Source organism: Dunckerocampus dactyliophorus, chromosome 2 (genome assembly GCF_027744805.1).
Source record: "Dunckerocampus dactyliophorus isolate RoL2022-P2 chromosome 2, RoL_Ddac_1.1, whole genome shotgun sequence".
In the NCBI taxonomy this organism is placed as follows: domain Eukaryota; kingdom Metazoa; phylum Chordata; class Actinopteri; order Syngnathiformes; family Syngnathidae; genus Dunckerocampus; species Dunckerocampus dactyliophorus.
In genome coordinates this window covers 43,915,346-43,986,761 of record NC_072820.1, presented here as the reverse complement: position 1 = coordinate 43,986,761, position 71,416 = coordinate 43,915,346, and the positions used below count along the sequence as shown (strand labels likewise).

The following is a 71,416-nucleotide window of genomic DNA, read 5'->3' as shown; positions in this document are numbered from 1 at the left end:
CTGCCCCTGTATTTGATCAGAAAATGTGCAAATTCATCAAGATTTTTTTAAGAAAATGTTAAAATTGATTACCGTAATGTTATAATATAATAATATAATCTGGTGTAATAGTGGAGTATAGTATATGTATAGTGGTATTCTCCTTTTTCTCCTTGATATGTAAACTTTATTTACTATTGTTTTACTTTGTATTTATTTTATGTTATCATTATTTGGACATGCAACAACCCCTTTTAGTCTGCTGTTCATGCAGCAGTCACAGTGATGGAAAAGGTTTGGTAAATTTCCTTTGCAATCCTTTGCACGACTGGACTTGAAATCAGCCCCAGTTCAAAATCAGTCTTGAAAAAGACTTTTTTTTGCCATTTGTTTGTGTATGCCCGACATGTTATCTCATCTGTTCCCAACTTCATACATTTTTCTCTGTCCCACATCCTCCTTTACCCTCAGCCAACATTCCTTCATCTATTAATGGCCTTTCCTGTCTCGATGGCCATCACTGTTTTTACAGTCTTTTTCCGGAAACCAAACAAATTAACACTCCATTGTTCTGGCCTGTTGCATTATGGCTGGAAACATCAGTGGAGCAATAGTTTCCTGAAACTCCACATTAACAAGCTAAGGCCATTGTGGAAAAGTGTGCATTGTATGAACAAGTTCTGCAAGGACTAGAACCCAGACCGCTCTTCTAAGATGCACACAAACACATCAGTACGCACAATGTTTAGGTTTCTTTACACGCTTAGAGTTGACCGTTCCTTTAGGATAGTTAATGTGATAATGCAGGATATTCAGACATCAGTTACAGCGATAAATAGCCTATTTTGTTTGGTCGTTAATTTGCTTTTTTTCCCCCAGTGTTGTTCAGATGTAGCCATTTTTAATGGGCTTATCGTGTCACTCCTGGATGATCATCAAGTGGACCCAGTCATTGTTTTTCACAGGTCAAGACGACTGTCTTATTGGGGATTGAGAAACAATCAAACCCTCCGAACAAAAGAAGGAAAACAGGATAACCTCATTTTGTTCATTGGCAGGATACACGTTGCTTGCTATAGAGCCAGGCCAAAGTCCAAAAACAATTAGAGGTCATCGTCTCAAAGAACGAGCAGATGTCCAGGTGGGTTCAGGCGTACACTGCAAGATTTTACATGTGTCGTTTAGTTACTTTGTGCAGGCGAAGTGAGGGGGAAAAGGGTTCGGATATTGGGAAAACCCAGCTTAACTATGCTTCAGCTGGGTGACCGGGTGCCATATATCTGACAAACTAGAAATCCCATCGAGTCGTCTTAAAACCGTTCGGAGCAATGCCATTTTCATGTTTCCTCCTGTATCGTAGGCGACTGATGCCCGACCAGACCTGAGATTGATTCCAATTCCGAAGTCAGTCAGCACACTCTCAAAACGCTTAAAACTGACTTAATTATCACATTGTAAAAAAAAAAAAAAAAGGTAGACAAATTTAAGGAATTTCAGGATTTCATCATGCACTTCTGTGAAACATGAACGCACGTTTTTCCATTTTCCGTGTGCTCTGAAGAGAGAAAAACAGCTAGCATGAGGGCGCTAACAATGCATGTAATGGGACACACTTATTTCAACACTAAAGCCCTCTAAAAAGCATCTGTTTTATTGTTTTCTATCCAGCACATGCTATGACCATGCTGTAACAGGTACATTGATGATGACCTGTAATAAATAAAGTATTTGGACTTATTTTGGTCATTTTTAGCATTACCGGTACTTCTTTCCCAGGTACATTGATTTCACAGAGCCCTTGGCAGACTCTGTGAGAGCCCATGACGACGACTACTTTTGGACAAATCAGGATCAACAAAATTAATTTTTTTTAGCCTGAATATACGGAGGATGAGCTCCAGGTTTTAAAAAGACAGAGAGGAGGACATTCCTCCAAGAAACTGCATCACAACGAATGAAGAACTGTTAGCGCTAACAAACCCTGCAGTGATAGAAACTTTTTTTCCACCTACCCAAAATAACCTGGAAAAGACACCCCAGGCCAGCTGGACCAGACGGACAACTGTCCAATGAGTCGATCACCATGATATTGATTGTGATACATGGAGCACATAGTGCTCGATATCACTGCTATATACTAGAGTCCCTTGAATGTGGGCTAATACAGATCATTTGGTTGCCTATTCGCAGTTAGCATATGCTTGTCCTATCGCATTTTGGAGTGAGCGGTCGTGGGTTAGGGTGAGGGTTAGGCATTGTGAGCGAGGCGCTGTGTCACTATGTCACTACGCAAGAAAAGTAGTTCTTTGGTGGGCAAAGTAGATCAATGATGGGCAAAATTCCCCCAAAAAGTGCAGTTTACCTTTTAAAAATCATCAGTGTCAGGAAAAGTTTGTCACGTTTCTAGAACTGGAACATCGGATTTCAGGCAAAACAGCTGTCAAGTTGATGGAATACCATCGACCGTCAGATAAAACGACTAGTAGTGCCAACAGCACCCACATGAATTTTGTCTGATGTCGTTATGTCGCAGGGATTGTCTGGTGTTTTGTCTGAGGCTGTTGGTATAATCCGCGGTACAATTCCACAGACCTGACCATTTTTTTCCTGACACCTAGTGGTCTTTAATATGATGCTGCAATTCCATAAATTTGAAAAATGTCTTCCTGAGACCTGGACATCTGATATCTGACCCCTGAAAACTGAGGATGTCCTGAAATGTTGACCGTACCGGGGGATTGGCATATGATGAGCAGTACGGACGTAGATGATGTGGTGATTGTTGTCTGCTCCAAGAATCTCAATAAAGCCAGTAGGGAAGGTGGTGTTTTGCAGCTTTTTTTGGAGTGGCCAACACCATGACCAAGTACTAAGTGGAACAGAAAACCTGGACCTGGATGAGAAACGCTACCATGGCAACGTGTTTGGTGTGTTGGGTTCAAACCTTATTGTAGTTTAATGATTGGCTCTGTCGCATACCTGGACCAACGGATGAGGAGGAGGCAAGCCTTCTAGCACGCTGTTAAAAGATCACGCTTGGTTTAGTGGAGTGTAAAGCAAATTGAACGGTTAAATTTACAGGCTCCAATATGTCACAAAAAGAGTCGCATCCCTAAATGCTATCTCGCATTGATCTGGTGTACACCATATCAGTGAACACCCACGTACACACACATACAATCTGTCCAACACATTGTTGTGAACTAATGCCGTTTTACAAGGGGGCCTGCTGTGTACACAAGCAGTAAAAATCAATGGCTTGCTATGGGAGTAACAGCACAGGCATGTCATAAAACACTATCAGCAGATCGATAAGCCTTATAACTGAATCATTTAGATTGTTTATCCCCATGAGTGGTTGATAACGGCTACCAGTTAACATTATCAAAAGATACACTGTTGTTATTATTTACACATGCCTCTACTTGTGCGTGTGCGACCACACTGAAACGAATAGGCAGGGTTGCACGCTCCTGCCGTTCATGGCAGAGGGCATGGATTCGATTACCGGCCATGGTTGCGTCAGGAAGGGCATCAAAAATACGCCAAAAACCAGTCATGTGACTCACTGTGGGGGTCCCTAACTGGAAAAAGATGAAACTGAGGAGAAAAAAAAACGGTGATCAGTCCAGAGTGTACCTCGCCGCTTGCCCAAAGTCAGCTCACCTGTGACCCTGGACGGATACGTGTTTCTCGACATTTATATTCTTTGTTTCTATTTTATGCTCACATGCACACTGTACACCGTGGAACCTCGGTTAACCTCATTAATTCCTTCCGGAAGGTGCGACTCTAACCGAAACAGAGGTTAACCGAATCCATTTTTCCCGTTTAGAAATAATGTAAATCCAATTCGTCGTTCCAAAAAGCCAAAAATGTTGACGCAAAACACGATTTTATAGTTTTACATGCAGAAAACAATTTTAAATTCATTTAAATATATGTAAATGATGAATGAAGGGGAAAAATGAACATTTTAAGGTTACTTTTGCCTTCAGCGAAGACGTGATTCTTGACGTGGCTGAAAACAGGAAGGTGCTGGTGGTTGATCTCGCTGCCACATCGTGTCTTTGGGAACAGTCACGTCTTCAACGAAGTCAAAGCATCCCTTTCATTCATTTATTTGCATTTAGACTTATTTTACACATGTAAGACTGTAATCGGAAAACTATAAAAATGTGTTTTGTGTTGATGACACACCATAGATGGGCGACATAATGTAGCTTACTTCCGTTTCTGCTTGCCATTTTGTTTAGCTAGCTAATAGGATGCTAACAAGGGAGGATATTTTGTGATGTTAAAAACACAGTTTGGACTCATGCAGTGTATTAAAAATACAAGACACGCGCTTGGAGAATGCACGCAAACAGAGCAAATGTTTTAAATTAGCTGATAAATACGCTAACCAGGGCGGATGCTAACGAAGGTTACACTGTGTGTGTGTGTGTGTGTGTGTGTAGCTTTTTTTTTAACGTCACATGTGACCCTATATCACCTTAATTCAGCTGGATGTTTGCGACATTAGCCAATCCGATTTATTATGGTTATGTTTACTCTGCCAGAGGAGCTTGTTTGAGCAGCTAATTGTTCAAATGGACCCTGACTAAATTGGAAGGTGAGGCAGAAAATCCTGTACTCCTTTAACTAGCATGTGAAAACTTTTAAAACCTCCCTATCTTCCATTTGGATATGGCCTAATTGAAAAGCAAATAGTACACTTGAATGCATCCATGAGCCGGTGAGTGACATCTCCTTAGCTGCCGCAGGAATGGATCACAGCTGCTAAGCCCCTGTTTGGCCCCCGCGACCCGATGTTTTTGTTGCTTTAAAAGACCCTCATGAGACATATTTGATATTGGAATTTTATTTTTTGGTCTTGAGATGCTGTTACCCGTCCCGACTCATGAACAGGATGCAATTTTTTACGTTATACTCTCCTGCTGTACCAGATTTTACCGTTGTTGAGTGGAGATCATCCACCAGTTAAAGTGAGAATCATTCTGTTTTGATAAGGTCAGCAAATGTTTTCAGGTGGTGAGCGTTCCAGTCAATCACTGAAGTGGTATTAATAGCGCGTTTGTTCTGTGTTATCTTGTAATGATTAAAAGAGATTTGAATCAACTGGCAATAACATCATCAGAGGCAACAGTTTTGGGGCATGGACTACAGTGGAGCGAAAAGGAACCTGGAAAGTTGAACGCAATCTGTTTTATGATGCTGGTCAACTTCCAGTTTGTTCTGATTTTAAATCATAGGCTCGGATCTCCTTGAAATCAATCGGCATTGCGCTAAAATGGGTCCACACACACACACAAACACACACACACAAAGATAATCCATTTGATTTTGAGCCCAATTCCCACCTTCCAACTAAATTCAGAAAATGCCCAATTATCGGTCTGCTCTTAAAGTTATACTGTGGTGTGGCATGCCTGATGAGATTTTATTTCCCGTTTTAGTAGGTCGTAGGTATGAAACATGCAAAGGACACCCCAGCCTTGGACGACGTAAATGTCACAGGGAATGAAAAACAATAACCAATCGGGAAGTGAACTGACGGAAGAAGGTGAAAGCAAAGCAAACAAACAATAGTGACTGGCAAGTGTGACTTTCAGTGCAAAAGCTCAAAGTGAGACTTCAGAAGTGAGGAAAAACTTGCTGATTTGTGGCAAATACACAAGTGTTGATCATGTGTGCAAGAAGCCTCACCACAATACAGTCGGAAAAAAAGTGTTACCAAACTGTCAGATCCATATATTTTGTAGTATATTATATTGAAGGGGTGGGCAAACTTTTTCACTCGCGGGCCATGTTGGGTTAAAAAATTTGGCGGAGGGGCCGTCTCTACATAGGGGGCATCAAACAGAACGCCAACTTGCTCAAGGAAACCAAAACACAATACATCCACAGTTAACGCATCACATAAACCAAAAACGAAGCGCTAAACATAATGCGTAACCTAAATGCCCGCAAGGCATGCTGGGTAGTCCACAACAACAACATGAACTATGAACAATAAAACATATCAAGAGTATGTCAACTCCTCTTTGTTTACTTCTTTGACGACCTCCTCAACATATCTTGCCAGCAAAAATGCGACAAACACGGCAAAATGTTGGGAGAAAGAGTACCACAAGCCACCCAGCACGCCTTGCGGCAGGAATATATGGGTGGTTTTTTGGCATGGGTATTGCGGTAGGTAGGTTACTTTGTGCGTCGTGTGTGTTGACTTGTTGCGTTGTTTGGAGGGCTTCTTTGTATAAACTACAGATCGCATCTGAATATTCTGGCTACTCAAGCGTGCCACATTAGCTACAGCTACTGTTTCCATGTTAAAGGTTTAAAAAGATGAATTTGGAAATGCCCGGTGGGTCGGATTAAGACGCTTGGCGGCCCTGATGTGGCACGCGGGCCGTAGTTTGCCCACCCTTGTTGTACTGCATGATATGAAGCATGATATCATGCACTATAGAGTAATCCCTTGTTTATCACAGTTGATTGGCTCCACACCCAACCGTGATAAGTGAATTTCCACGAAGTAGGATTCCTTATTTATAAATGGGATATTGTCATAGTTGGAGCATAGAAAACCTGCTTACGACCTTCTAAATGCAGTTTTTAACATTATTAGAGCTCTGTAGACAAGAAATAACACCCCACAGTCACCTTTAAACTCCTAATTGTGTCTCACGGAATGTTACAGTAACACTGACAGTGACCAGTATAGAATACAACATGATGTCTTTGAATGTATGCTATGAATGCCTTTATACTGGTACTTCTGTTTGTTTAGCCATTTTTATTTTTAATTTGCTTAATTATGCATATTTGTTTGACTAATGCGCCGTATTCAACAATAAAACATCATTGCAGTATTTTTAAAGAATCGTGAGAGTGAAACTGCGAAATTCGGTGAGGAACGACTGTATTGAATACATTCATACGCTGACATATTGCACTTAAATAAACTACAGCAATAATACATTCTTGAGTAATTAAAGAGAAAAGTAATAACAAACCAAACAGGAGGCGCCACCTCGTCCAGTTCCACCGGGGGGACACCGAGGCATTCCCAGGCCAGCTACGAGACATAACTTCTCCAGCTTGTCCCAGGTCTAACCTGGGGCCTCCTCCCAGCTGGGGAATGTCCAGACTACCTCACGTAACCAAAGCTAGTGACCACAGGTGAGGGAAGGAGCGTAGATCGACCAGTAAGTTGAGAGCTTTGCCTTCTGGCTCAGCTCTTTACCACGGCATGACTGCAGACGCTACGCCCTGTGAGACTTTGGTTCCATGTGAGTTCGATTACGTCTAAATGGAGCTTCTCAACCTAACTAGAATTGTCAGACAAATACTGTAAGCATTGTCTCTCTGCGCCACTGTAGCTTTGCGTTTATAAACTTATAGACCGGTATTTTTAGGCTGTTTTCTGTCCCAAAATATTATATTCGGGTCAATATTGTCCCTAATACAACAATACATAGCAACTTGGAAAAGGATGAATTGTACTAACTGGACAGGGAAAACGGACTGCATTGAAAGATGCCACATTTATAAATTTATTTATATATTTTAGAGGGCTTTATAGTCGAAATAGATGAGTCTCTTTACATGCATTGTTAGCTCCCTCATGCAAACAGTTTTTCTCGGTTTAGAATGCACACAAAAGGGAAAGATGTGTGCTCATGTTTCACATAAAGATTGTGGATGATGGGCAAAATACCAAAAAAAGGGAAGTTTTCCTTGAAGGTATATTACGGTGTTTAGCTCAACCAGACGCAATTCCATGGGTACAGCGTGAATGGCAGGTTAATGGTAGTCATTAGTCATCAAACAGGTCTTCAGAACGCTGCGTGGAGCAGTGTGCCAGCCTGTAGGGAGCATGAGCCATTGTTTGCTCTCTTTCGACTTAAATCAGCCCATGACCAATTTACTGTAACTCCTAGTTCCTCTAAAGCAGGAAGTAAGGACATGGATAATGGATAAAGGCTGTCTTAAGTGTGGCAAACAAGTGTCTCTAGAAAAACCTGATGGGTGTCCAACCCGCATCCGTAGTCTAAGTGTCATCAATAAATAAATATAAGTTAGGGTGACCATATTTTGATTTGGACACTCGGCTGACACTTGATTACGTTTCTGATGGAATACTGACTAAAACTCAGCATGGTATCGGCGATACCGAGCCAATACTTTGTGCAATTTTGGAAATTTATTTATTTATTTTAAACCCCTGAAGTACACTGGTGGGAAAAAGTGTTTGTCCCCTTCCTGACTTCTTATTTTTTTGCATGTTTGTCACACTTAAATGTTTCCATTTATCACAACAAGTCTTCCAGGTCCTGAAGCAGCAAAACAGCCCCAGACCATCACACTACCACCACCACATTTTACTGCTGGTATGATGTTCTTTTTCTGAAAAGTGGCGTTACTTTTACGCCAGATGTAATGGGACACACATCTTCTAAAAAGTTCAACTTTTGTCTTGTCAGACCACAGAGTATTTTCCCAAAGGTCTTGGCGATCATCAAGATGTCTTCTGGCAAAATTGAGATGAGCCTTAATGTTCTTTTTGTTCAGCAGTGGTTTTTGTCTTGGAACTCTGCCATGCAGGCCGTTTTTGCCCAGTGTCTTTCTTATGGTGGAGTCATGAACACTGACCTTAACTGAGGCAAGTGAGACCTGCAGTTCTTTGGATGTTGTTGTGGGGTCTTTTGTGACCTCTTGGATGAGTCGTTGCTGCGCTCTTGGGCTCATTTTGGTTGGTCAGCCAATCCTGGGTTCACCACTGTTTCATGTTTTGGCCATTTGTGGATAATGGCTCTCACTGTGGTTCACTGGAGTCCCAAAGCTTTAGAAATGGCATTTTAACGTTTCCAGACTGATAGATCTCAATAAATCTCATTTATGTTTTAACGGGGGGCAATCACTTTTTCGCACAGGGCCATGTAGGTTTGAATGTTTTTTTTGCCTTAATAATAAAAACTTTAATTTAAAACTGCATTTTCTATTCAGTTGTGTTGTCATTGAGTAATATTTAGATTTACAAGCTCTGTTACTGATTTATTATTTTTTGAATACTTATTATCATAATCACTCAAGTTAAATTCTATACGGTACACATTTGCGTCGCACACCACACAGAGAACCAGACCACACACTTGCAGACATAAAAGGAGAGATGCCTGCTTTGGTGCCTTGCTCAAGGGCCCCTCAACAGTAGTCGAGAAGCAGACATTTTATTTTGGTTCGCAATGGGGCCTTCTGGTCCCAAAGCCTCCTTACGGGCTGAGCTACTGCCGCCGCCCAGCCATCTTGTTGCGTGTCATTGTGGATTTATACCACTGATATTTGTCCCTCCATGTCTGTGTCTCTGCTTCCCTTCCCTCCTCCCCTTCTGTCTTTGTAGCTGGTGGCGACACGAGTATCGATGCAAACAGTGCTTTCTCTCATTAATATATCAGCTCAGCAGCGGAGGCGAGATAATGGCTTCCATTTGGCCAAGGTCAACAATCAACACATTCCTCAGTCGTTCAAATGTAACCACACATTAACTTGTGTCCTCACACACACACGACTTATAGATTCTTACTCAACTGTTCCAATACTGTCCCGGGGATTTTGTTAAACAGGTGATACAAAGTGACTAGTCTGCACATTGACTGAACATCGGAGTCGTTAAATGCAGCCATAGTGAGATGAAGCACCTGGTGTCAGATGACCTCTGATAGCTGTATCTATTTGGCAGATGAAAGGTTTCAAAGATGCAGAAGGACTATTATTCAGTAAGCTATGTAACAGGATTTTCAAGGGAGAATTTTGGACAGTTCTTGTATTGAATTTCCTTCAATTGTGCTGTTGTATCCTGAAGTATGCTGTGAGGGAATAAGTGTGCTATTGAACATTTCACCCGCCAACCCTGAGTCCTCCAACTGTTGACTTTACCCTGAGAAATTTGTGAAGCATTACACAATACAATGGCTGCGATCAATGAGCATACTGTTGGTTTTGGAAGAGCCGTACATGTGTGAGGCCGTTGAACCTTCATAATAGAGCCAAAGTTATTGTGCAAATGCAATTATGGCCTCGAAATTACCACACACTCCAAATATAGCCTCTGATTTCACAAAGACAACGACCCTCCTGTCCAAGTCTATACTTGGGTTTTCATCATTTTTTCTACCACTTTAATGGCCTACACACTATGAGCACGTATTGTATGATCAATCAGGGGTGCTGCTATCTGTCCCTGTTGTTCTGAGAGTTCACTAAATCATTAACCTAATCTGCTTACTGAAAAAACTCCCACTCACAGTGTTTGCATGAGGCCTCAATGATAAGATATTTGAATGTGGTGATGGGACCAGCACTGACATGGACTCAACGGTTGGCTAACCCGTGACCCATCTCTGATTTCTGAAAAGCAGTGTGCCAGTGAATCAGGTTAATATCATGTAAACATTTTTGTGCCTGACTTATGGACCTTTGAGGTACTGCCTAAAGACAAAAGTCTACGGTCTGGCCGAGAAAAAACCTCTGAGAGTAATCATCGTCAGCCCGCATAGAGCTCCAGAGCGAAGGCTTGACCCTTATCTTGTATTTCTTCCATTATCGAATTATTGTGCCAACAATGGTCTCTTTCTCAACAAGCTTCAACTGGTTTGCGGGGTTGGTGGGATCAAACGAAATTTCAGTGGACCAAATATAAATGAATCTCCAATCTGTATGTTTTTTCTGCATTGTAACAAACCTGTACTGAAACCGTCAGAATCAACACGAGAATTGTCATAATTCATCAATGAAAATGGGAAAAAATTGCTAAGAGGCAGAGCCTCACCTGTCGTCAAACATCAAACAACTAATAATGATAACAGAAAATATTAATATTATCCATTGAACTGTATTGAAAGTGTATTTTCTGCACGATTCCGGTTGTTTTTTAACATTTTCCCAAGCAAAAATCACTGAATTTGTACATTTTCTGATCAAATACTTCTTAGCTTAGTGCACAAGTCGTGCTTGCCGTCTGAGTGATTTTCGGTGCTTGCACTGACTTGGATCATGACGCCTGCCAGTTTGTTTTTCAGCATTTAGCTAATAATATAATGTTGCAGACACATTTATTATACACCATGACTTTCTACAGCCCCTGTAATGTCTTTCACGCATTCAATCCCAGCCATTTTTCAATATTCAACCCCTTCAGCACCGGCCATTTTAGACAATTTTGACTGATCTTTCAAGGCACACAGAATATTGTGTTCCGTGGCTATATAAACATGGAACCTACCAAAAGAAAGATTAGACTCTCGTCTTTCATCAGAAAAAAAACCCTTTGTTTCTACTTTTTTCTGTTCTTTAGTAATCAGCAGTAGAACACAGGTAAGTTCCAGGAAAATAGTAGCAGTTCCCGACCCAAAAAAAAGGGAGAAAACCGGCTTTTTGTGAAAAGATACCTATCAAGCATAACTTCCACTTTGACACAATTTTTTTTTGCTTTTGTGACAGTTCAAATATCTAAACAACTGCAAGAAAACATAAACAACACAAAAGAGGGTTGTTTTACATCATAATAACAATTTATTTACAAATATAACACCATGAACTATTTACACTATTTTCACATTTGGAACTGAACTTCGTGTGTGCACGTGTGTGCGTGTGCATGCGTTAAAATTTACACTCCTCCACGCTCTCTCGCTTCCTCCTCGCCGTCGAGCATGTTAATACATGCAAAAGATCCATGCCGAGCTCTTATCAAATGCACTTCTGGCCGTTTTTATGGTTTAAAACTGCTTGAAAAGTGACTCTTTTATTGTGTGTCATCTCCTCTTTTTGCCTCTAACGCAAAAAAAACGTAAAAGACGTATGGACACCAGAAGGTAATCAGACTTTTACAACAAAGTATCAGAGCTTTTCCTGGAGAAGGATGGGGTGTGTGTACTTCATATGCACGTATTCTCTTCCTTTTCTTGTTATCCTTTTAATGAGCAAACTGTATTAACATTAAAAAAACAGTCTCCAGATGAGTCAGTGCCTCACCAGCCGTGAACCTCACCGCACAGGACGGATACTACACGTGGTATTTCAACATCCACTAATTCACTGGTAAAGTTCCATAACTAAAGGCGGCACATTTTTCACACACAAATAAACAGTTTAATAGAAATCACACTCATTTACACATTTACATGTTTATTTAATGATCCTTTTACATTTAAAACGACATACAGAACAAGCTTCTAGTCTATTAATTTACAGTACCATTGAGATACAGTAACAATCTTCCCAACTTATGTAGAAAATGTCGACGGCACTGCTGCATGTGAGAAAACTCCCTATCCACCATGTCTGAACCACGTTTAACATCAGGGAATAGAAGGATCTGTCAGCTTCTCAGCATCGGTCTGAGTCCTCACGGTGTTCACACTCAGAGCTGGTGGTTCAATGTGTCCTCATGGTCGTCCTCGATGTCCAGTTCCAGGTCTGTATCTTCTGAAATATTTGATTCCGGCTCCGTGAGGGACTGTTGTGGCGACATTGATCGCACATTGTGGACCGCCTGAGCCATGCCGGGGGCTGCAGTCTGTTTCTGCTCCGGGCCCCGGACCCCGGACGGGTCGGACGTCCCTTCTCCTTTGGCACTGCTGACATCCTCCTCCCTCTTCGTTCCCTGGGGATTTTCCTGTCCCAATGAACATGAAATTACAAATAATCCATAAAATAAAGATTATAATATCAAGTGAAAAGGACCAACCTGTTTGAGTCTTCGCCACTTTGCACGTCGATTTTGGAACCAGGTTTTAACCTGAAAAACAAAATGACCAAAATGTGTATGCAAATATATTTTGGTTTGCTTTCTGGTTACATTATCAGAATTAGAACCGAATCATTGGATTGAGTCGCTGCAGCAAAGTATTGTGTTGATGTTCGGAGTTCCTGTGTCCGTGAATGTGGAGTGTGTGTGTGATTGGTGGATAACAAGGAAGTGGTTGTCAGCAGCAGATAGCTGTGTCTCAATTTGCACCCTTCCATACTTCCACCTCAGTCTGTATGCTATGTACACTGTACGTACTTCCTAAGGGTGCATATTTTGACAGTGTAGTGCTATCTCAAATCAATTACAGTGGAACCTTGGTTAGCGTCCTGAATCCGTTCCAGAAGGTCCGCTACTAACTGACACGTTCTCGAACAGAGTGCATTTTTCCCAGAAGAAATCCAATGAATCCGTTCCAGAAAGCCAAAAATGTTAACACAAAACACGTTTTGGTCATTTTACTTTTAAACAGTAGTTTTACATGCTGAAAACAATTCAAAATGCATATAAATGATGACTGAAAGGGACAAATGAACATTTAACATCACCGAAGACGAGATGTGGCAGCAAAGTGCGCTCGGACGCCTACTTCCTGTTTTGCTGTGAGTTATTTCTTGAATTCAGTGGTGTTTTTTCGCCTTTTTATGGAAATGCTGGCATTTACAACTTTATTTGAGTCCATTGTGGATTATTTGGCAGACGTGATCAAAATAAAAGCTGACACTTGCTGCGTAACTGTGTGCTGTTTGCCAACAACTGCCGAGTCAACCGCTGATGATGTCACAGACGGCGACGGAGCTGACTTCCGGTTGCTGTTTCCACAGGTTACCGGGCTGCTAACAAGGACGTTTGATTAAAAACAATTTTTTTAATTGTGAATTGTAACCACTCGAGTTAGTACCTCTTCTTCCGAGTGATTGATTGGGGGTTGTTAATTAATTAATCAATTAATTAATTAATTATTGTGTTGTTCTTGAATACGGCCCGCTATTAGTAAAAAAAAAATGCATATTTAAGCAAATTGTACATTTTTTTGCCGAAAGTAAGCATTTTGAAGCATAAAAATGGCTAAATGAACCAACTAAATAAACTAAAATACAAATGCAAGGCAGAAGAAGCATTCTAAATGTGAATGTAGTATTGTAGATTGGTCACTAAGTGTCAGTAAGGTGAGACAGCCACTAGATGTGATAATCAGAACAGGCATTTATTTCAGGTTTAAATGATCTCACAACAGGCACAATAATAATAAGAAAATGTTGGGTCCATAACCCTCAAAAAGCTAAAACTCAACTGTGAATCTATTTACGTCTAATATGTCTTATTTTCTCTGATTATATCTACTATATTCGGACATACAAATGTAAAGGTGATTATAGGGGTGTTATTTCATGTCTAGAGGGCTCTATTAATGTTAAAACCCGTATTTAGAAGATTGTAAACAGGTTTTCTAAGGCATAACTACGAAAATTGTCTTTTTAATAATAGCGAATCCTGCTCTGTCCAATTCACTTCTTGCGGTCACGTACGGAACCAATTAACCGCGATAAACGAGGGACGACAGTAATCCACTTTGGACAGCATTACACTCTCCAAGGCTGCACCCTCAGGAACCAAGTGTGCAGTCTACACAGTACACATACTGACTGTACTAACAGAAGTATTCAATGTGACACAGTTTGTGCACTTCCATACTTACATTTAGTATTTTAAGTGCATTGTGTGCACTAAAGTACGGCAAAGTGCAGTGCGGTATACCCGGACGTTGAGTGATGAGTGTGTGCGGAAGGGAGGGACTAACTCGAGTGGTTGCAATTCACGATTAAAAATGAGCGAAGAAGAGGAAGCGGATAAATACTGCGATCCTCATTTCTAGTAAGTGTGCAACGACCATAATCTATTCTAAAATGTGCGCCCTCAGGATGTAAATAGAGTGTAAAATGTTATGATATTGAAGTGTACTGAAAGTAAGAATTCCATTTGAGACACAGCCCGGCCTTGATGGACTACTATTGCCTCCTCTCACCTGTCGCTCGCTGAGCTGTAGCATCTTGGCAAGTCTTTTCCTCTCCGGCGGTGAAAGGTACTTCTGGGTCTCAAATTTCTTCTCCAGTTCAATGGTTTGGTCGTTGGAAAACCGAACCTGACCGCCTTTTCGCTTATGTAAGGGCCGCTGGATGAAAGGGGTCCACAACAGGGGTTTCCCTTTTAGATGAAAGCACAGAGAGTCTTGTCTTTAATTAATATATAGAATTCATATATAGAATAAATACAGTGAAAAAGTGTTTGCCCCCTTCCTGATTTCTTATTTTTTTGCATGTTTTTCACACTTAAATGTTTCAGATCATCAAACACATTTAAATATCAGTCAATGACAACACAACTGAACACAACAGGCAGTTTTTAAACTAAACTTTTTATTATTAAGGGAGAAAATAATTCAAACCTACATGGCCCTGTGTGAAAAAGTGATTGTCCCCTAAAACTAATAACTGGTTGGGCCAACAACTGCAATCAAGCGTTGCAATCAATCATAACTTGCAATGAGTCTCTTACAGCGCTGTGGAGGAATTTTGGCCCACTCATCTTTGCAGAATTGTTGTAATTCAGCCACATTGGACAGTTTTCCAGCCTGAAGCGCCTTTTTAAGGTCTTGTCACAGCATCTCAATAGGATTCAGGTCAGGACTTTGACTAGGCCACTCCAAAGTCTTCATTTTGTTTTTCTTCAGCCATTCAGAGGTGGACTTGCTGGTGTGTTTTGGATCATTGTCCTGCTGCAGAACCCAAGTTGGTTTCAGCTTGAGGTCACCAACAGATGGCCGGACATTCTCCTTCAGGATTTTTTGGTAGACAGCAGAATTCATGTTTCCATTTATCACAGCAAGTCTTCCAGGTCCTGAAGCAGCAAAACAGACCCAGACCATCACACTACCACCACCATATTTTACTGTTGGTATGATGTTCTTTTTCTGAAATGCGAAGTTACTTTTACGCCAAATGTAATGGGACACACACCTTCCAAAAAGTTCACCTTTTGTCTTGTCAGACCACAGAGTATTTTCCCAAAGGTCTTCAAGGATCATCAAGATGTTTCTGGCAAAATTGAGATCGTCTTTTTGTTCAGCAGTGGTTTTCGTCTTGGAACTCTGCCATGCAGTCTGTTTTTGCCCAGTGTCTTTCTTATGGTGGAGTCATGAACACTAACCTTAACTAAGGCAAGTGAGGCCTGCAGTTCTTTGGATGTTGTTGTGGGGTCTTTTGTGACCTCTTGGAAGAGTCATCGCTGCCCTCTTGGGGTCATTTTGGTTGGCTGGCCACTCCTTGAAAGGTTCACCACTGTTCCATGTTTTCACCAGTTGTGGATAATGGCTCTCACTGTGTTTTTTTCACACAGGGCCATGTGGGTTTTGATTTTTCTTCTCCCTTAGTTAGTTAGGTAATGCAATTTGTGCTCAGCTGTGTTATCATTGACCAATATTTAAATTTGTTTGATGATCTGAAACATTTAAGTGTGACAAACAAGCAAAACAAATAAATAAATAAATCAGAAAGGGGGCGAACACTTTTTCACACCACTTCACATCCAATGAGCATGTTACATGATACAGTACACTGTGAGCATACTGACCAAAAAAAGACAAGCAGAAGGGGGTGTAATTATCTGTGTGAATCAAAATACTGTGTTTATTTCAATTTTGAAAAATGTGAATGCACATATGTTTTTTTTTTCTTGTCTCATCTTTTTAGGCCCAATTTTGTCACTCTGTTACTACCTCCACCATTACTGTAATTATCCTTATTATATGTGTTACCTCCAAAGTTATGTTTTCACGTTTTACTTTCTCTCATTTTAAAAACATATACGTATATATAGAGTATATATATATGTACATATATATAGTATATATACATCAATATGGATACAAATTGGTGTTCTAAATATTATAGCGAATCCACATATCCCAATGGGATAATTTATAATATCGAACTTGTCGGTTTTTATAGGACAAGGGACCATATTTGGTCACATAAACAGGCGCCACGTGCCTCCTTCTAAGGCAAGAGAACCATGTGATTTCTCACAGCCAATCAGCAAAGAAAAATCACGTCCTGCTGTAATTAACGTTGCGAGCTCCACGTTAGCTAAACTACTGTATGTCCGTACACATACATGCATTAGAACCTATACTATTTTCAAATATGTTAAAACACACATAAACTAACAAATGAATTATTCTAATAATAAAAATCGTTTCCAAATATATATGGTTTGCTTTTAGACATTAGAATTGTGCTTTATTCTACATAAAAAGCTAAAATAAGTATTTTCGTGGAAGCGCAGGCGGTAGCAAGTGACTCTCATTTAATTAAAATGGGATTTTTATTGATATTAACTTTCTCGGGAGCCGTTTTAATAGTAATATGGTCCTAAATTCCAATTAAGGCCGCCAACAATCGACACTTTCGCCCACAAAGTGGACTTTGATTGTGCAAATGAGAGGAGGACGTGCGTGTGTGTCGGTGGACGCCTTCGCCCATAATCACACCACAAAGCAGGAAGCACATGATGCGGATATTTGGCCATAGTTGAAGTCTCTGTCACGACCCTCAGCTCTTGCTATTGTTTGTTCCTCACCATTAACCCGACAGGAAACCAGACTTGAAACCAGTGAAAACACTTCAAATGCAATTACTGCGTCGCGGATGCCATTAGGACTTAAAAAAAAATCATAAAAAGGGCTAAATACGAATTAACTTTTTTTATGTATAATTTTACATATAATATTTTCTGTAGTTGTTTCAAAATGAATGCATTGTATGTTTTTTAAATAACACATTATTTATTTCATGTTTAGTTCATGAATTCATTAATAAATTAACCTTTATTCATGTGTTATATGCCCAGACTTGAGATACACCCGATACATTATTTATAATAATGCACATTCATGTGACAGTGCGCGATTTTAAAAAACACATTTTACCGTAATATAGGCGTACAATCATTTCGTGACTCTTTTTCCCTGCAGCCTTGATGATGATTATTGTGGTAAATTACAATATATCAGAATAATATACGCTGGACAGCGGATGTTATGCAATTACATTAAAAAATAATAATATTTAAACAAGATTTACTTTATTTTTTAAATGGTATTCATGAATTAGTATAGTGTAGTACAAATATTGGTATTTATTTAATAGTTTCGGGGTTTTTGTATTATCTATGTTTATTATATGTGTGTATTATGTCCAGACTTAATAATAATGGCACATCAGTGCATATACGGCGTAATTTTAGAAACATATTCCAAAAACGTATTGTATTCATGATACACTCATTTTCGCTGCAGCCTTGATGGGCTTCCATGTTTGTAATCTAGCAAAGTCAGCCACATCCTCGCTCGACCGTGCAGAGGAAGTGCAACAATATGTGAAAAACGGATCCCGGGCTATCAGAGGCCGAGTGTTTCCTGAATGTGCCTGTATTGAGGATGTCGATAAAATAATCAGCAGCGTGCAGCGGGCGCCCGAGGAAGCGGCTGGTCGGAGTGAGACAGGAAAACATTCAACAGCTTTGGAGACCAGATTTACTCCTCACGGCTTCCGTATGAGGGAGCGGAAAAGCCCACCGCTCATTCAGCGTGACACTTGAAGTCACATGACTTAAAAGAACTTTATCGCTTTATCAGAACGCTACAAAACAATTCTATCTGCAACGCCCACACACCGCTCCTAATATAGGATAGATGCAATTAAAACATGACATTTATCAGTTTCCTTTGACACACACGCTCCTCTGATGTTTCCAGAACAATAGAAACCAGGAAGAGGTCAAGGTTGCCACATAACAAACACATCCACACGCACAAAAAACACACCATCAGCACTAACGGCAGACTCCTCAAATATGGCTGCCACTAATAATGCGACTATTAGCGTAGATTCAGACTGCACCCATATTTCTTGACTGGTGTGTTGAAAATGCTCTGTTCCACTTTGATATGCTTGCACGATCAAGCGTGATGCACATGTGCGAAACTACTGAAGCAAAGCCAGAAAAAAGAGGCAAGAATACAGCCTTCTTGTTGCCAGGGGGTCCCTAAAAGTCTGGACACAAATACAACCAGTGCATCCACATCCTTTCAAATATTGGAAATCAGTTTTTTGGTTATGTAAAATGTTGTCGAAATACGTGCATTTTTGACTTTGTGTATTGGATTCACTGAAATGGGAGTCGATTTATGTCCCTGCAGATGCTAAGGTTGACGGGTACTGCAGAAAGTGCTGTAGTGCGAGGGTGTCCAAACTTTTTCCGCCTAGGGCCAAATAGCGAAAAATGAAAGGATGAAGGGCCATTTTGATAGGTTGTAAAGCAACACGTGTGCATATGCTATCTGTTCCAAGAAAAAACTGCATCTCATTTTTGTGATATAGGTGAAACGGCCTATTTTTAGTACAAACTTTGCTCTTTTCCCCCCCATTTTTTGCTCTTGCTTTTTCCAAATATTCTAACTTCCTTCTTAAATAATCTTCGTAAATTTTATTTTCCATAATATGCCTTTATTCCCATATTTTTTTTACTTTATTCCCATAATATTATAACTTTTCCCCCCCAAACTAATTTTATTTTGTTTTGATTCTCATAATATTGTGACTTAAAAAAAATAAAGTATTCTTTAATATTTCAGCTCTATGCTGCTAAAATGACGATGATGACGGTTATTCTCATTATATTTTGACTTTATTCTCCCAAAAATTACAGCTTTTTTCCATTTCTGCTGTTGCATTCCCCCCCCCCCCACTATTTCAATTTTCTTCTTGTAAATTTTCGTCTCGTACTTATAAGTTAATTCCCATAATATTTTCACATTATTCTCGTAACGTAATTTTTTCTGCTGCCTAATTTTCCCCAAAAATGACATCTTTATTTTTGATGTATTTGTTTTGTTTCTCATAATACTACAACTTTTTAAGAAATAAAGTATTTTTTCTTTAATATTTCAAATCTATGCGACTAAAATGACATTATTTTTCCTCATAATATTGCGAGGTTATTCTTGTAAAATTGTGACTTTTTGTCATTAGAATACAATTTTTTTCTCTTTTCTCGTAAGTTTGTTGTATTTTTTTAAATTTTATTTTCCGATTATTTCAACTTTAGTCTTGTAAATTTTCTGCTCGTAATTATGACATTATATTTTAACTTTATTCTGGTAACATTATAACTTTTTCCGTAGCCTAATTTTCCAAAAATTACACCTTTTATTTGTTTCTCATAATATTCCGACTTTTTAAAGTATTTTTTCATGAATATTTCAACTTTATGCTACGAAAATGAGGTTATTTTTCCTCATCGTAATAACTCGTAACATTTCTCGTTAGATTACAACTTTTTTCTCTTAATATTTTGACTTTATTCTCGTAAAATTACAGCTTTTTTTCCCATATCTGCTGTTGCATTTTTCCCCCAACTATTTCAACGTTCTTCTTGTAAATTTTCTTCTCGTACTTCTAACTTTATTCCCATAATATTTTCACTTTGTTCTTGTGACATAACTTTTTCTTCAATCTAATTTTCCAAACATTTTTCCAAACAATTTTTGTTTTGTTTAAAGTATTATAAAGTATTTTTTTCTTTAATATTTCAACACTACGCTATTAAAATGACAGTGATTATTTTTCCTCATAATATTAGCAGGTTATTCTTGTAAAATTTTGATTTTTTTCTCATTAGAATACAACTTTTTTTAAATATAATAATAATATTATAACATTATTAATATTTTCACTTTATTCTGGCACATCTTTTCCATTTCTGTTGTTGTATTTTTTTTTAAATATCCGACTATTTTCTTCTCGGAATTATGACTTTATATTTTAACTTTATTCTCGTAACATTCAAACTTTTTCCGTAACCTAATTTTCCAAAAAATTACAACTTAAGTGGTTGTTTTCTTTGTTTCTCATAATATTACGACTTTTAAAAGTCTTTTTTTCATGACTATTTCAACTTTATGCTACTAAAATGACGTTATTTTTCCTCGTAACATTAACTCGTAACATTTCTCGGCAGATAACTTTTTTTTACTTGAAGTTATTATTATTATTATAACTTTTTTTATTTTTTTTTTACTTAATTCTTGTAAAATTACTGCAGATTTTTCCATTTTTCCTGGGTTTTTTAAAAAACCTTTCTCGTTAAATTATATCTTTAGAATGTGCCGCATAAAAAAACAGACGCGGGCCACAAATTACCCCCGGACTGCACTTTGGACACCTCCGCTGTAGTACCCATAAAGGTACTTTTTAGTACATGTATGAACTTGAGGAACTCAAAGGCTTTTTTTGTGTGTTTTTAGTGCTATACAAAATCATGCACACCTTGCATAGTGTAAACGCTAAACGTTTGGTGTAAATGACTTTGCAATTGTGTACTCACTGATAAAAGTGCATGCTGCCCGTTGCACACTTAATCTGCATTTTTGCTGACTATATTTAATATATACATGTACAGGTGCGTCTCAATAAACTACAATATCATGCGTGTTGTTTCGATTCCAGGAGTTTTGTTCAGACTAAGAGAGCAATTGAAGGCTGCCGGAAGTTTTTGCAGTTCATTTACTGAAACCAGTAGTCAGAATTTTGCAGAAAAAAATACATTCTTGATATATTTGACACTTGTGGAATTTTTGACCAACTCACCGAGCGGGTCGTGCCTTAGCAGGGCCTGGGCGTACTCCCCCACGGCGCGGTGGTGCTGCTGGTGGTGGAAGGGGTACACGGAACCGGCGAAAGCCCCGGCGGAGGAGGCGTAGGAGGCCGTCAAAGCTGCCGCAGCCTGGTGGGTCAGCGCCGGGTGGATCGGCGTTGGTTCGTAAAGAGGAGTCCGGTATGGTGAGATGAAACTTGTAAAGGAAGAGTTGGGCGACGGAAGGACCGGAGTGGTGGAGGAGCACGAGGATGAGGAAGAAGAAGAAGAAGAGGTGTTCTTTCCTAGAATGTCTTCTATGTAGAAGGGAGTCGGATGAGCTTGCTGGATGGGAGTCGGTGCGTAGAGCGGGACACTCATGGTGGCTGCCTTCCCTCAATCTTGACAAAATCTCACACGTTTTCCAGCATAAAAAACATTCGCTGTATCCGTTAGGTCCAAAAAAATGTCAATCGAGTATCGGTAGTTGTTTTGAGGAGTTCCTAAACGACTTGTTCCAACTGCTGGACCGCTATCTGTGCTGCAGACGCAGAAGGGAGGCGATAAATGGACCCGCCACTTCCTGCAGGTGACCGCGGACGCTTCTGATTGGCTCACGAATCGACCCAATGCACGGACGCGGGGTCGATTCAAATATTTTACCGGATCGATAGTAGCGTGATGAAATCGATGTTTTTTTTTTCACTTCTCTTGTATTTTTATTTTCACAAATATCATTTTTGTGGGCAAAACGCCAAATGAAAATAGTTGTTTTTGCGTTTGGAACTAGTCACTTTATTTTACTCAAACATTTGTATGTTGCAGACTCCAAACACTAGAAATGATTCCAGATCAAAAAACACACACACAACAATGGCAAAACTGTGCAAAAATGTCGCATTTACACATAAATGCTGCAGGGTCAAAAGCGAATGCAATATAAAAATGCTGCAGAAGCCAAAAACACACCCAACCCCAAAAATCAACTGCATGAGAGCAATCCTCCAAGTTCATGGAACAAAACTGAAGTGCGGGCTACCAGGGGTGACGGACCTGAGGGATATCCGTCTTGAAAGACATAGCAGGATGCCCAGAAGAAAGTTGGTGGAATGAAAAGGTACTTTTTTCTTTGTCAAACACTATAGGTTGTAAAAATTGGTGGCTAATTCCCCAAAATATCACTTCTTACTGCGGCAGGCGGTGCGTTTGGTAGCTGGGCCTTCAGTGGGCCGGCCAGAATTTCAAACACCGTGAAAGCCAGTGTAAAAAAAAAACAATACTGATGGTAAACTTGACCTTTTTAAGTATAATACATATATTTCTCCTCCTCAGTCAGCCATTGTGGGCGTAACGTATCAGTATCAGTTTTGCTCTGATCAACCAATCAGGACTGGAGGCCTGCAAGCTGGCTCTGAGCGGTGAATCAGAAGTCTGACTGGCAAAAAAAAAAAAAAAAACAGCCCTATTGCTAATTGTATGTATGTCACATGGGCCAGCACTCCTGATTCTGAAGGCCCTTGACAAATTACATTCATATAGCAACACACAGAAGCTGAAATCTGATTGGACAACACATATCTAACATACACAAGCACAAATGAATAAATAAAGATGATGAACTGTTTGGGATAAATTAATCAAATTGAATGCAACAAATACTACAATTTAAGTTTGAATACATTACAATCTACAGCATCAGACTGTTATTATAGAGAAACAGTGGCAAGGATTGTGTTGGAAATCCTTTTTCATGTTTTGTTTTCCGTTCAGCGCTAACATTTCCTACTTTATTTGACGGCCCTTGAACGCACCACAGGTTGTATGTGAAGTTTATACGTATGTATCAATGACATCCAAACAAACGGAAGACAAGCAGCCGCCGAGGGCCGCATACTGAAAAATCAAAAGATGCCGGGGCACACGTTGATATTTTTGTATATTTTTTAATATGAAAAAAAAGACAATTTTGGGGGGTAAAATTTTGTCATTTTTTTGCAAAATGTCATTTTTTTGTTAAAAAAATAGCCTTTAAAAAATTTGTTGGTAAAATTTTTTTTTTGAAAATGTAAGTTTTGTGTTTTTTTTATTTGAAAATGTACATTTTTTGGTTAAAATACTGTAATTTTCTTTGTAAGTGTTTTGTAAAAATACATTTCAGAACAAACATTGGCGGGATTATTATTTGGTATCAACATTTCAGCTGCGTTTATGCTCTATTTTTATTGGTTTTCATTTTAATTCTACACTTTGTCGCGATCCAATAAAAACACGTAAATGGCCCCCGGGCCGCACTTTGGACACCGATGCTCTAAAGCGAGTGATTAACTCACCATCTGGGTGTTTGCAGCGTTCCAAGATAGCTACAAACCATCAGCACATATTTAAAGGCTGAAGTACGATACATTTGAGATGCAGTGATTCCAGGTGATAATGGGTGTGCAGATGCATGGATGTCTCCTGTCCAACGAAGGATAACGTCACCGTTTCACAGTTCGTCTTCAGTCACAGCCACACGTCACGTCGCGCGTGTTGCGTGGAAGACAAAGCGCTTATCGACTGATAAATGGGCTCACTTATCGAATCCGATTGTTGGACTTCTCTCCCCCGCCCCACGCCCCCACTCCCGACGCGTCTTGAAAGCGCGCGCCGCTAATTGCAACTTTCCAGCGGCTGTAATTTAGATAAACGAGACTCGGAGAGCAAACATGGATATGAACAGCCTTGAAGACATGAAAGAAAGCACGAAGCGGCTAATATTTGGACTGAGACAATCATTGCAGCCCATTGATCCAGGGCAGCTTCCCGTGGCGTCAGACTCATGTCCACGAAAGATGGATGGCTGCGGTTATGACGGAGTAGCATCTTTGTATAAATCAGATAAATCAGGGTGGGCGCGCTTCATGACTTTTCGGTTAAAAAATGGGAAATTAAAATGTAAAAAACGGCACAACTGGACTTTCTTGAAGAATTTCCAGCTCTCAAGTCCAGTTGCTCTGATTCAACTCCCGAGCATGGACGGAAAACCTTTACTGCAGTGATTCTCAATTATTTTTTGTCATGGCCCCCATTGGGGGACGGGAATGTTTTTACGCCCCCCCATTTGAAATACTATTGAGAACCTGTTTATTTATCTGTACTGTACAGACTGAACTCGAAACTGGAACCAGCAAAATGCAAAAGATGGAGAGCAGTGAAGCGTACAAAGAGTTCAAGAGTCAAACTGCATGCAGAGTACAACAAATTCATACACGTTGGCAGGTCTGCACTAATGTTGAAAGTCCTCCCTGCCTGTCATGCTCCCCCTGACACTTCACCGAGCATGTTCAGAGCAAACTTGTCGGCGTGAAGAGGCGAAAACAGTTTTTTGAAATCAATCGTTTTTGGGGGGGTTATATAAACATGGCTATGTGACGAGCAACTTAAACTGACAGATACCTGAAACAGATTTCAAAAGCAGGAAAAAAGTGGCCTAAATTCCAGCCTCACATTTTGTAAAAATGTAAAATAAAATGTTAAAAACTGACTATGATGACTAAATGACTAAATACACCCCCGCACTCAGGTAAACAAACGAGACAGAGGATGTTTATAGTGATTATAGTGAAGATTTGCGGGATGTGTCAACAGTTTTTGAGGAGGAAGAAACATTTGGAGATGAACTCGAGAACTAGCAGAGCACGGACTTAAGCCTTAAGACATTGAGACGAAGATTGGTCGCCCTCGAAGCACATAATGGTAAGTATACTCTGGAGGTGCTTATCCTTCAATTATTGTTTTAAATCGGCTTCTTAATGAGCATAACGGGGTTTTTAAAGCCTGTTTGATTGTATATGTGGCAGCCATTGCAGCCACCCACACTAAACATAGTGCCGTCAAAAGATGTTGGTATAACATTTACTGTATACTGCTTTGCAGCCTTGTCGCTATAGTGGAATAGTGTTTAGAAGACCTTATGTAAACAAGACATGACTGACGCTCTTGGGCCAACTCTTGGTGTAGTGGTCGTTCTTTGTTGTCTTGTTTTTTTCCTGCGTACCGCCAGAATGGCATCATTTAGGTGAAATGCTACGAAAAAGATAATAATACAAGTTTATTCTTGTAAAATTGGGACTTTTGTTCTTCATTCGATTATGCCTAATATTTTGACTTTATTCCCGTAAAATTACAGCATTTTTTCCCCATTTCTGTTGATTTTGAGCTGTTTCATTTGAGCTTTTCCTCTTGTAAATTTTCTTCTCGTAATTATAGCTTTATATCTTTTAAAACAATAATGTCTTTTTTCCCTTTATTTTAACATTGTTCCTAAAATGATATTTTTCCTCATTTTACAAGTTTATTCTCATAAAATTGCAATTTTTTTCACATTAGAAAACTATTTTTTTTGTCTTAATATTTTGACTTTACTCTGGTCAAATTTCCGCTATTGATTTTTTTGGTATAGTTTTCCAAATATTTCAACTTCTTTTCATCTCCTGATATTTTGACTTTATTCCCATGTTACAAATGTTCCCCCTTCTTCCAAAAATAACAACTTTATTCATTGTTTTTGACTTTTAAAAAATATATATACTTTTTTTCTTCAATATTTCAACTCCATGCTACTAAAATGACATTTTTCCTCATACATTTACTTTATTCTTGTGAAATTATGGCTTTTTTTTTCTTTTCATTGATTTTCCCATTTTTACTGCTGTTGTTTTTAAAATTTTCCTTGTTAAATTATATCTGTAAACTGTGCAGCGGGCCCGATAAAATCACAGATAAGGGCCGCAAATGGCTCCCGTGCCGCACTTTGGACACCCCTGTCTTAGACCAATTTGCTTCTCATAATTACTTAAATCGGAGACATGTTGCTTAAAATAAGCAAAATAATCTGATAACAGAATAAATCAACTTGTCCTGCTTTAGCAGGTTCATATTATTATGATTTGGCGGCAATGATTTATCGTGTACAACAAATGAACAGTAAAGTTGGGAAGACTGTCCGATTCTAAATGGATAGTTGATTAAACAGGCACTAATGAACTATATTAGATCAATATTACGTGATAGCTTCATCACCAATACTGAATGATGTTGTGTCTGAACCGGGGGGGGGGAGTTAGTCCAGTTCCAATGGGCCCCTGTCACCGTACTCTGCCCTGCATCAATATGACAAGCAATTCAGTACTTCTCACTTCACTGTGCCTGCTAGATTAAACACAATGGGCCAAATAAAGTTGTGATAATTCCATCAGGAGTGTTTACAATGAATTCTCAGACTGGTACCCAATGCTAATAGCAATGTGGCAATCAATTCATCCCTAATTGTTAACTAGCGAGTGGACATCGATTAGCATTCAGGGTCTTGGATGTACAGTATATCCTCCAAATAGATGACAAGCAACTGGAGTTGTAAATATATGTGATGCTCCAAATATTTCATTATTATAATGTTCTAACTTTCATTATATTTCATATTATACTTTACCCTCATTTTTTTCTTTTTAGAATTGAATTCTACAGGCTATTGTCAGATTCGCTGTTTGGGAGATTTTTTTTTTTTTTTTTTACAGCCAATGAACGCCGTTACAGGAGCGTGGCCGTTTAAGAAGAATTGCATTGTGGGAAGTTGAGTGTCTCTCTTTTCCCTCTTTCGGCTGGCTGCACCGCCCATTGTTTTCTGCGTCCTGATTGGCCGTCGACCATTGTCAATCAATCTCCTTCTTGCTGTCTTGCCATGTCTCCCGTGTCATTGCTAGCTTGCTAGCTTGCTAGCTTGTACATGAATCTCCATCTGCAGCAACATGTTTTAACAAGGATACCAAAACGCTACAGTACAGCGGAACGGCGCCAGGACGAAAAGGAGTGCAATATGCGTGAGTGACTTAATAATTTCCTGTGTTCACCAATAAGGTTGATCATTAAAATTCAAACGAAGGTTTGAACATCTTTGAGTGTTTAAATGAGTGAGAAATGTGATATTGCAAACAAGCATTAAAGTGAAAAAGGCTGTTCATCCGCTGATCAAAATGTTAAGACCACAGCCTTTGAAAGACAAAATCAATGTCATTTTCTGTCAGGTATTCACACTGTCATGATCTCTTGATGGCAAAGGCAAAAGAGCTTTCTCTCTTTGAACGCGGTCGGATTGTTGATCTGCATAAGCAAGGCCTCTTGGTCATGATCTGGGGTGCTTTTTCCTTCAATGAAACAATGAAGCTTCAGGTTGTGCAGGGGTGTCAAACGGCTGTTAGCTATGTGGAGATGTGGCAGGGGGCATCCCTCATGTCTGAAGGCCCTCGTCTGTGTGGTAATGACTGGCTTTTTTAACAGAACAACGCTGCAGTTCACAATATCCGCTTTGTCAAGCGGAACAGGACTAAGCTCACCATCCTACGTGGTCCACTGATCTAAATCCAGTTGAGAACATTTGGGGATGGATGGCAAGGGAAGTTTGCCCAAACCAGTTTTTGAGATGATTTAACAAGAATGGCCTTTTTTTTTTTTTTTTTTAAAGAGTTTATTTCTATTTAAGGGAGGTTTCACATGCTTTTTTTAAATTTATGGTCTCAAACTTTCAATCATCTGATGAACAGCCTATTTCACTCTCATGCTCTTTTGTAAAAAAATACTTACTTTTTGTCTCACTCCCATTTTGCATTTTGAAAGTCTACTTAGAACCTCTTTAAGATCCTAGTCTTGAAGTTTTAATCAGGCGTGTATATCATGGACGGATGGCACAACCTTGCAAAGACATTGGAAGTTGTAACCTGTGCACTGATGTGGATAAAACATTCTATTTTATGGCATATAATGACCATAAGTTTGTCTTGTTACCCAACCATTCAGCCCTGTAAACATACATTAGTTTAAACTCGGATTATTTTAAACATTCTTGTATTCATTGTCCGTTATGGTTAATAATACAAGTAGTTTGAAATTGACTTGCCCCCCCTTGTGGGAGAAACTGAGTGTTGCAGCCTTTGACAAATAAGCAGTGGTTCATTTCTATCGTGAAATAGCTCGATTATAAGTGGAAATGCCTTTTAAAAAGTATCTGGGCATACTTGGCTCACAAAAAATACAGCCTGAATGAGGAAATAAAAGCGGAGACCATTTAGTAAGTGTGCAATATTCATCATGTATGTACAAACAAAACATTGACGCCTCCAGTTAGCCAATACAATATTTAAAAACACAGTATTACCCCAAAATAAAATATGTTGTTGTTGGGCTTTAGTCTGCATTAAATTGATTAAAGCGTCAGTGGACACTTTTTTCTTTATTACAGTATTTTTCTTTGCTTGCTCTGCATGCCACTGTGTAGAGATACAGTAGGTGATGTGAATACTTCCAAGAAAAAACAAAAAAATGGGTACATGTTGTATTTATGCATCTGCAAATGTTATTGCTGCATGTAAATTTAATGTCATGGTGTGAACTAATTACATTTTTATTAAAAAAAAAAAAAAAAAAGAACCCTGGGCCACACTTTGGACCCCCCCGACTTACTTAAACAATATTCAGAGGTATGAAAAACAAAACAAGTTGAAAGACAGCATCACTGTCCACTGCAAACAACATGTATCATCGTATTTTGCCTTTTTAAAAAAATCCATATGCAATATTGCAATAAAAATAAAACTAGTAAATAAAAAAAAATAGTGCATACTGTTTCACATTCATTCAATCAAACCAGGAGGGACTACCTGGTGGAAGGAGCATCGGCCCTTCTATTACAATCCAAAATATAGAAAGAATTACAGGTGATGTCAGTGGGCAAGTCATTGAAGAAAGCTATCATTTCTGCAAATAATAAACCCACTCAATGCAAAAATAACCGTAATTTGCATAAAAAAACTACTATCCTGCTACTATCCTACATGAAAACCACTGACAGTGACGATAAAGACCCCGAATGTTAACCCACATTTGAATTGGTATCTTTACATGGTCTCTCAGGTGCACCCTCTGGTGCTGCCACATCGTCCGGACACGGCTGCAACGACTTGACGATATGTTCCAGTGTCCAGTGCTCTTCGTGCAAGGCATGATGCTCCAAGGTGAACTGACCCTGCTTGGTACGGATCAGCTCCTTGACGTGAGCACACGATGAGAGAGCTGCAGCAGACACACGCACACAAATTCAGCTGCCAACTGCTAGCAGGCTTCGTTCTGCAAATTTAAGTTTTGTAACGCACCTTTCCCCAGTTCATCCACCAAGCTTCTGACGTAAAATCCACCTCCACATTCAATATCTCCAATGAAAACATATGGCACAGATTCACTGCATGTCCAATGCTACCTTCCATAGGAAAAGACAGATCATGAAACAGGTACACACCGAGAGTGAAGAGAGGGGGCTTGAACTCGTGCAGCGTCAGGTTGTACACCGTGACAGGTCTTGCTGGTTTCGCCTCAACCTTGTGACCTTTCTTCAGGAGCACAGACAGCCGCTGGCCATCTTTTTTCAAAGCCGAGTATCTAAATGAACAAAAGCACCAATAATGGAATCAAACAGCACACTCATGTCCCGCATCAGTAAAATCCCTAAATAACTCAATCTGCGCATCTAAGGTGAAAAAAGTTGTGTCAAAGTGTTTACCCCCTTCCTGATTTCTTATTTTTCTTGCAGGTTTGTCACACTTCAATGTTTCGGATCATGAAATAAATTTATATATGAGTCAATGACAACACAACTGAACACAAAATGTCGTTTTGTTTAGTCCTGTTATGCTGCTTCAGGACCTGGAAGACTTGCTGTGATAAATGGAACCATGAATTCTGCTGTCTACCAAAAAATCCTGAAGGAGAATGTCCGCCCATCTGTTGGTGACCTCAAGCTGAAACCAACTTGGGTTCTGCAGCAGGACAATGATCCAAAACACACCAGCAAGTCCACCTCTGAATGGCTGAAGAAAAACAAAATGAAGACTTTGGAGTGGCCTAGTCAAAGTCCTGACCTGAATCCTATTGAGATGCTGTGGCATGACCTTAAAAAGGTGCTTCATGCTGGAAAACCCTCCAATGCGGCTGAATTACAACAATTCTGCAAAGATGAGTGGGCCAAAATTCCTCCACAGCGCTGTAAGAGACTCATTGCAAGTTATCACAAACGCTTGATTGCAGTTGTTGCTGCTAAGGGTGGCCCAACCACTTATTAGGTTTAGGCAATCACTTTTTCACACAGGGACATGTAGGTTTGGATTTTTTTTTCTCCCTTAATAATGAAAAGTTTCATTTAAAAACTGCATTTTGTGTTCAGTTGTCTTGTCATTGACTAATATTTAAATTTGTGTAATGATCTGAAACATTTAAGTGTGACAAGCATGCAAAAAAAGAAATCAGGAAGAGGGCAAACACTTTTCCACACCACTGTATGTCTATACTATATGTTTTATTTTTTTCTTAACATTTACATAAATGATCAAACCTTGCACTGCACGGACATCAATCGCTGCACTGATAATTTAGCCTCGAGTTGCTAGCTGGGTATATTAGCTGTGACTGTGGTGCCACAACTGTGCAGTGTTTGGTGTCAAGCCCAAAAACGGCAAACATTGGAGACAGAGGACCCATGCAGTAGCTTCAGAAAGAGAACAAAAGCACTAATGTGATGCACTGAATTAAATTTGGATAGGCTTGATTCTTACAGCGGCGGGACTTGCATGATATCGCCAACAAAACTGTGCAGCTTCTCCTCCACGTCCAACCTGGTAATATGCTCTGTTTGAAAACAAAACCAGAATGTACCGTAAAACAGGCAAAGCACACCCGCTGAGGTCTTCAGTATGCATTGATGGCCACTGTGCTTACTAAAGTCTTTCTCGACAGTCACACTGCCGGTAGCATCAAGAGTGTCTGTTGCTTTTCCCAGCTCCCCTACAGCAGTGTACTTCTGAAGGAAAAAACGGTACATTTCATACGGGTATGATTTATCGTTTGGTTGAATATTGACAGTTAATTCCATCAACATTGCTTGTACTCAGGAGCACAAAAGTGCAATGCAACTGAAATACAATACTGTCGTCCCTCATCACGCGTTTTTGGGGTTATTTTGGTTGGCCGGCCACTCCGGGAAGGTTCACCACTATACCATGTTTTGCCATTTATGGATAATGGCTCTCGTTGTGGGCCGCTTTAGAAAATTCTAACATTTTCCAGACTGATAGATCTCCTCAGTTAAGTTATGTTTTAACACGGGGGGCAATCACTTTTTCACACACACAGGGCCATGTCAGTTTACATGTTTGCAAAAGGTTTCATTTAAAACCTGCATTTTGTGTTCAGTTGTGTTATCATTGACCAATATTTAAATTTGTTTGATGATCTGAAACATTTAAGTGTGACAAGCATGCAAACAAAAAACACTGTAAAAAAAAAAAAAACACTTTTTCACACCACTGTAAGCCAAAGTACGCAAATCAAAAGTTTGCTCCCAAAATCATTGAATGTGCACATGGTATTATCATTCCGTGCTGTAAAAAGAACCACTTAGATACATCACTAAGAGACAAAAAAACCCATTAAACTTCTTCCCGGAATTGTGTGGAGCTTCTATACAAGAGCATACACAGTTGGTAAAATGCCATTCATTCCAGCTAACAATAATTAGTTAATAATATCAGTGGGTGTCATTGACTTTGACTCACCTTGGAACCAGTCAACATTGTGCTGAGCATTTTTGTGCCATTTCCAACACCAACAACTGAAAGGAAGAGAGGGTTATTATTATTATGGTATTATTTTGTTAACACTTAATTTTCTATAAAGAAGATTTGAAAATAGCCGCCACTGACGTCATCAGAAAGCGCCTGTGATTGACACCCTTAAACAGTAGCACCTGAACGTGAAAATGGGAAATAGTACCTACCCAATACTCCGCTAGCAGCACTGTCGAGTGTTCCTCCGTGGCCCACCTTCAGATGCTGTTTTTTCCTCTTCCTCGGGTTCGGGTTCTGCACACCGGCTTCTATAAGACAAACTGAGCATCAGTGCTTGTCTCCACAAACAAGACCTATTACTCGGTTCCCCTGCGTTACCCTTCAGCAAAACTTCTTTGAGTTTATTTAAGACATCTGCAGAGGTCGGTCCTTGCTTTTTATAAATTGCAAAGAGTCCATTCAGAGACTGCAGTTTGGATAGAGAACTGGTGAGCGACTGGGTAGTGTTGCTTCCAGCCATGCTTCTCGAGTAACTCTTCTTTGGGAAGCAACTTTCTTCTTCTTGGAAGCCGACGTCTCCTCCGTAGCTCATCCGTAAATCAGTTACCGCCATCTGCTGGTAGCAAAATGACAACGTATCAGTTCTCGTCAAAGCGAGCAACGCGGGATGTAATGGAATTTATTGATCAAAATCTTGCCTGAAATTATGTTTTATCCAATTATTTTTGCGATGCTGTTTCTACGTGTGTTAAACAGACCCGCAAATAGTGTAATAGGAAGCCAATGAAGCGGTCCGCCTTTGAGACTACATTGACCAAAATGCTTCACGCCGAACTACACTTCCTGGTTACGCTTCGCTTCCTTTGCTGTCAGCTGTGTTTGGTGCAACAGTAATAACTGTCTGAAAATTGTGTCGCTAAGGTATGTTCTCCTTTTTTTTTTTTTTTACCAAACAGTTTGTAGTTTTTTGGGAACGTTCCTCCAAGTTGTCCTTCTTTCTCTCAAGCAAGAGTAGCTATCGTGTACTAGCGTGCTCGTATCTCTGTTTCAGCTCAGTCGTTCAGTGTTTCATGCGTGTATTATGTGTGTAAAGTGTTGTTTCCAAGTTAATTCAAGTGAAAAGCAACATACATTGTGCACATGGTTACACATGGTTATAAAAAAATAGTTTCTTTATCTGTTTTTTTGCATCTGGTACATCCGATCCCAATACTTTTTGTATTTATTTTTTCCCTATATTTGACGTTGCAAGGTGAAAACGTGAATTATTGTGACGATAGCTATCCAGTTTCACGCAACATGCATTTTATTAGAAAATGATTTGTTGTTGAACATAAGTTACAGTTATGTGGTTAAATTTGTCGACTACGACATTTGAGGTCTAAAGCAGGGGTCTTTAATCATTATCAGAAATAGTTATCAAGGTAATATTCAAATTGAAAAAACAAACAAAAAGAAATGATGACAAGATCAATTAGTTTATCAACTACTTTTTGAGTATATGCAAGGTGAGCAATTATCTACTGAATAAAAACAAAGCGTTGACAGTTTGATTGCATCAATGAAACTGGTGCACATTTTCATTCATTTAGTCAGGTTCATGGTATACACTGGTGCAGATTAAGATGTGCTGCGTGTGTCTCATGTCAATAAAGGACTCATAGACATTACTTATTGCATATATATCATTACCTAAATTGAAAAATATTAAATAAATGTATCTACAAATATTCTTAGCTGCCATGATGCCAGTGACCTGTAATTATTTATTACCAGTGCCTTTGTTATGGAAAAAAGTAAACATTTAAACATTTGGCCTAACTGTGAATCCTCATAGTGGTTTTTGTTAATGATTGTGTTTTACGGTTGTGGAATATGACTTATGTCTGAAGTATTCATATGGACAAGATGTGCTAAAATGCAAAAGACTCTTTATAATGCATATATTTTGTCATTTGTGTCTTTTTTTGGTTTGGATGAAGACATGTGGGGTGCGTCTCATGCGGAAAACAATAAAGACAAGAGCGTCAGAATGGAGGCTTTCAGGCAGACGTACTTACGCCTGTGTAAGGAAGGAGCTGTGGAGCCCCAGGAAAGCGTCATGGTGAAGTTGCAGGAGTGCAGGGCTTCCCGCTTGGATTTGAGCGGACTGAGCCTGTCTACGGATACCTGTACAGTGCTTGGCCGGGCTTTCCAAAACGACACTTTCTTTTCTGATGTGTCCCTCAGTGACTGCATGCTCAGCGAGGAAGGTCAGTGATAACACAATGTACAGCAGCCACACAGCCAACGTGAACTTAATTGCTGGACAGTGATAGTGATCCCTCTTTTATCACAGTTAATTGGTCCCAGAACCGACCATGATAAGTGAAATTGGATTCCTTAAAGACCTGTCCAGTTAAATCAATTAATCGAATGATTAAAAAAAAAAAAAAACGATAATTATGCAACCATTCAATACGGTAATATGGCATAAATTTTAAGCAACATACGTACAGGCAACTTCTGTGTCAAGCTAATGTGGCTCACACAGGTACACTATACCTGAGAACCATCAAGTGGTTCAAATGTGAATTACACCTCCCGTGACGATAATGAAAAAATGGTCTCAAAAATGTTGTCGATAATGTTGATTATCGCTGCTAATTTGTGCCACAATTATTGACCAATAAAATTTGTTATCGTGACAAGCCTAATTCCTTATCTATAAATGGAATATTTTCATAGTTAAAGAATAGAAAATGTGTTTACGACCATGTAAATACAGTTTTTAACATTAGAGCCCTCTTGACATGAAATAACACCCCTATAGTCACCTTTACACTCGTATTACCCAATATGGCAGCCATAATAACAGAAAATAAGCAATTTAAGACATAAATAAGACTTGTGCTCGTGTGTGTTGCCATAAATGTGTTCCCTACGGTACATGAGTGACGGGACGGACAGGAAGTAGCGTCAGGGGTTCAGAATTGAGTTTTAGTTTGCCGTGGGTTGAAACAGTAGTGTTTTTAATAGGGATATTTAGTCAGGATTATTGTTCTTGTTGTGCGATCATTCAAACATGCAATAAAAGACCGAACATTGCAGTAACATTATTGACACTTAGTGACCTGTGTAGAGTACTACATATTACATCTTTTAGTTCATTTAGCCATTTTTATGCCTGAAAATATGTACAATTTGCTTAAATATGCATTAAAAAAAAAACAATAATAGGCCATATTCAACCATAAAACAGCATGATTTCATAATTTATATATTTTTGAAAAATCGTGTCAGAGGTAAAGCTGGGAAATTCTAACCGCAATGTGGCGAGGGATTACTGTACTACCTTTCAAAATACAAGCAGCCCTTTTCTTACTTTGTTAACTTATTGGCCAGAATGCGTTTGTATTGACATGACTTTAACTGTCCTGGATTGTAGTAATACACTGCAGATAACAAACTGACATGTTCTTATTTGGTTTTTGGTATTACTGTAAGGTTGGTGCTGAGGTACGCATGTGCAAATAAGTCTGAACAAATTGTTCAATTGTTGAATTCCTGTCCACACGGGGACTCATGTACAGTATTTTCTTTCACGTGTGCTGACTCTTAGGTGCCAAAGTCTTCCTGACCGGCATTTTTTACAATACCACCCTTAAAGTCCTGGATCTAAAGGTAACTCTGAACAAATGGAAACGCATTCAGATTCATTTCCACCATGATAGTTATTTGATGCAAAATGTTCTTCACAGGGAAATAACCTGAAGTCAACAGGGGCTGAGGTGTTGGGAAAATTGTTGGCACGCAACAAGGCTCTTATTAGGTGAGAACTATTTTCTGTAATGCACCACTGTGCAAGTAGTAACATTGTAGATTATTTTAAATGCAAAGATGGTTGTGTGATTACACCTGCAGTTTGACATATTTGTTTAAAAAAATGTTATTGCACAATTCAATGACTTTCTAAATGATTATTTACCTCATCGCAGGGGTGTCCAAACTCAGGGCCAATTGGGTTCTTGACTGGTGTAGTTAGAAACACCGCCAACCAGTGTGGTATGCTAAGATGAAAAATAAAAATCTGTGCACAGGTTAGTACTGGACTGGAACGCACTTGGAGTTTGGGATGAAGCCTTCACAGCCTTTTGTGAGGGTCTGAGCTCCAACTGTGCACTCACACATCTCGACCTGCGAAACAATCAGATCAACCACCATGGAACATTGGAGCTTGCTCAGGCACTCAAACGCAACAGCACGCTCAAAGTGCTAGGTGAGACACACAGACCTTCAAACACAGATACTGTAAAAACTGTACAAAAATATACACACACTATATAGCATGTCATGTTGACATAGTAAAACAGTAAATACTAGGACATATACCAGGGGTGTCCCAAGTGCGGCCTGGGGGCCATTTGCCGCCCATGGCACATTCTGAACATATAATTTAGCAAGGAAAATAAACAAAAAAAATTTGAAAAATTAAGGAAAGATGTTATTAAAAAAAAAAAACAACAAAAACAAACAAAGTTGTAATTTTTGGTAAATTAAGTTGGAGAAATAGTTCTAATGTTACGAGAATAAAATGAAAATATTATGGGAATAAAATCATAATTACGATCAAAATTTACAATAAAAAATTTACAAGAAGAAAGTTGGAATAGCGGGAAAAAAACAGCAGAAATGGAAAAAAAACTGCTGTAATTTTACAAGAATAACGTCAAAATATTAAGAGAAAAAAGTCAGTCTAACAAGAAAAAAGTTGCATTTCCACAAAAATGAACTCTGAATATTATGAGGAAAAATAATGTAATTTTAGTCAATTTTAAGTCTTAAATCTAATTTTTTTTACATTTTAAAAATTATGAAAAACATGACAATATAAAGTTGTTATTTTTTGGAAAATTAGGTTGGGGAAAAAGTTGTAATATTATGGGAATACAGTCAAAATGTAATGGGAATAAAGTCATAGCATTACAAAAAGAAAATTGACAAAGATTATTGCAGAAGCAAGTGCACATGTTTAGAAATGTTTTTAAAAATACAGCAAAAAATGGGGAAAAAAACGAGCAAAAATTGAGAGGGTACCAATTTTACACTTTTTCATTATGTCACAAAGCTGGGATGCATTTTTTTCTTGAAACATCTATACCTTCTTAGCATATGTCGTTCTTCGCCACGTTGCGTGACAAATTTTACGACTTCACTCTTTCTCAGAATTTACAAATTTAATAAATCGTTGCTGTTTTGTGGTTGACTACGGCCTAATATTAGTCCAAAAATATAAATGTTTAAGAAAATGGGTTTTTTTTTGGCCTAAATTAAGCATTTTCAAGCATAAAAATGCCTAAATGAACTAAAATGCAAATATAAGACATTCAGAAAACGCACTTTGTGATATGTAGTAGTCTACACTGGTCAGTAGGTGTCAGTAATGTTATGTTATAGTACAATGATGAGACAATAGACATGGTAGGAAGTACCGGACGTAAAAACAAGAAACGTAGAACTCTCCCGATGCTAACATGTGTGAGTCTATATTATGTCCATCCATCCATCTTCTATGCCGCTTATCCTCACTAGGGTTGCGGGTATGCTGGAGCTTATCCCAGCTGACTTCGGCCGAGAGGCAGGGTACACCCTGGACTGGTCACCAGTCAATCGCAGTGTATATTATGTCATATTTCCTATTATTATGTCTACTATATTGGGTAAATGTGACTATAGGGGTGTTATTTCATGTCTAGAGGGCTCTAATAGTGTTAAAAAACTCGTGTAGAAGGTCGTAAGTAGGTTTTCTATGCTCTAACTCCAAAAATATCCTACTCCGGGAAATTAATTTATCATGGTCAGGTCTGGAATCAATTAACGCAGTCAATTACTGTACAGCATGTTGGACTGTATGGAAAAAATACAATGACAATTGCACAAAACGTTAAATGTAGAGACCTGGCACCTATTAAATTCCAGTGATGATCTATCTGAACCTGCAGATGAGGGAATTTATTTTCACAGTTTCATCATAGCATCAGTGAAACTACACCCACCAGAATCACAATGGCAGCACCTGCCTGTTTATTGTCCTCCATAAACCAGGAAGTAGCCTGCTCACTAAAGCCTAGGTCACAACCGGTCGTATGGGCTCCTATGACCACAGGGCGCGCATGTGACCTGCTGATTTTCGAGGCGTAGACTGGCCGCAGACCGTCTGCATGGGTTGCATGTCTAACAAACTCTACGGGCGCTTGTTTTTTTCAGGTTGCAAGAGAAACGTATGCACTTTGTTTTTCGTACGTTTTGCTGGTGTCAGGTTTGGGCAAAATGTCACACTCGCGGATTCTTATGTGTGTTGTCCACCACACGTGCACCCCACATACGTAATTAGGGCGGCCAACGCACGTTCAGGTGTTTCGTATGTCCACCACGCGTGGCGAAATCTTATCATGGTCATCACAACTATGTTCTGCACGAACAAAAAAAAAATAATAATAATTTGGGTAAAAAGCACGCGGTCGATTATATAACGTAAATGATCAATTATTTTGTTTTGATTATTTTATATTATTATCTTGATTTGTTTTCGACGCTTTTGTCACCATCATCAAGCGTTTGGCTGAATATTTGACCACTCTTTTTGGCCAAACATGGTAGCGTTCATTTAAATTGGGTGGTTTCCTGACTCATAGCCCTCAAATGCTCAACAGTGTTGAGGTCAGGGCCTTGCCAAGTCCATTCCAGAAGCTTGTTAGCCTCTTTTATCCATTCCAAAACCAGTTTTGACCTGCGTTTGGGATCGTCTTCTTGTTGGAACACCCAATTGTGTTGTTTCAGCCATCCATCTGTTGATTTGGCGTGAAGTTGAAGAATTTTATGATGCTACCGCCACCATACTTGACAGGTTGGCGTTCTTAGGTTTGAAAGCCTTAGACCTTGCTTGTTCCAAACATCCTTCTTGTCATTATAGACAAGTAGCTCAATCTTTGTCTCGTCACCCATGCACTGTACGCAAACAAATATTCATGTTTGACTCTCACTGTGGACAGATCTGAGGTGGAACAACATCGGTCTCCTGGGTGGCAGGTATCTCCTGTCCGCTCTGCCGAGCAACCACAGCGTAGAGCAGCTGGAGCTGGCAGGAAACAACATACCCAGTGACACACTCAAGGCACTTGGTATGTCTGCTTAAACATACTATTGATGTAACACATACCTCAAATGGTAATGGCTCCAGAGGTGGAAACACTACTGAAAAACTGTGGTAAGTTTAAGCAAGTAGCAAGTAAGTAAGTCATTGATTGAAGTAAGTCATTCATTAAGTCATGAAATCATTACGGAGGTACTGTACATTAAACTTTAACACCATCTCAGATGAGATGTGAAACCAAATCAGAGAAGTACAAAAATATGCAAAAGAGGTGATTTCCTTTTGTCAGATGAATGTGCAATGACTGTGCTCATGGGTGTGTAGTTTTATGGCATACACTTTTTAAGACCAGTTGAAAAATTGCAAGAATTTACATTTTGCATCAGTTCTAAGTAGAGCTTCAAAATGAAAAAAGAAGAAATTGGAGTGAGACAAAAAAAAAGAGTAAGTAATTGATTGCAAACAAGCATTGAAGTGAAATAGGCTGTTCATCAGCTGATCCAAAGTTTACGTGGATTTAATGTCATTTTCTGTCGGGTATTCACACTGTCATGATCCTTTGATGGCAAAGGCAAAAAAGCTTTCTCTTTGAACGGGGTTGGATTGTTGATCTGCATAAGCAAGGCCTCTCGCAGTGCGCCATTGCTGCCGAGGTTGGACGCAGTAAGACAGTCATTTGAAAGTTCTTCAAAGATCCTGAGGGTTATGGAACAAAAAAGTCAAGTGGTAAACCCCAAAAAATGTCACCGGTTCTGAGCCAGAGGATTCAATTGGCTGTCCATCAAGACACGGGACCAACCAAGGCCCAAATGAATGTTGTTACTGGTGCCAAGTGCAGTCCAGTAACCATCAGATGGCATCTGCGAGAGAAGGGTATTAAGAAGAAAAAAGGTCTTCAAAGGCCTCGTCTCCTTCAACGAATGGTGGAAGAAACTGGAACAAAGGAGCTTCAGGTTGTGCAGGGGCGTCAAACGGCAGATGGCTATGTGGAGACGTTGCAGGGGGCATCCCTCATGACTGAAGGCTCTCGTCTGTGTGGTGATGACTGGCTTTTTCAACAGGACAACACTGCAGTTCACAATGCCGACCTGACAAAGGACTTCATCCAGAGGAATAAACTCACTCTTTTGGACCATCCTGCGTGTTCCCCTGATTTAATCCAGTTGAGAACATTTGGGGATGGATGGCAAGGGAAGTTTATAAAAATGGCCATCAGTTGAAGGCAATGGATGTCCTCCGTGAAGCCATCTTCACCACCTGGAGCAACATTCCCACTTACCTCCTGGAAACACTGGCATCACTGACTTTGTTTTTTTAACATTTTATTTCGATTTTAGGGTGGTTTGGGGATTTTTGAGCTATGGTCTTAAACCTTTGATCAGCTGATGGACAGGCTATTTCACTTTAACGCTTGTCTACAATGAATTTCTTACTCAGATTTGTTTTTTTTTTCTCACTCCCATTTCTTCTTTTTGTATTTTAAGGTCTATGTAGAACCTCCTTAAGATCCAACAGTTCAAATTTTTCATTTTTGCTATTTTTCAACTGGTCTTAAAATTCTTATCAGGAGTGTTTATGTCGCGCGTGTGGCAATACACTAACTAAGTGGAGTTGGGCTTCCATTTCGATAATGAAAACTCACCACACTTTGGTTGTGTATCTCCTTCAGAGCAGATTGTAGGACGCAACACAGATCGACAGTCCACCTTAAGAGAGAGCCACAGCAGAACCCAGGTCCTCAGCAAGGAGATCCAGATCTTGAAGCAGGAGAAGGGGCAACAGGTAGTTCAGGCACTAAATGCTTTTAGTCACATGTTGCCTTCTGTTGCTCTTTGACTGGACTGCATTGTAACAATTTAGACAACACTGATATCACAGTAGTGGCGTGAGTGGCCACTGTAGCTAATGTATTTGGCAGTGGGTCATAATTACGACATACTTTTCCATGAGACGTAGTGATCAATCCCTCATCAAATATACTGCAAATAAAGAAAAAAAACAAGAAAATCGTTCAAAATGTTAATAGGTTTCTTCTAAAAATCACATTTTTAACAATGTTTAACAACATTTTTTAGGAGTAGGCTACAATCTTTTGTAAAACATCACATTTGTTGTTTTAAATTGCATTTTATTGTAAATTGTATTTCCACCTAAGTTCCAAAACCTGATGGTGACCATTGACAGGCAGAGAGAGGAGATGGGACAATCCAGCAGGTGAGAACATACAGTTCTAATTCCCTAACACACATGCCTACTAGAGTCAGTATGTAAACCTCAGCCCACAACTGTACTTTAAGGTGTAATATCATCTACAATATCATCTTTTACTACATAAAATACATTACAATACATAAAAGAAGAACACATTTCAGAATAACTTTCATTTGTGATTTTAATATCAACATATTGCCCACATTACCTGATCTGCGTTTTTGTTTTCTACATGTTAGGTCCACTTCCATACAGATCAATCAACTCCAGGAAGCTCTAAACGGGAGGAAGTCCGCTGTAAACTCTCTCACGACCAAGTAATGATGTTTTCCCTCCATATTTGCTGTGTAGAGCAGCGTGTTTGCATACCGAGTCCCGACCGTTTATTTTAGGAAAGGCTGATATAAGGGATAACAAAATCAGTTTATGCAGACACGTGGTTTTGATGCATTCTGTAGACACATAAGCCAAGGCTGCTATAAAACCTCCTCCCCAAGACATCAGCGCATAACAAATAAAATAATCAAAACTACGAGAAAACTGCAGCATAGATGCACAGGTAGAAACGCATGCTGGAGACATGTCTTACTTACACTCATTTCTGCAGAGCCTTTGTCCTGTGCTAGCCATTCCTATGTTAATTTACCACTTTAGAACTGAAATCGAGACACTGCAGGAATATCTTGCTTTTTGGTAGGGATTTGCAGCATACCATGCAGATTTGCAGTATGTTTTCATGTTACATACTTCTTAACCAGTTTGTTATATCTTCTCAAAGAACAATGCAACAGAAATGAAACTTGGAGTTGTCAGTGTACAGCTTGACAAGCACTATAGTATCATTACTGTCCTCAGAAAATAACTTGGCCATTATTGCCTGAATAGCTGAAAGCGAATGAAACATGAGCTCCAACACAACATGGTTGTAAAAGACAACCATCCAAAACATTGTTGTAGCGGATATTTCGTACGTATTATTTCATCGCTGAACCCTGGAATACATTCAGTGGCTTGCAGCACGGTAAAATGCATCTCTTGCATTAAATAATGCAGTGGCATAATTGTACAATGTGCAGATTGCAGATGATGGAGGCTGCCCTTGCACTCTCTGAGCAGAAGAATCACAACCTGGCTGAGCTGATAGCAAAACTGAAGGTTGAGAAAGAGCAACAGCTGGAAGTGCGGAACAGAGAGAAGAAAAAAGAACACGAGGTATAAAGACACATACAAGGATAACAGGTGCATGTTCATTCTGACTCGCACATCAGTTACCCTTTTGTACAGTTCCACTTGACCATTTCACACTGTATTCTAACTGTCATAATACATCTGGTAGTACAGTAGCTCAACAGTGGCGGAGCCAGAAATTCGCCACTGTTTTGGACCGTCTATTAGAGCAGTTAATAGCTGAGCAGTGTGCTGAGAACATGTTTTCAATGCATTGTTTCTGGATTCTGCTCCCCATCATGGCGGCCAAACCCGCGCATGGCATAATACGGAAGTTGATGTCGATGGGCACTCCTGTTTTAACATGCCCACTCATGCTGCTACAAAGTGCTTCCATTATTAACGGATTTATGTGCTGAATCACACTTCAGAATTGAAGTCAAAGTCAACATAGTGAGAAAACCTGACGGGAACCGACTAAAGTAATCATGGAAAACTTGCCTACCCCTTGCAGTTCATGCAGGACGCGCTTTTATTGACAGCTCCCCCACACGGAAAGTTGTGTGTTGCAGTGAAATGCGTCCAAGCGGAAACGGCGGTTAGGCTGAACTAATGTTCTGCACCACAGAGCCGCGTTTGTCAAAATTGTCCCCCAGCCTTGGGGGTAACACCGTAGCTCCGCCACTGTGGGTCAACATGGGAATTTAAACAAAACATTGACATCTTAGCTTTGAGTTACAGTTTACAAAGCAGATGGATGTAATATCTCGTACTAATAAGAATATGCTGAGGCTTAGTAAAAAAAAACAAAAAAAAAAAAGAGCTGCGTGCTGCACTTTGGACACCCATTCATAATACATCTAACTTTATGTGGCCAACTATTTAGTATTTTACTAAAATGAAAGCACTGGTGTGAAATAGGTCCTTAAAACCACAATTCCAGTGGTGACTTGAGACTTTTGCACAGTACTCAAGCAGTGAGGTGGAATGCTACACGTAATTCCACTACCCACATCACTCACCTCAGAAAAACCATGACATATTACCAGTTTATATTTAATGCTGAGCAATATTTTCACCTTTATTTTGCACTGCTTTATGCAGGACAGCATGTCCAGAGAAGCTAAGCATCTCAGAGAGATCAAAAATCTGACGGAAACCAATGTCCAACTGAAAAGCACGGTAAGGCACAGCGAAGATATCTTTTTAGTCGAAGAATTCTGTTTTGACTCTGTGATAGCTCTCTTTATTTCCGTGTCTACGAAGGTGGAGGAGGTGGAGCGTAGGTGCAAGTCTCAGCAGCAGCAGCTTTTTGAGCTCAAGCAGGAACTGACCAACAGCACAGCTGAGCTCAAGCTCAAGCTAGCACAGGCAGAAGGCAACAAACCATGAACAAATAGTCACATTAGTTGTCTTCTTTCCCCACACAAAATCCAGAAGAGATAATTTTTAACATTTTTCCTCTGACAGACCGCCTGGAAATAGCGAAACGAATGTCCAAGCAAGCCCTTGAGGACCTTGATAATCGACGACAGAGAGAGGTAGTCCCTAGATCAGGGGTGTCCAAAGTGTAGCCCGGTGGCTATTTTGGCCCACGGCTAGTTTTTATTGGCTCGCGGCACATTTTTTCAGTATAAAACAAAAAAAGAACAGCAAAAATTGAAAAATCTGCAGTAATTTTACAATAATAAAGTCAAAATATTCAGAGAAAAAGTTGTAAAGTAACTAAAAAAAGTGGTAATTTTACAAGAATAACGTCATAATATTATGAACAAAATCCTATCATATTTTTTTTTTAATGCTTTTTTTTTTAAAAGTCGTAACATTATGAGAAACAAACAAAACAAAATAAAGTTGTAATTTTTGGGAAATGAGGTTGTGGAAAATGTTATCTTATTCATGTTACAAGAATAACGTGAAAATATGATGGGAATAATGTCATAATATTACAAAAGGAGTAATGACAAGAAGAAAGTTCAACTAGTTGGAAAATTAAAAAAACAACTTTCATTTTACGAGAATAAAGACAAAATATCAAGAGAAAAAAAGTTGTATTCTAACAGGAAAAAGAGTCATTTTACAACAGAAAACTCCTAATATTATGAGGAAAAGTAATGATGTAATATTATGAGGAACAAAATAAAATTGTACATTTGGGGAAAATCAGGTTTGGGGAAAAAGGTTGAATTTTATGGGAATAAAGTCATAATATTACCAAAAGAAAATTTACAAAGATTGTTTCAGAAGAAAGTTAAAATATTGAATAATAAAACTTTTAAAAAAAAGGAAAAAAAAACATTTTTTTTCTTGAAATATACATTTGGACACCCCTGCCCTAGATCCTTATTAGATACTGTATATACTATACACATATATACTACATACATACCTAAGTGTATGTATACTGTACATACTATATACTATGTAGGGCTATAACTGATATCTGTTGTTGTTACGGTAAATCCATCTTTTTGTTTATAATTGCTGTTTTGAATTAAAGACAAACCACCAGGAAGAACTAATGTAACTAAGGTAATGTCTTTACAGCTTGAGCATGTGAATCGAAATCGGGAGGAAAATGAGAAAGCCCTCCAGGAACGCATACTCAAACTGGAAGGACAACGAATTCAGCTGGAAGAGGTCTGATCTTTGAGTTCCATTTGTGAAGTACATACTTTAAAGCCAGGGGTTGGCAACCTAAGAGCTGATGATAAGATACTCCACCGTCGGCAACTCGTAGCATCGCATTTGGCGCTCACTGCTGCCACACATCCATGACACTGCTGACCTTACCGCCTTCAAGACTAACTTAAAAACACACCTGTTTTTACCTTATAACTTTAAAACTTACATACAGTGGTGTGAAAAGGTGTTTGGCCGCTTCCTGAATTTTGGCGCACTCATCTTTGCAGAATTGTTGTAATTCAGCCACATTCGAGCAGTATTGTTTTTCTTCAGCCATTCGGAGGTGGACTTGCTGGTGTGTTTTGGATCATTGTCCTGCTGCAGAACCCAAGTTGGTTTCAGCTTGAGGTCACCAACAGATGGCAGGGCATTTTCCTTCAGGACTATTTTAGTAGACAGCAGAATTCATGGTTTCATTTATCACAGCAAGTCTACCAGGTCCTGAAGCAGCAAAGCTCTAGACCATCACACTACCACCACCATATTTTACTGTTGGTGTGATGTTCTTTTTCTGAAATGCGGTGTTACTTTTATGCCAGATGTAATGAGACACACACCTTCCAAAAAGTTCAACTTTTGTCTCGTCACACCACAGAGTATTTTCCCAAAGGTCTTCGAGATCATCAGTATGTTTTCTGGCAAAATTGAGACGAGCCTTAATGTTCTTTTTGTTCAGCAGCTGCCATGCAGACTGTTTTTGCCCAGTGTCTTTCTTATGGTGGAGTCATGAACACTGACCTTAACTGAGGCAAGTGAGGCCTGCAGTTCTTTGGATGTTGTTGTGGGGTCTTTTGTGACCTCTTTGATGAGTCGGCGCTGCGCTCTTGGGGTGATTTTGGTTGACCGGCCATTCCTGGGAAGGTTCATATTTTCACCATTTGTGGATAATAGCCACTAGGCCACACGGTGGTCTAGTGGTTAGCACGTTGGCCAATACAGGAACAGCCTGGAGATTGGGAAGACCTGGGTTCGATTCTCCCCTGGGCATTTCTGTGTGGAGTTTGCATGTTCTCCCCGTGTGTGCGTGGGTTTTCTCCGGGCACTCCGGCTTCCTCCCACATTCAGGTGAGGTTAATTGGCGACTCTAAATTGTCCATAGGTATGAATGTGAGTATGAGTTTGAATGGTTGTTTGTCTATATGTGCCCTGCGATTGGCTGGCGACCAGTCCAGGGTGTACCCCGCCTGTCGCCCGAAGTCAGCTGGGATAGGCTCCAGCATGCCCCCGCGACCCTAATGAGGATGAAGCGGTATAGAAATGGTGGATAATAGCTCTCACTGTGGTTCGCTGGAGTCCCAAAGCTTTAGAAATGACTTTATAACCTTTTCCAGACTGATAGATCTCAGTTAAGTTTCATTTAAAAACTGCATTGTCTTTGACTAATATTTAGATTTGTTTGGTGATCTGAAACATTTAGTGTGACAAACATGGAAAAAATAAGAAATCAGGGAGGAGGCAAACACTTTTTCACACCACTGTAATTAGTAATCCATCAATCTTTTAATCTTGCTTTCTGTATGCACTTTTTAACTGTGTACTGTATCTTCTGTTTCCTATGCCTTTTGATTTTTATTTCCTACTGTTATTTGGCTATTTTGCACACAAAAGCGCTGTATAAACAACATGCATTATTTGTATTATTATTTATAGTGACATAATAAAGGGTGTTATGTCGCACTGACTTACAAATACATTTTAAAATGCCACTCCACAACAAAAAGGTTGCCGACCCCCTGACATACTCTACACTGTACACTGCACTGAAGCACAAGTCACCTTAACTCAATCTGGTGAGATTTATTCACCATTTATTCACCATCCACCATATTCACCATAGCATGGCTCATTTCCAATATCAAATGAATATATCCTAAAATAAATGGGGTTATTAGTGGTAAGAACACCAGCTGGAATCTCCTGATTGTTTTATCGCTATTGTCGTGTAACCATGCCTTGTCTCTTTTGTAGGATTTGAGCAGGACTAAAGCGGCATGTGTGGCCGAGAGATCCCTGGCGGAAGAGCAACTGGGAAAAGTTCGTGCTCAAGTTCGTCAGGAAGAGGTACTGTGTGTATGTGTGTGTGTGTGTGTGGGTGTGTATATATATATATATATATATATATATATATATATATATATATATATATATATATATATATATATATATATATATATATATACTTTTTTTTTATGACATTTTTTTCTCTTTACTGTAACATAAGACCATCATAATTACTTTCTAGGTTTTGTTTGTTTTTTCTTTGTTTGTTTTTTGTTATTACTAATTACTTTTAACTGTTATTAGTTGTTGATAATAGTAAACAATTAACAAAGGTCCACAATGTTGTGTAGGTGGAGGTTCGGCAGTATAGACATCGCTCGCCACTTTGCGCTTCGAATTTACGGCTGTTTCGTGGTTGGAGACAGAGTATTAGTCAAAAACTATGCATATTGAGGCAAATGTTACATATTTTTTGCCTAAATGAAGCATTTTCAAGCATAAAAATGGCTAAATGAACTAAAATACAAATACAAGGCATTAAGAAGATGCATTCAAATATGCTGTGAATGATATGTAGTATTCTACACTGGTCACTAGGTGTCAGTAATGTTATTGTAATGTACGATGAGACACACAAGCTGGAATAGCAGGCTTGTATTGCAGATTTGAATGATCTCACCACAGGCACAAGAATCCCTCATGAAAACGTGGGCTTCTGTTGCAGCCTTAACTCACACCAAGCTAAAACTCAACTCTGAACTCCAGACATCACTTCCTGTCAGGACACAAGCCTTTTTCTCTGTTATTATGTCTACTATATTGGGTAATATGAGTGTAAAGGTGAATGTAGGGGTGTTATTTCATGTCTAGAGGGCTCTAATAATGTTACCTGTAATTGTGAAAGCCGTAAACAGGTTTTCTATGCTTTAACTGCAAAAATCTTCCATTTATAAATCAAGAATCCTACTTCCTTGAGCTAAAAAAGTTTGTCAAGCCCTGTTATATGACGAGGACCTTTTCTGATTCTTTCTGTCCACCCCTCATTCCTCTGAGCAGCAGGCACATGTGTCATCGTTGGAAGAGAAGCTTCGCTCAGTGCGCTCCTCCCTGCAGGAGGTCCAGCTGCAGTGTTCCCAGCAAAAACAGATCATCTCTGAGCAACAGGCCAAAAACTGTCAGCAGACCATTGAGACAGACGGCCTGCGCCGCAGAATCGAGGAGCTCCAGCAGGTCTGGACACCCTCTGCCCTTTTTAACACCCAACACTCCAGTCTCATCATTATTTGAGATGAATATCATAGCGGTGGAAGTAACAGTTTCTGAAGTACCTGTTTGCATACCCTCATACAATTGTTACCACTACTGCAATGATTTTTGGTCAGATGTCCTTAAAAACACACCTTTGTGTCATATGGGATAATAATGGCTGAAAATTGGTCTGAAAGTCTGAAAGGGAGCATGTACAATTGTGGTGAGGTAGTAGAGAGGTTACATCAAAGAGGTTTGACCTTTTACGTCAGCTAAGAACACTGGTTATCCTCCCACATTGCTGAGAAATGCTCTGTAAAGACCGCATAAAGTGCAGGTCTGTACACAGAACTCATCCTAAACATGTTGTGTTGCAGGAGCTGTCTGGAAAAGACCAGGAGAAGGTGGCTGAGGTGAGTCGAGTGAGGGTGGAGCTGCAGGAGCAGATTGGACACCTGGAGGCCGAAAGAACTGCACAAGGAGGGCTAAAAGAGAAGATATGTGCTCTAGAGAGAGAAATTAAAGGTACTTCGTGCTGTTTTTCTATGTTCTGTTTTTGTTTGGTTCGTTGTGCTCATCAGTTTGGAACTTCCTGGCTACAGTAGTTGGATTAAATGCTGTGCTCCCTCTTTGGTATTGTGTCACGCAGTACTGACTAGTAACCACAGAGAAGCGCTTCTGGACAAAGAGAGTGAGACATCATCCTTGATGGAAAAGCTGCGGCTAAAAGAGGTCGAGATCCAAAGGATGAGGGACGATGAGGCCCAAAGGGCTTCCTGCCTGCAGAACGCCATCCTCACCTATGTTAAAGGCTCTCCTCTGGGACAGTACAGCAGCCCTAAGACATGATCCGACGACTTCCTGTTGTGTCCGTTTCATCTACAGTACAAAAAAAAGAGGCTGAACTCCATATCATGGTGCTAATGCAAAACGGCAGCTGTGCTTCTTCGTCGTCAGTTTACTCAGACTTGTGCTATTTTTGCTACCTTTTTGCTGTCTTTCTGAAAGCCACATAAGTTGTTATGAAGTAATGAATGACAAAATCCATTACGTGGATGCTGTTATATTTTTGTCAACAGAATCTTTTCAGTTGATCTCAAAGAGTGTGTTGATTTCTAATCATAATCCATTTTCCATACAACTTATTATTTTTTAAATCAGTGTCATTTATAATACACCATTCTTTTCACAAATATCATTTTTTTGCTGTGTTATTTATGTTACATTGTTAATGTCACATTTATATATTGTTAAAAACTGAGGAAATACGTTATTTGGGGGCAGAATGCCAAATTATTTGAATGAATGTAAATAGTTTTCGTCTTTTACTTAAGTTTTCTCTCAATGAAAGGGAATCATTTTATTATTTTTTGTTCTCATATGTTTGTATTGATATATCGTTACATTTTCACAAGTTTTTTTTTTTTTTTTTGCCTAAAATTGTGTCCTGTGTTTTATTCTAATTATAAACGCGATCAACAAAAATCATTAAATTATCTCGGAAAAAAAATCAAAAAGTATCAATTTTTTGTTGATATTAATGCTGTATTTAAGTGATATCGAATTGATACCAACATTTGCAGTATCGCCGACTCCTATTCGGCACGCTTGAACGAATCATGTCGGAAGTAACCGGGCTGCGCCCCTCCCTTCTTCTACATTGACCACGCCTCTCTTTTCCCCTTTGAAGACTATGGGTTGGTCGGCACTTTCCGGAGCCGGTCGACAATACTCGTCATCTCCCCTTTCACTGCAGCTCCTTCGCCGAGCGGACTGGCCCGCTGCTCTCATCTGAGTCTTCGGCGCAGCCTCTCGGATCTATTAAACGACCAGTGCCGGCTCTCCGGAAGCCTCCAGCTTCAGTACAAATGCAAGCTATCAAATGCGTAGTGGTCGGCGACGGGTAAGAGCTCCCTAGTAGATAAATACTTATCCCGTGAGTCAGTGATGGTCTACGGATGGATGATGGGAGGATGCTATGTAGAAAAAGGGGTTGAGGCTCACAGATCTGTCGATCGCCCTCTATTTGCGCCCTCTTATACGCGAGATTTTTGCGCGTTTCTGCTTTTGTTCGCTCCTTCACGGCGGGTTCCAGTGTATCGTACGAGTAGAAAGCTGCTATCTATCTCGGGTTGCTATGCGGACCTCCTACACGCCTTGTAGGCCACCGGAGGCAGGCTGAAGTGCTGATGCACGCTTATGAATGTGTGGCCCTGTTACTAGCAGGCAGGCCCCGCTGCCCTAATTCTTCATTGCATGCATCTTTGTCATGGCGATATCAATACTTCATTATGAAACCACCAGCATGGAAGGTCAGTGTCATTTTGGAATATGCAGGACAGAACCTGCACAACCCTGAGTTAGCTGTTTAGAACAGTGATTCCCAATCACTGTGTCGCGGAGAAAGCGTCCACTTTCGCTAAATTGGTGCAAAAATGATTATTTATTTACAGCAAATAGTCTTTGTTCATCTATCTTTTATTGAAAGGTAGAACAATTATTTTTTTTTCTCCAGTAAATGGCATAAGGTACATAATTAACCTAATCATTTTTTCAGTGTACAATGGTACCTGGGTTAACGTCCGCCCCGGTTTTTACGTTAATGTCCTAAATTTGTGCTAAAATTTTGCCTTGACTTGCGTTTGCCCATTTGTTTAGCGTCCAAAACACTGTCCGGTTTGTTTACGCCGGCATCTTGGATGACGCGGCCAAGACGAAATCTCACAAGAATCACATTGAACGCGCGATGCATTGTGGGCCACGGGCGGCATTTTAGGACAACAGTTTGTTTATATCGGAGTTGCCGTAGTGAGACAAGGGCGCAAGACCTCCCAATTTTACGGCCGTCGTCATTTCAGAGGTATGTAAATGCGACGGGTGTGCCTCCGTCATCGGCTGCGGTGTACGCACATCTACTCCGGTTCCCGCGTGACTATCAACCCGGCGGCGCGTCGAGGGTGACACTCAGTGTTTCTGCCTGTCTCATTTTACATCCTTAACACTCATTTCTGCTTCCAACAACAAAACATAAGCATTCAAACTTACCATAGCATGTTCGCACGTCACCAGACACTTTATAAGGCATCCTCGCCGGCGCACTTCTGCGACGTCAGTGCAGCCAGCGATATTAATATTTAGTTTGATATATTTTTTTTACATTTTTTGCAAATTGTGGTTGGAGCAGAATAATGTGTTTATTTTGTTAATTGATAGTTTTGTGGGGGGGGGGGTCCGACAAAACTAGGCAAAAGTGATGTTAAATGCGACGTTGCTCAGTTAAACGCTCCATTCATTTGCCATATCTAATATTTTTGGGTGTCTAGATTTGATTTACATTCTTTTCTGTGGGAAAATTTGCTTTGGCTAAAGTTCGTTTTGGTTTGAGTCGGACCTTCTAGAATGCATTAATGATGTTAACCAAGGCACCAGTGGACTGTGTATACTTTTTGTATATGTGCCTTGGCTCATAAAGGTTGGGAAAGGTTTAGAAATGAGTTTTCTCTGACCGGTAGAAGGCCTCGGGGAAGACCCAGGACATGTTGGAGAGACTATGTCTCTCAACTGGTCTGGAAATGCCTCAGGATCTGCCGGGAGGAGCTGGACGAAGTAGCCGGACAGAGGGAAGTGTGGGCTTCACTGCTTAGGCTGCTGCCCCCGCGACCCGACCTCGGATAAGCGGTAGAAGATGGATGGATGAGTGTGGATGTGTTGCTGTGTTCGTGGGCTTTTTTACGCATACGTGTAGACCAATACAGAGATTTTACTGAACTGTTCTTCCTGGTGAAACACGCATGGGTGTCCAAAATGTGGCGCAGGGGCTATCTATGGCAGGTCATTGCAGAAAAATTTTGAAAAAGTGGACAAATAGAGCAAAAATGCATTATGTAACGAGAAAAAGCTCAAACGTTGATACTCAAAACTAATAAAAACACAAAGGTTTGTTTTTAAATAATTGTACAACAGCTGGGCAGCCCTGATGTGCAGTAAACAGACAAAGACAAGCAGATAAGACAAAAACAATGAGCTGGCATTGTTGAACTACAAGCTGGAACTATTAATGCTGACGCTCCTATTGAAAAGCCAGCATTTCAAGAAATGCTGCAAACGTTTGATAGACAATACCGACTACCTGTGAGAGAATACATGTCACAAACAATTACGCAACTTTACACAATGAAAGATTACAAAGTAAAGGAAATATTGCATTATTATGGCATGTTATTATTTATTATTATTATATATTATCAGAACAGTGGTTTATTTGGTCTCAGAAAATGTAGGAATTAATATCGCTTTTTCAATTTGTGGGACAATAAACATTTCAAAACGCACATACTTGGCTTTGTGACTCGGTTAAATAAAAAAAAAAAGTCTCATTTTTTCATTGTACTTTTCTTAAAATTGCTGTAAAAAAAAAACTTGTCTCGTCTTGTGGACCCAATCTCGTGCGGCGTCTCGTCTTGTCTCGTGACACCCCTATTCAACGCTGCTCCCGCTGTTTATTCATTGTATACTTTTTTGTATTCTTTTATTTGGTCATCGCTGCAAATGGCTGCCGTCTGTGCGTCGTGCCCCTCGAAGTGACGGCTTAAGTCTATTTCAAATAATATACAAAATGTAAACGTTTTTAAAAAGCTTAATGAATATTATTTCATCTAAACAGTAATGCAGGCATTTTTAAAATGTAATAACATATGAAATAAGAAAGTAAGGAATAATATATTAGCATGAAGAACGTGTTTTGATATTACATATTAAACATTTTAAATATGCTGTTAACAATTGTATAACATTAGTATTTTTGCCTATGTGTTAGGTCTTTATAGAACATAAATACACCCCCCCCCCATCAAAATAACCCCTCATAAAAGGCAATAAAGTGTGTAGTTTTTGTTTATTTTATCATTGATCAGCACAAAGCATAACACACACCAACCTATACTCTCTGTTGGATATTACATTGGCTGATGCTTTCACTGCTACTGTGTTATTATGGGCAATTAGGAGTGGCGTTCAAAGACACCACGTCATTTAAGTTGAAATCACATGTTTTGAGTGAATTTTCTGGGATTTCCGAGCACACTTAAAATGCAGCAAATTGTCTTTCCGCATTAAGAGTTACAAAGTGAGTGATAAGAATATCCACCCATTGATTTTCATTGCATTTCTGTTGATTTAGACCACACATACACGCATAACGAAGACGTTGTTGTGTTGTTCGGAGTGTCAGTGAACGCATCTCGCGGTCTGTCTCGTGACAATGAGGAAGTGTCGTTGCAAGGAATGGACTAGAGACGTGTTTGTTTGGAGTTGGAGATACATGTACGGTGTTGGAATTGCACTGCTGTTGATGTGTTCAGGTAAGCATAAAGTTATAAAAGGGAAGTAGGGAACTACACTGTGCCGCCGTCTGTCATCATAATAGAGAGCCGGCTTGCCATGACGCGTGTGCGTTAATTACTCTCAAAAAATGTAATGTAATTGATGAAATATATTTGTTACCGAAGTTAACGCGCTATTTTTGACTGGCCTACTATTTTCCTAACCATATTCAATTCCACAAATGTAACAAAAGCTTACTGTGAAAAAGAAACCCACAAAAAATGATCAGATCGGCAAGATTCAAAAAAAAATCGGATCGGATCGGAAGCCAAACAATGTGGATCGGGACATCCCTACTGTGGAGGCATGGACACAAAATCAGTCACTGCACACAGCCTACGTGTCCATGCACCACCTGGCGTTGTTTGTGAGGAGGTGAGAGGTCAGTTCTGCCTGTGATCACAAGTGTGTGTGTGTGTGCATGTGATGTGGGCGGGCGTATCAGGGGGCAACCGTGTCCCTCAGGCAATGTGAATGTAGGCCAGTGTCAGTGTGCCACTTACTAAAAGGCAGTAACGCGCACACGCACGCTACTGCATACATGTCGGTCCATTCACACTGATATTTTTTTATGTGCAACTGTATAACACATTTGTGTGTCCCTTGTGCCTCAGGGCTGTGGGTAAGACCTGTCTGCTGATTAGCTATACCACCAATGCATTCCCTGGTGAATACATCCCCACTGTGTAAGTAAGCACACTGTACACTGTCTTTATGGATGTAGAAATATTGCTATGCCATAACACATGTGTTGGCAGAAATGACTTATGAGCAGTATACCTAAGCATTATAAAGTTCTTGGTAAATATGGCAAAACACTACAAATAAGGGATGGGCATAATAATCAATAAACGTGTTACAAATGTTGATCAACTGAGGCAAAACTGAGTAAACTACTAGCAGAGGCATTGTTGGTTTAAAGCAGGAATTCTGAAAAGTCACTGAGAGGTCCTAATGTCCCATCAGAGTTATTATTATTATTATATGTCATCATATATTGATTTTTGTTAAACTGTCTTTTATTTGGCCATTCTTAGTATTAGTGTATGCCTACTACTGCTGTGCAGGGTGTCCCCTACAGTCTGGACACATGCGCAAAAACGCATACACCATATATTATATTTAATGCGTAATATAAATACATGTTTTGTCTTTCGAATTTAATTTAATAATTGTTATATTTTTCTTTTATTATTAAATATTTACATGTTTACATGTATTTAATTTTCATTATCTAAAAAATACAGTATATGATTTTTTGAAATGTTTGAATTAATTGTCAATTAAATAAGTATTCAGGCCACATTGGAAAAAAAATCAGAGATTTCGAGAATAAAGTCATAAATTTACGAGGAAAAAAAGTCGTAAATTTATGAGAAAAAAAGTTGTAATATTGCCTTTGCCCAAGGCCAAAGGTCACATAAGTCCCCCCTTGGCAATGCCAGTTACGACAGTATTAAAATAATCAGAGATTTCGCGAATAAAGTTGTAAATTTACGAGAAAAAAAACTTGGAATATTAAGAGAATAAAGTCGTAAATTTACGAGAATAAAGTTGTAAATTTACGAGAAAAAAAACTTGGAATATTACGAGAATAAAGTCGTAAATTTACGAGAATAGAGTTGTAAATTTACGAGAAAAAAATTGTCATGTTGAGAGAATAAAGCCATAAATGTACGAGAGACGGGGGGACTTACTCAATGTGACCGTTGGCCTTGGTCATGTGGTAATTTCATTAATTTATGACTTTTTTTCTCGTAAATTTACAACTTTATTCTCGTAAATGTACGACTTTATTCTCGAAAACTCAGATTTTGTTTTTTTCAATGTGGCCCTAATACGCCGTCCTATCAATTAAATTGACCTTTTTGTATGTACATTATATTTCTATGTGTATATCATATATGCGGATATTAGGGACACCCTGTTCATTAAAAGAAAATGGAGTGACTTGCAAGTTAGCATGTGAATACATCTACGCCTGTGCAGCCTCAGCATGACGAGGCAGAACCAGGATGCTTTCATATGTTAATGTGCCCATACTTTTCAGGAAACTCACTCAGGAAGCTTAAATCTTATAGACATTATTGGGCCCTATGAAGTCTGTTTTATTTTAAATTTTCCAAATTCCATTTTTTCCGTTTACATTTTTTAGAATTCCGTTTTTTTCCCTTATACACTTGATTTTACCATCATCGAGTGTGTGCATAAAATGTTGGCTAATTAATGCAAAGATCCTTACATTTATCGATACAATACATCATTGGCCAATTTTGCCCAGAAACAGATGTTGCTTAGCTAACTTTTCTAATGGGGCGCCAGCCTGTGCACACATTGCTATACAAAATCCTCAACAAACTGTAATGTCCGTGCTTGTGACTAAGGAAGACCTAGTCACCGATGCAGTTCCAATCGCTTTACAACACCCTTATTTTGTTTGGACACTTGGGACGTATTTCACTCACAACTTGCACGACGTCAGCGGGCATCCTAAAACGCTCACTTCCTTTAATTAACAAGCAGTAAAACACAACACGGTGTAAACACACTCATACAGCCTGAGTCGCGCACACACACAGCCGCATCAGTATGCTCTGCTAAGCTAAGCTAACCCCGCTAGCTTCCGTTCATGCTCCGTAAAGGACTTTTTAACAGTGACACCATTTCATTCACATAATGTCAATTTCCGCAAGATTCCGTGCTTAACAATAAGTTCCGTTTTTATTGTCCAATTCTGCGATTCCATTAACGTGGAAATCATAGGGCCCTAACTTTCTTATGTTGACTTTACATGTGAAGACGTTTAGTTTGGACACTCTGCTGCCCTTCTGGCCCAGATCGCTTTTATCATTGTTTTTTGTTTTTCACTTTGACAAGCATGTATTTGTTGGAAAATTGTTTCAGCATCATTTCTTTCAATTGTGGATATACACTGTACTTGTTCATCCATTTTCCATCCACGTTTACCTTGTTCTGGGCCACCGGCAGCTGAAGCCTATACCAGCTGACTTTGCGCAAAAAGTGGACTACACTCTGGGCTGTTGGTTGGACAGCTCTGTGTGGAGTTGGCATGTTCTCCCCATGCATGCATATTTATACGTACAACAACATATTTATACGTCTTTTCCTTTTTTTTTTGCGCTAGAGGCAAAAAGAGGTGATGACGCGATTCGCCACTAGTGCTTGTCACTTTCAGAGCAATTTTAAGCCATAAAAACGGCCACAAGGTGGCAGAAGTGCATTTGATAAGAGCTCGGCAGGGGTCGTAGATGGAAAAATCACACATGACAGTAAGGAGGAGGCGAGAGAGCGTGGAGGAGCGTAGCGTGCAGAAGGTTACGCATTGTAGGGAAATTTGAACGCATGCACACGCGTGCACACACATGCACACACATAGTTCTGTACCGAATGATCAAATTGTAAATAGTTCATTGTGTTATGTTGGTGTAGGTTGTTTTAGATATTTGAGCTGTCACAAAACCCCGTTTCCTTTTTTAGTCGGGAACTGATATTTTCCTGAAACTTACCTATGTTTTACTGCTCATTACTAAAGAACGGAAAAAGGAAGAAACTCTGTTTTTTTGCTGATGAAAGACAGGAGTCTAATCTTTCTTTTGGTAGGTTCCATGTTTATATAACCATAGAACACAATATTCTGTGTGCCTTGAAAGATCAGTCAAAATCGTCGAAAATGGCCGGTCATGAAGGGGTTGTCGTTTGAAAAATGGCTGGGATTGAATGAGTAAACAGTGAAAGTAAGTTTCGGGGTTTGTGTTTAGTACCACAACTGTGATTGATTTAGACCAATCCAGCGTGTACGTGGCCTCTCGCACAAAGTCAGCTGGGATAGGCTCCAACTTATCTGTGACCCTGAACAGGAGAAGTGGTAGAAAATGTGCGTATACCATACAAAATACACTTTTGGGGGACGGGGTGATAGGGAAATTCTATCAGCAAGTACATTTTTACTCACATCCCCATTCATCCTTTCCTACAGCTTTGACAACTACTCTGCCAATGTTATGGTGGATGGGAAACCAGTCAATCTGGGCCTTTGGGATACAGCTGGACAGGAGGACTACGATAGGCTCAGACCACTATCTTACCCACAGACGGTATTGAAATCCGCTCTCACCACGCCAAACTGCTAACAGACATCCTTCATCTGAAGGGCCAGTTGATACTATATTTTAATGTTTTTAGTGACATTTCACAATCTTTGGGATCTTGTTAACCATTCCCTCCTCTCAGTGGTTTGAAGGCATGCTTGTCTTACATATCCATGCTGCCCCGGGGCTTCGGGTCTACAGTTCCCAACAAGGAACTATAACAGCTTTGGAAATGTCAAGTATTGACTCTCCTGGTTGTCATTATTTATGTTTAAAAAAAATAACACTGTTGACTGTAAGTCACATGTCTTAAAATGAATACAGAACTTATTTTTGTTATGTTAAGAGCAAATTAGATAATCATATGGGTTGGAAAACATCTCACAGCACCTTGCTGCTACACGACAGGACAGAGGATTTTCGGCACGGGTGTCCAAAGGGCATCACGGGGGCCATTTTCATCCCACAGCTCGTTTTTATTGGCCCTCAGAATATGCTAAAGATAAAATGAAATCATTATTAATGAGATGCAGAGAAACCTTGGTTAGCATACGCCGGAAATAATCAAAAATGTACGCAAAAATGTTGCGTTGGTTGTGTAAATTTCCCAGTTCGCATCCCATCTAACTGTGTTGGGAACTTATTGTTATCGCAAAACCTCCCTGTTGGCAGCGTGCTTGCCTGGAAAGCGGAAGCGGAAGTCATTGTCCCCGTTCTCCGCCGCCTGTCTAGGACATCATCAGCGATTGACTCTGTAGTTCATTACTAACTAACACAGTTACGCCACAAGTCTCTGCTTTTCTTATTGATCACGGCTGCAAAATAGCCCACAATGGAGCCATAGAAAGTTGCGAGTGCCAGCATTTCAATAAAGAAGTTGAGAAACACGATTGAAATCACGAAATAACGCGTCGCAGAACATGACGTCATCATAGCAGCCTTTGTAATAGGTCTTTGTAACAGGCAATAGTTTAAACCCATCACAAAAAACAAAATAAGTATTATTACTATTCAACGAAAAATGGCATGTTCAGTATTTTAGCTTTATAACTTATAACTTTTAGTACTTTAAAGTTACCATTTTTTTATTGGACAGTGGCAATAACATAGCATACACAACTCGTGGATGTCAAAGCTGCTCCAACTGTTTCCAGTTTGCAGTTCCGTACGCATGAACACAATGCATGCGCACACACACACACACACCGATGTTGCACTCAACTAGCCATCTCTCTGGTTCTCTCCCAGGATGTGTTCTTGATATGCTTCTCCCTGGTCAGTCCGGCCTCCTTTGAGAACGTCCGAGCTAAGGTCAGTACGCTGACTGATCGCCCGACTACCCTCCTCCCTTTTATTCCCTCCACGCCGAGTCTGACCACAACGAGGCACATCTTTAGCTCCACCTGGCTTACCTTATCCACTCCCTCCCCACCTCTCCCGACCTTGGCTTACAACCCTCTGAATTTGAACTGATTCCCCTGTGGGACAGAATAAGGGTTGCAAGACGAGGTCAAACACTCTGCAGAGCGAGCGTGACGGCCCATTGGGGTTTCATCTGCTAAGCATCACGAGACGCTTTTCATTTGAAATCACACTCTTGCAAGGCTGGAAGCTCACTGTGTAGAATGTATATGGTCCCGGTCACATCGTGTGACGTGACTGGAGGTTGCCTGACGATTTTGCGGTCATACATCACACATGACTCACAGAAAATCAGGGATATTTGGCTTTTGGGTGAAATTTCAGAATGAACCTAAAATGAACTATATTACATTTACAGGTGAGCCTAATTTGACCATACACATGTCCAACTGTTCAACGTTTCAGTACTTTTTGCTCAACTTGCTGTTGTCTAACAAGGAGCTGGATGGAAATATTCACAGCAGATGACATTAAAAAAAACAAAAAACAGAAAGGCACTCTAAGCCAGAGCCGGCTGGCCCAATAGGCAATACACTCTTGGTCAAAATTTCAAGACCAGCTGAAAAATTGCAAGAATTAACATTTCGCATTGTTGGATATTAAGGAGGTTCTAAGTAGAGCATCAAAATGCAAAAAGAAGAAATGGGAGTGAGACTGAATGTTTTGAGTAAGCAATTTATTGCAAACAAGCAGTAAAGTGAAATCGACTGTTCATCAGCTGATCAAAAGTTTAAGACTTTAAAAGCCAAAATCTTGGCAAAAATGTGGATTCAGTGTCATTTTCTGTCAGGTATTCACAATGTCATGATCTCTTGATGGCAAAGGGAAAAAAGCTTTCTCTCTTTGAACGTCGTCGGATTGTTGAGCTGCATAAGCAAGGCCTCTCACCGCGTGCCATTTCTGCCGAGGTTGGACGCAGTAAGACATTTGAAAAGAACGATGGGACGATGGAAACCGAGTCGCAGCTAAAGTGGTAGACCCAAAAAAATTGTCACTGGAGGATCCCATTGGCTGTATGTGACGACACGGGACGATCCTTGGCCCAAATGAAGGTTGTTACTGGTGCCGAGTGCAGTCCAATAACCATCAGACGGCATCTGCGAGAGAAGGGTTTTAAGTCCATAAAATGTTTTCAAAGCCCTCGTCTCCTTCAACGCCACAAAATTGCCCATTTGGTATTTGCACGAGAGCACCAAACATGGGACATTGAAAGTTGGAAGAAAGTTGTATTCTCTGATGATAAAAAAATGTTACCTTGACGGTCCTGATGGCTTGACAAGGAGATCCCACCTGAGATGTTTTCCACACGGCACAGTAGAGGGGTGCCATCATGATCTGAGGTGCTATTTCCTTAATGGAACAATGGAGCTTCAGGTTGTGCAGGGGCGTCAAAGTATGTGGAGATATTGCAGGGGGCATCCTTCATGTGTGGTAATGACTAGCGTTTTCAACAGGACAACGCTGCAGTTCACAATGCCGCCTGACAAAGGACTCTCTGATGAGTAAAAATGTAACCTTGACGGTTCTGATGGCTTCCAACGTCACTGGCATGACAAAGATATCCCACCTGAGATGTTTTCCACACGGCACAGTGGAGGGGGGCACTCTGTGCCACTGATCATAATCTGGGGTGCATTTTCTTTCAATGGAAAAATGGAGCTTCAGGTTGTGCAGGGGCGTCACACGGCAGCTGGCTATGTGGAGATGTTACAGCGGCATCCCTTATGACTGAAGGCCGTCTTCTCACCTTCTTCCAGGACTTCTTCCAGAGGAATAACCTCACTCTTTTCGACCATCCTGCGTGTTACCCTGATCTAAATCCAATTGGGAACATTTGGAGATGGATGACAAGGGAAACTGACAAAAATGGACATCAGTTCCAGACAGTGGATGCCTTCCGTTCATTCATTCATTCTCACTAGCCTCCTGGAAACACTGGCATCCAAACTAATTTTTGAGATGATTAACATGAATGGAACAGCTACTCATTCCTGAGTCCTTTTTTTCCCCCAAGATTTTATTTCAATTTTAGGGAGGTTTCACGTTTTTTTTTTTTTTTAAGTTATGGTCTTAAACGTTTGATCATCTGATGAACAGCTTATTTCAGTTTAATGCTTGTTTGCAATAAATTGCTTACGTAATTTTTTTTTGTCTCACTCCCATTTCTTCTTTTTGCATCGTGAGGTTCTATTTAAAACCTCCTTAAGATCCAACATTGCAAAATGTAAATTCTTGCAATTTTTTAAACTGGTCTTAAAATGTTGACCAAGGAGTGTATAGGCAGATGCTAAAAGCGCCATGGCCTCCAGGGGGCGACAAAAAATCAGGAAAAATTCATTATCAATATAATTATATTAAAAGTTGTGATTACTGTTAACTCTAAAAATGTAAAAGCTCACATTGATTGAAATGTAACGCAATGCCCAATTAATATTACTATAAATGATAGTAAGTCTCATCATTTTTGCACATAGTTCTGCATGTAGTTGTATATAAGTATTCTACATAGCTTTTGTGTAGTATTTTATTTAGTTTTTGTATGTAATTATGGCGTAGAATGAATGTAGCTTATATAGAGAGTTATTGTGTGCGAACCATGTGGTTATTTAAAATATTTGATGTTGATTGTTGTATTTATAATTGATTACTATTATTATACAGTCCCGTATTTACAGGATTTTTATTTTGTAGTCAGTGTATTTATATTATATTTCAGATTGTTTTTTGGGGTAATTTCATAACCATGTAAATGGGTGAGAAAACTAAAGGTTAAACTGCATTTTACATTCATCCTGTAATTTCACCCAATAGCCAAATATCCCTAACTTTTTGTAAGTAGTTATTTTAAACACACGTGATGGTAATCATGGAAAGGCGTTCAACATTGTGCCTCTGTATGAAACTAACTGCTGTTTTTTTTCTCCTGTCACTGACTGGTATATGCATTTGTGCGGATGTGTGCATGTGATTGTCTGTGTGTGTCTGGGTGCGGGGCCTCAGTGGTACCCTGAAGTGAGACACCATTGCCCCAACACACCCATCATTCTGGTGGGCACCAAGCTGGACCTGCGAGATGACAAGGACACCATTGAGAGGCTGCGGGACAAGAAGCTCTCCCCTATCACCTACCCGCAGGGTCTGGCCATGGCAAGAGAGATTGGTGAGGTCACATTTGAGTCAACGGATGTAACATGAGCTGTGTTGAATGATAATAATACTGCCAAATTACATAATTTCCCTTTGAAAACAGTAATTGCATCAATATACACATAAAATGAAGGATTTGTTATGGAATCACAACCTACAGTGGTGTGAAAAAGTGTTTCCCCCTTCCTGTTTTCTTTTTTTGCATGTTTGTCACACTTAAATGTTAGTCAATGGCAACACAACTGAAAACAAAATGCAGTTTTTAAATGAAACCCTTTATTAAGTTAGAAATAAATCCAAACCTACATGGCCCTGTGTGAAAAAGTGATTGCCCCCTAAACCTAATAAGTGGTTGGGCCACCCTTAGCAGCAACAACTGCAATCAAGCGTTTGTGATAACTTGCAATGAGTCTCTTACAGCGCTGTGGAGGAATTTTGGCCCACTCATCTTTGCAGAAGATGAGTGTTGTCATTCAGCCACATTGGAGAGTTTTCCAGCATGAAGCGCCTTTTTAAGGTCATGCCACAACATCTCAATAGGATTCAGGTCAGGACTTTGACTAGGCCACTCCAAAGTCTTCATTTTGTTTTTCTTCAGCCATTCAGAGGTGGACTTGCTGGTGTGTTTTGGATCATTGTCCTGCTGCAGAAACCAAGTTGGTTTCAGCTTGAGGTCATGAACAGATGGCCGGACATTCTCCTTCAGGATTTTTTGGTAGACAGCAGAATTCATTGTTCCAAGTCTTCCAGGTCCTGAAAACAGACCCAGATCATCACACTACCACCACCAGATTTTACTGTTGGATGATGTTCTTTTTCTAAAATTCGCGTTACTTTTATGCCAAATGTAAACAAATGTTTCACACAGGGCCATGTAGCTTTGGATTTTTTTTTCCCTCAAAAATAAAAACGTTCATTTAAAAACTGCATTTTAAAAACTGCATTTTGTGTTCAGTTGTGTGAAATATTTAAGTGTGTCAAACAAAAAATAAGAAATCAGGAAGGGGGCAAACACTTTTTCACACCACTAAAAATGTCTACTAGATTTACCTCTTTTTATGTTTGTTCATAGACATTCTTTAGGACAATAACAGAGTAAATTAGTACAACTTAAAGGAATAAATCACTCAACCACCAAACCAGGAGAACATCAGCTAAAAGCTCAACCAAACCAATTTTAGGTAAACAGAAGACAATTGAAAATGCAAGCTCGTAAATGGGCAACGCGCGAGGCGAACAGTCCAATACCAGCATACTGTATGCCATAAATAACTTCTTAAAACAAAAGACTAATGTGACAAACATGGCATGGTTTGAGTGTCCATCAGTACACTTACCAAGTAGCATAGATACGGATGGATAAAATTGTTGGTACCCTTCTGTGAAAGAAAAAAAAAAACACAATGGGGGTGGTGATGGGCTGTACGCCAAACAAGTCGTATACACACACATGAAATTATGTTCTTCAAGTCAACCAATCACAGCCTTTACGGTTGAGGTTACTGTAATTTCCGGACTATTGAGCACACCTGAATGTACACCAAACCCACAAAATTTAAAGAGAAAAAAAAGATTTGTACATATATAGGCTGCACCTGCCTATAAGCTGCAGGTGTCCACATGATAACATGTGATATTTAGTAGAGATGTTACACAGAAAGATTTTTTTTAACTTTTAATTTAATAATTTTTTTTTTTCCAAACAGTGGCGAACAGTGCATGTAATATGACAAGTTAAACAGTAGCCTACCAGAAAAGTCATTCATCTCTGTCTTCATCCTCCTCCTGGGAAGTAAAACCACCAAAGTCGTCTTCTTCAGTGTCGGAATTGAACAGCCTCGTAATTCTTTCGTCACACACTTTGTCTGTCTGTCTCTCTCTCTCTTTCGTTGTCGCTCTCAGTGTCACTTTCGTATCGAGGCAAATTAGCCCTTAAGCTTGTGCTGTCCTCTTCATCACCCAGTAGTCCAGCCTTTCGAAAGCTGTTGGATTTTTTGACACTGCTCCACGCTGTCAAGGTCCACTGGCAGACTTAAGCAAAAGTTGCTAGATGGATCGCCTTTAACTTGAAAGCTGCATCATAAGCATTTCTTTGTGTGTTTTCCATGATGAAGGCATGTGCATGCAGCGTAAAATGGCTGTTCTGAAGCATACAAGATGTTGCGAGATTAGAGCTGGACAATAAATTAACCACATCACTGTATAAACTGCAGTGTTTAAAGCATGAGAAAAAAGTAGAGGCTTGAAATTATGGTAGATATTTTTGGTGATGCACGTCACGCTATGCAAGAGGGCTTGCAGGAGGAGGAGCAAGCCGATGTAGCACACACACTGGTGCCTCGACACAGGAATATACATAATCCGAGAGAAATTGCTTATCTGGATATTCAAGGGGTGAAAATGCGTACAAAAAATGTTGGCTGATCTGTGGTAGGGACACGTAGGGGCTGTCTACACGGAAACCTTTTCAGGTCAAAACGACAAAGTAGTTTATAGTTTCAGCCTATCATCCACATGAAAACAACGTTCTGGGTGAGCTGAAACAGTATCTTTTGAAAATGGCTGCCAGAGTGGTAAAATCCGAAAACGCAGGCTTGTCACTTCCGTATAGACGGCCGGACTGCTATTTTACAGAAACAGTGACATCACAGACCCGTCGCCGTCACGTGACCAGAAGTGAGCTTTGACAACAAGCCAACATATTTCGACAGACATGACTCAACCCAGTCGACACTCTCTGGGTATGTTGTTGTCTTATTCTCCAAAATGAATAGTATCAGTAATTCCATTTCGTCCGGAAAATGACGGACTTATGCGCCTGCGTTCTTTCTTCTTCTATAGTTTGGTGTGTCACGTGGTTTCGTCTGCGTGTCTGTTTACAGTGCCACACATAGATGTTCCTTGTGTATTACATCGTTTTCACCCAGTGATCCATCCCCGCCTGGATGCAAGTATTTTTTTCGCAAAAAAATCCCCAAAACATTCCCGTGTGGACAGGGCCTTAGCAATGCTGTGTTGACTAGTCCAGTAGGGATTATGAGAGCAAGCAGAAGGTAGTTCCGACCGGACTTCAAGATCTTCTCTGTCAGCTCATGTGTTGATCTGTTCAGATGTTGGGGCCCAATCTCGATGTTTGGGGGTGTCAGTGAAACCGCCCTACTGACCTCCTCCCCCCTTGCATCATTGTACTGTAAATGAGGTACAAAGTACTTAATCCATTTCCGTGATAGAAACTTCTTATTGTGGATACTTAACCACTGAGCAAGTAGTTGTTTCTCACTTGGTGTGAATGTGGGGTTTTGAAGAATCCATTTTTCCCACAGACGTTGACATAAGTGGTTGTCCACATGTAACCGGCCTGCTTCACACTGCACGCTTCGGGGCTCGAACACAGGACCTTCATCATGGGAGACGAAAGTGCTAACCACACGGTCAAAAGCCTGGACTGTCGACCGCACGTTCAGCGCAGCTCTTAAGGCAGAGAGAGTGAGGTTTTACCAACTTACACTTGCGCAGCCTCCCAGGCTGGCATCCATTACACTCACAACCAAAATCAAACCCAAAACTAAACATTGCTTGCACCTTTACTTGGGACTTTTGCCAGAGACACAAGGAGAATGGCCGATTACAAAAGATTTATGAACCCACAGCTTAGACTCAAGAAAGAACCAAGAACGTCACAACATTGTTTCAGCATACTGAAGTTCTGAAAGCGTGTCCTTTATTTCCAAACTTCTTTGGTGTTCAGGAGGTTGTTTTTGAAATGTTCCAAAAAGTCTTCAAGTATGAATAAAATTGCAGGCGCACTGATTCTCTCCAAATGACCAATGTGGACTTCTTGGACCTTAGGGGCTGTGAAGTACCTTGAGTGTTCGGCGCTGACCCAGCGAGGCCTGAAGACGGTGTTCGACGAAGCCATTCGAGCTGTGCTCTGCCCTCCGCCCGTGAAGAAGAGGGGGAAGAGGTGCACCATGTTCTGAGATGAAGACACTGCTGAAACATGTCGCCATCGAAAACAACCACTCCATCTCTGAGAGGATGGGGTGGGGAAACTAGGTTGAGTGAGTGTACACTGCTGAGATTGCTTCCTTTATATTGATGTTTTTTCAACGCAATATTGGTAACAGGATCAATATTTTCTCTGATTGTTTTAACATTGCTGAATAAGGTAAAAGACATTGACTGTACACCTGCTTTGTACTCATAGAACCACACCAAGTTCCCATGAGGGCTGATTTTGGTTTCTATTGCTCGTCTTTTGCAGCTTTGTCCTGTCTTTCTCAGTCATGCTTGCTTTTTGAATGAATGCAGTGTTGACTCGCTAGAGAGTGAACTGTGAATAAGTCTTAAGGTCACTGAGTAACTCCTAGTTTTTAGATTAGAGCAGAAACCTTTTCATCTCAAGACCCAAATGAGAAATTTGGTGCCCACACATCATTTTCAAGAAACATGACTCAAAAAGCTAGATATACGATCAATGAAATGGTGGCGATGAAATGGTTATGGCGTTTAATTTGCAGCCGAAACGTAATGATATTGTAGGTTTAGTAATGAACACAAATTTGAAAAAATTGAAAAACGGTTAAGTCATAATGACTTATGAAAATGTCAGTTAAAATGAGGAAAAAATGACCATATTAATTAATAGGACGGAATGATATGATATACTATAATTCAGTGTCATTGGTTTATAATGTAAACATAATAACTTCAAAGAAATATGAAATCAAAAAAGAGCGAATTAGATCATGAATTAAATTTAAGGAAAATTCTGGTTCATTATATTTGAATAGGTTTAGTGGTCATCAATAATGTTGTTTACAGATATCCGATTTTAGACTAAACATTTGTGGTTAAGACAAATACTGTACAACTCTATTATTAGATTTTAAAGCATTTGTATTTTAACACCTTAGAATCAACTGAATTAGCTGTGTCTGGTCAGTAACATTGTAGTGGAACCTTGATAAGGTCAGACGGAAACCGAAATGTATGAAAACTGAATACATTTTTCCCCATAAGAAAAAAATGTAAATGCAATTCATCTGTTCCAGACACCAAAAATATTAACACAAAACACATTTTATAGAGAATAATTATAGTTTTACATGCAGAAAACAAAGCAAAATACGGGAGGAGAGGAGGCACGGAAGAGCTGCGTGGACACTGTTTCATTCCACAGTTGTGGCCAAATGTTTTGAGAATGACACAAGTATTGGTTTTCACAAAGTTTGCTGTGTCAGTGTTTTTAGATCATTTTGTCAGATGTTACTATATTGTTCCCCAACCCACTTAGTTATCACTTTTGTCTTTGGGAAAGGCATTGTTCGTCACTGAACTGTTCTTGGATGGTTGGGGAAGTTGCTTTCGGAGGTGGTTTTGGTACCATACTTTATTCACGGCTGTGTTCTTAGGCAAAATTGTGGGTGAGCCCACTCCCTCGGCTGAGAAGCAACCCCACACATGAATGATTTCAGGATCCTTTACTATTGGCATGACACAGGACTGATTGTGGCGCTCATCTTTTCTTCTCTCAAATCAGAAACTAGTTTTGCCCCAGTCTTCAGGAGTCCAATAACTGTATATTTTGCAGAATACCAATCTGTCCCTGATGTTTTTCCTTGAGAGAGGGGACTTTTATGCGCCCTTCTTGACACCAGGCCATCTTCCAAAAGTCTTTGCCTCACTGTGTGAGCAGATGCACTCATGACTGCCTGCTACCATTCCTGAGCAAGCGCTTCACTGGTGGTGCCCCGATCTCATAGCTAAATCCGCGGAGACAGTCCACACCTGGAGCCCTGAAGCCCTGAAGCCTTCTTCACAAAAATTGAACCTCTCTCCTTATACTTCTTAAAGAATGGTTGGTTTAGGTGCCATCCTACTAGCAGCAATATCCTTGCCTGTGAAGCCCTTTTTGTGTTAACCAGTGATGACTGCACGCGTTTTCCTTGGTTAACAGAGGAAAAACAAAGATTTCAAACACCACCGTCACGTTTTAAAGCTTCCAGTCGGTTATTCTCACTTAATCAGGATGACAGTCATCGCCAGCCTTTGTCCTTGTCAACACTCTCACCTATGTTAACTAGAGAATTGCTAACATTATGTCAGCTGGTCCTTTTGTGGCAGGGCTGAAATGCAGTGGACATGTTTTTTGGGGGATTAAGTTCATTTTCATGACAAAATGGGAGTTTACAAATAATATCCATTTATCTTATCACTCTTCATAACATTCTGAAGTATATGGAAATTGCCATCATAAAAACTGAGGCAGAAGGCTTTGTAAAAATTAATGGTGTCATTCTCAAAACTTTGGGCCATGACTGTGTAGTGTGTCCCAAACATAACTTTAAAGAGTGCTCCCTTGAACTTTATTGTAAACTTCAGCAGCAGATGCAATCATCATTACTCACAATCTGTTCTGTGTCTCTGTTAAACCATTCCCCTTGCAACCCGTGCTAACTGGAAACCTTTACATTAACAGATGTACTTTGCTGTGACTCTTTTCTAGAATTCAGTTGTATTTGTCATCTCCTTTATCAAAGTTTTGGAACTTTCAACTGTTTTTTTTAGCCGTCCAAAATAAAGAAAGCACAGATTCCTCTAACGGCCAGAAATATGCACTTGTCCCTTGCTCTTTCGCAGTATGTGATGATTAACCAAACCTTCATTGCAGTTCACAGATTTACATCCTCCTCCCTTCTGATATTACTACACACACCTCTGAAATCAAGTGGTTAAGATGCCTGGGATAAACTAGACTTAGTTCCAGTAAATGTGGTCAAAAGCATAGTGTAATGAACCAGCACTTTCCTTATAAAGACTAAACACTGCATTAAAAAACGCAGCTTTCAATCAGATTCATACTGTCTTGTGAGGGCTGTTGACTTGGTATCCTTTGACTGGACTGCTAAGCGTAAAAAAGATACAAATCCTCAAATTACCTGTTTTGTTGTTTGTTGTCAAACATCTGCTGTTACTCGAGTACTTTTCGGGTAAGTCCATCTGAACTGTGAACATGTGACAGACAAGCATGCCAAACGTGGGGGCTGTGTACAACCTTGCTGCCTGAGTTCTGCCTCTGAGGGTGGAGGAGTTTGCATGAGTCTTAAAATATTCTGTCATTGTTTTGATGTCGTCAGTGTGCGTGCGTGCGCGCGTGTGTGTGTGTGCGCGCGCGCGTGGAAGAACATTGCTCAATAGTTTGGGGGAACTGCATTAAAAACAGTATTGTTTAAAGCCAAGTTTTTAGTGTCAGGTTTTTGGTACTATTTCATATTGTACTGCAGTAATACACACGACTGTCAACATGAATAGATTTAAAATGACACCTAGTGATGCACAAAAAAATTCATAGGAAAGGAATGCTTTATGAATACCTTAATGTACCTGATTATGTAGTTATTATTACTCTGAAATGATGCAAAGTGATTCATGTTGAAGTTAGAAGTGTTGCTGATGTTAAGAAAAAAAAACCATAACGGGGCTGATCTTAATCTGTGGAAAATAATGTTACTGTTTATGAAATAAATGCATTTCTGTATGGTTGCAGGGCTTCAGTGTGTCTGTCTCTCCCTGGTGGCCAGACGCAGCACTTTGTGGTAATGTTTATATTGGTTGGCATAGCATACTATGTGGTTGAACATAGTGTGTAGCCAGGACCAGCTAAGGAGTCGAAGTGTAGCTGACAAACGCAGCACCAATTCCTAATCTACTACTGCATGGAAATGATCTGGTTATTTGACACACTGTAATTCTTAGATGAGTTTCCAATGCATTGGCCATGTATGTATGTATGTAATGTAAGATGACTTGTATACTTGTTCCAATTGTATCTGTTTTTGTTTTGTTTTTTTAAATTCACGTCTGTGTGGTTTCAATTTTTGGAATACTAAATACAAATGTATATGTACATCCGACTTTTGGTCTTGATTTATTTGTCATATGACGTAACAATATTTGTAGAATCATAAAAGAACCTGGAATAAAGTAAGTTCATACAGACACTGACGTGGGTTATCTGACAATTTTGCCCATCATCCACAATCTTTATGTGAGACATGAACACACGTCTTTTTCTTTTCTGTGCATTGTAAAGATATAAAAACAGCAAAAAAAAAAAAAAAAGGCAGCTAATTAATGCACGTATTTGGCCTAAAAAGCAAAAAGAGCAGCAGTGGCAGCAGCTCCAATATGTAGCCTTACCTTTCGGTAGCGGCGTGAAGCATTGTGAGCGCCGTGCTGACGCGCTGCGGGCGAGTGTGTGGTGAAGCTCGTCGCTAGCCAGCCAGTAGCTCGCTGGTGTGGTGTGGCGAGGTGTCACTACGCCAGTAAAGTAGTTCTTTGGTGTAACAATATTAATAATAATAACAATGCTGCTGCAGCTTGGTTAATATGCGCAACACGTGATATGTAAATGGAGCGTGATATGTAAATGGAGCGTCGCTTTTTGGAGTTTTTTTCAGAAGGCTTTATAGGCGGAATAGGTTCGTCCCATTTTGTGCATTCTTTGCTGCATCTTTTTATCCATTTTTCTATCTTTAAAACACACAGAAAAGAGAAAGACGTGTTCATGTCTCACATAAGGATTGTGGATGGAAAAAAAAGTGCAGTTTTCCTTTAAGTATTTCAGCTGGATCAATAAGTCATTGCAGCAAGAAGTTACAGTGGAACGAGCTTAAGTCGGATTGGCTGACTCATGTCGACATAAACGGTTGTCGACATAACCGTATATAGCCATTACTTGCAGATTTACTTTTGAGTTTTGGCCGGAGACATAATG

The 71,416-nt window shown here is 39.7% G+C and overlaps 4 protein-coding genes across 7 annotated transcripts; 2 read left to right on the top strand and 2 right to left on the bottom strand.

Annotated features, from left to right (window-relative positions):
* Positions 1–11,584: 11,584 nt before the first annotated feature.
* On the bottom strand, positions 11,585–22,023 carry hhex (hematopoietically expressed homeobox). The gene is made up of 4 exons (XM_054769266.1): positions 21,502–22,023; positions 14,820–14,998; positions 12,734–12,784; positions 11,585–12,661 (listed from the first exon to the last, which is right to left on the bottom strand). The coding sequence occupies exons 1-4, from the start codon at positions 21,866–21,868 to the stop codon at positions 12,407–12,409; spliced, it is 852 nt and encodes a 283-aa protein (XP_054625241.1). The 5' UTR covers positions 21,869–22,023; the 3' UTR covers positions 11,585–12,406.
* Positions 22,024–27,207: 5,184 nt separating this feature from the next.
* lrrc45 (leucine rich repeat containing 45) lies at positions 27,208–50,023 on the top strand. Of its 3 annotated transcripts, XM_054768834.1 has the most exons (19): positions 27,208–27,345; positions 29,432–29,532; positions 34,116–34,385; positions 35,735–35,796; positions 35,874–35,944; positions 36,213–36,391; positions 39,165–39,293; positions 40,935–41,047; positions 41,421–41,479; positions 41,716–41,793; positions 42,553–42,688; positions 43,748–43,825; positions 43,910–44,021; positions 44,114–44,184; positions 45,191–45,283; positions 47,297–47,389; positions 48,386–48,559; positions 48,955–49,102; positions 49,227–50,023. In XM_054768834.1, the coding sequence occupies exons 2-19, from the start codon at positions 29,487–29,489 to the stop codon at positions 49,424–49,426; spliced, it is 2,112 nt and encodes a 703-aa protein (XP_054624809.1). In that variant the 5' UTR covers positions 27,208–27,345; positions 29,432–29,486; the 3' UTR covers positions 49,427–50,023. The 3 variants fall into 3 exon arrangements, with proteins under 3 accessions (XP_054624809.1, XP_054624811.1, XP_054624810.1); XM_054768836.1 differs by lacking the exon at positions 39,165–39,293; XM_054768835.1 differs by lacking the exons at positions 27,208–27,345; positions 29,432–29,532 and adding an exon at positions 32,905–33,054.
* On the bottom strand, positions 28,721–36,131 carry trub1 (TruB pseudouridine (psi) synthase family member 1). Its single transcript, XM_054768837.1, has 9 exons — positions 36,101–36,131; positions 32,512–32,746; positions 32,343–32,441; positions 32,122–32,177; positions 31,286–31,367; positions 31,123–31,195; positions 29,814–29,953; positions 29,671–29,727; positions 28,721–29,590 (listed from the first exon to the last, which is right to left on the bottom strand). The coding sequence occupies exons 2-9, from the start codon at positions 32,744–32,746 to the stop codon at positions 29,391–29,393; spliced, it is 942 nt and encodes a 313-aa protein (XP_054624812.1). The 5' UTR covers positions 36,101–36,131; the 3' UTR covers positions 28,721–29,390.
* Positions 50,024–50,273: 250 nt separating the features above from the next.
* On the top strand, positions 50,274–70,546 carry LOC129176477 (ras-related C3 botulinum toxin substrate 3). Of its 2 annotated transcripts, XM_054766651.1 has the most exons (6): positions 50,274–50,480; positions 54,574–54,645; positions 57,957–58,074; positions 59,317–59,379; positions 62,491–62,650; positions 66,487–70,546. In XM_054766651.1, exons 1-6 carry the CDS (start codon positions 50,446–50,448, stop codon positions 66,615–66,617), a joined length of 579 nt encoding a protein of 192 aa, XP_054622626.1. In that variant the 5' UTR covers positions 50,274–50,445; the 3' UTR covers positions 66,618–70,546. The 2 variants fall into 2 exon arrangements, with proteins under 2 accessions (XP_054622626.1, XP_054622624.1); XM_054766649.1 differs by lacking the exon at positions 59,317–59,379 and having other exon boundaries at positions 50,288–50,480.
* The last annotated feature ends 870 nt before the right edge of the window (positions 70,547–71,416 follow it).

What these genes read in the sequence shown, in the direction of transcription:
- hhex (XM_054769266.1), bottom strand. Translation starts at nt 21,868, where the DNA reads ATGAGTGTCCCGCTCTACGCACCGACTCCCATCCAGCAAGCTCATCCG. An exon ending in GCTAAGGCACGACCCGCTCG is followed by an intron (nt 14,999 to 21,501) that starts GTGAGTTGGTCA and finishes TTCATCTAAAAG; the next exon opens with GGAAACCCCTGTTGTGGACC. An exon ending in TACAGCTCAGCGAGCGACAG is followed by an intron (nt 12,785 to 14,819) that starts GTGAGAGGAGGC and finishes TTTGTTTTTCAG; the next exon opens with GTTAAAACCTGGTTCCAAAA.
- lrrc45 (XM_054768834.1), top strand. Translation starts at nt 29,487, where the DNA reads ATGTTCCAGTGTCCAGTGCTCTTCGTGCAAGGCATGATGCTCCAAG. An exon ending in GCAAGGCATGATGCTCCAAG is followed by an intron (nt 29,533 to 34,115) that starts GTGAACTGACCC and finishes GTTTGGATGAAG; the next exon opens with ACATGTGGGGTGCGTCTCAT. An exon ending in CTGCATGCTCAGCGAGGAAG is followed by an intron (nt 34,386 to 35,734) that starts GTCAGTGATAAC and finishes GCTGACTCTTAG; the next exon opens with GTGCCAAAGTCTTCCTGACC.
- trub1 (XM_054768837.1), bottom strand. Translation starts at nt 32,746, where the DNA reads ATGGCGGTAACTGATTTACGGATGAGCTACGGAGGAGACGTCGGCTTC. An exon ending in CAAAGAAGTTTTGCTGAAGG is followed by an intron (nt 32,442 to 32,511) that starts GTAACGCAGGGG and finishes TTTGTCTTATAG; the next exon opens with AAGCCGGTGTGCAGAACCCG. An exon ending in ATCATGCAAGTCCCGCCGCT is followed by an intron (nt 29,954 to 31,122) that starts GTAAGAATCAAG and finishes TTGTTCATTTAG; the next exon opens with ATACTCGGCTTTGAAAAAAG.
- LOC129176477 (XM_054766651.1), top strand. Translation starts at nt 50,446, where the DNA reads ATGCAAGCTATCAAATGCGTAGTGGTCGGCGACGG. An exon ending in CACTATCTTACCCACAGACG is followed by an intron (nt 58,075 to 59,316) that starts GTATTGAAATCC and finishes GTTCTCTCCCAG; the next exon opens with GATGTGTTCTTGATATGCTT. An exon ending in GGCCATGGCAAGAGAGATTG is followed by an intron (nt 62,651 to 66,486) that starts GTGAGGTCACAT and finishes CTTGGACCTTAG; the next exon opens with GGGCTGTGAAGTACCTTGAG.